Here is a 72,089-nt window from a genome sequence, read left to right on the forward strand (position 1 = left end):
ACTCCTGGATTACTTTGGTACCTCCCTGCTAGACTTATAGCAAGGCACACATCAGGTCTGGTACACAGCATTGCATACATGATAGATCCTATGGCTGATGCATAGGGAACATCTTTCATATTCTCTCTATCTTCTGCAATGGTCGGGCATTGAGTCTTACTCAACTTCACACCTTGTAACACAGGCAAGAACCCTTTCTTTGCTTGATCCATTTTGAACTTCTTCAAAACTTTGTCAAGGTATGTGGTTTGTGAAAGTCCAATTAAGCGTCTTGATCTATCTCTATAGATCTTAATGCCTAATATGTAAGCAGCTTCACCGAGGTCTTTCATTGAAAAACTCTTATTCAAGTATCCATTTATGCTATCCAGAAATTCTACATCATTTCCAATTAGTAATATGTCGTCCACATATAATATCAGAAATGCTACAGAGCTCCCACTCACTTTCTTGTAAATACAGGCTTCTCCAAAAGTCTGTATAAAACCAAATGCTTTGATCACACTATCAAAACGTTTATTCCAACTCCGAGAGGCTTGCACCAGTCCATAAATGGATCGCTGGAGCTTGCACACTTTGTTAGCTCCCTTTGGATCGACAAAACCTTCTGGTTGCATCATATACAACTCTTCTTCCAGAAATCCATTCAGGAATGCAGTTTTGACATCCATCTGCCAAATTTCATAATCATAAAATGCGGCAATTGCTAACATGATTCGGACAGACTTAAGCATCGCTACGGGTGAGAAGGTCTCATCATAGTCAATCCCTTGAACTTGCCGAAAACCTTTTGCGACAAGTCGAGCTTTGTAGACAGTAATATTACCGTCAGCGTCAGTCTTCTTCTTGAAGATCCATTTATTTTCAATTGCTCGGCGATCATCGGGCAAGTCAACCAAAGTCCATACTTTGTTCTCATACATGGATCCCATCTCAGATTTCATGGCTTCAAGCCACTTTGCGGAATCTGGGCTCTCCATCGCTTCTTCATAGTTCGTAGGTTCATCATGATCTAGTAGCATGACTTCCAGAACGGGATTACCGTACCACTCTGGTGCGGATCTTACTCTAGTTGATCTACGAGGTTCAGTAGTATCTTGTTCTGAAGTTTCATGATCATCATCATTAGCTTCCTCCCTAACTGGTGTAGGTGTCACAGAAACAGTTTTCTGTGATGTACTACTTTCCAATAAGGGAGTAGGTACAGTTACCTCGTCAAGTTCTACTTTCCTCCCACTCACTTCTTTCGGGAGAAACTCCTTCTCTAGAAAGTTTCTGAATTTAGCAACAAAAGTCTTGCCTTCGGATCTGTGATAGAAGGTGTATCCAATAGTCTCCTTTGGATATCCTATGAAGACACATTTCTCCGATTTGGGTTCGAGCTGATCAGATTGAAGCTTTTTCACATAAGCATCGCAGCCCCAAACTTTTAGAAACGACAACTTTGGTTTCTTGCCAAACCACAGTTCATAAGGCGTCGTCTCAACGGATTTTGATGGTGCCCTATTTAACGTGAATGCGGCCGTCTCTAGAGCGTACCCCGAAAACGATAGCGGTAAATCAGTAAGAGACATCATAGATCGCACCATATCTAGTAAAGTACGATTACGACGTTCGGACACACCATTACGCTGTGGTGTTCCGGCTGGCGTGAGTTGCGAAACTATTCCACAATTTTTCAAATGTACACCAAACTCGTAACTCAAATATTCTCCTCCACGATCAGATTGTAGAAACTTTATTTTCTTGTTACGATGATTTTCAACTTCACTCTGAAATTCCTTGAACTTTTCAAACGTTTCAGACTTATTTTTCATTAAGTAGATATACCCATATCTGCTTAAATCATCTGTGAAGGTGAGAAAATAACGATATCCGCCACGAGCCTCAATATTCATCGGACCACATACATCTGTATGTATGATTTCCAACAAATCTGTTGCTCTCTCCATAGTATCGGAGAACGGCGTTTTAGTCATCTTGCCCATGAGGCACGGTTAGCAAGTACCAAGTGATTCATAATCAAGTGGTTCCAAAAGTCCATCAGTATGGAGTTTCTTCATGCGCTTTACACCGATATGACCTAAACGGCAGTGCCACAAATAAGTTGCACTATCATTATCAACTCTGCATCTTTTGGCTTCAACATTATGAATATGTGTGTTACTACTATCGAGATTCAACAAGAATAGACCACTCTTCAAGGGTGCATGACCATAAAAGATATTACTCATATAAATAGAACAACCATTATTCTCTGATTTAAATGAATAACCGTTTCGCATCAAACAAGATCCAGAAATAATGTTCATGCTTAACACTAGCACCAAATAACAATTATTTAGGTCTAATATTAATCCCGAAGGTAGATGTAGAGGTAGCGTGCCGACTGCGATCACATCGACTTTGGAACCGTTTCCCACGCGCATCGTCACCTCGTCCTTAGCCAATCTTCGCTTAATCCGTAGTCCCTGTTTCGAGTTGCAAATATTAGCAACAGAACCAGTATCAAATACCCAGGTGCTACTGCGAGCATTAGTAAGGTACACATCAATAACATGTATATCACATATACCTTTGTTCACCTTGCCATCCTTCTTATCCGCCAAATACTTGGGGCAGTTCCGCTTCCAGTGACCAGTCTGCTTGCAATAGAAGCACTCAGTTTCAGGCTTAGGTCCAGGTTTGGGTTTCTTCTCTTGAGTAGCAACTTGCTTGCCGTTCTTTTTGAAGTTCCCCTTCTTCTTTCCTTTACCCTTTTTCTTGAAACTAGTGGTCTTGTTGACCATCAACACTTGATGCTCCTTCTTGATTTCTACCTCCGCAGCTTTCAGCATTGCGAAGAGCTCGGGAATAGTCTTATTCATCCCTTGCATATTATAGTTCATCATGAAGCTCTTGTAGCTTGGTGGCAGTGATTGGAGAATTCTATCAATGACGCAATCATCTGGAAGATTAACTCCCAATTGAATCAAGTGATTATTATACCCAGACATTTTGAGTATATGCTCACTAACAGAACTGTTCTCCTCCATCTTGCAGCTATAGAACTTATTGGAGACTTCATATCTCTCAATCCGGGCATTTGCTTGAAATATTAACTTCAACTCTTGGAACATCTCATATGCTCCATGACGTTCAAAACGTCGTTGAAGTCCCGATTCTAAGCCGTAAAGCATGGCACATTGAACTATCGAGTAGTCATCAGCTTTGCTCTGCCAGACATTCATAACATCCGGCGTTGCTCCTGCAGCAGGCCCGGCACCCAGCGGTGCTTCCAGGACGTAATTCTTCTGTGCAGCAATGAGGATAATCCTCAAGTTACGGACCCAGTCCGTGTAATTGCTACCATCATCTTTCAACTTTGCTTTCTCAAGGAACGCATTAAAATTCAACGGAACAACAGCACGAGCCATCTATCTACAAACAAGCATAAATGAGCAAGATACTTATCAGGTACTAAGTTTCATGATAAATTTAAGTTCAGTTAATTTACTTAAAGAACTCCCACTTAGATAGATATCCCTCTAATCCTCTAAGTGATTACGTGATCCAAATCAACTAAACCATGTCCGATCATCACGTGAGATGGAGTAGTTTCATTGGTGAACATCATTATGTTGATCATGTCTACTATATGATTCACGCTCGACCTTTCGGTCTCCGTGTTCCGAGGCCATATCTGTATATGCTTGGCTCGTCAAGTATAACCTGAGTATTCCGCGTGTGCAACTGTTTTGCACCCGTTGTATTTGAACGTAGAACCTATCACACCCGATCATCACGTGGTGTCTCAGCACGAAGAACTTTCGCAACGGTGCATACTCAGGGAGAACACTTCTTGATAATTAGTGAGAGATCATCTTATAATGCTACCGTCAATCAAAGCAAGATAAGATGCATAAAAGATAAACATCACATGCAATCAATATAAGTGATATGATATGGCCATCATCATCTTGTGCTTGTGATCTCCATCTCCGAAGCATCGTCGTGATCACCATCGTCACCGGCGTGACACCTTGATCTCCATCGTAGCGTCGTTGTCGTCTCGCCAAGCTAGTGCTTCCACGACTATCGCTACCATTTAGTGATAAAGTAAAGCATTACATCGTGATTGCATTGCATACAATAAAGCGACAACCATATGGCTCCTGCCAGTTGCCGATAACTCAGTTACAAAACATGATCATCTCATACAATAAAAATCAGCATCATGTCTTGACCATATCACATCACAACATGCCCTGCAAAAACAAGTTAGACGTCCTCTACTTTGTTGTTGCAAGTTTTACGTGGCTGCTACGGGCTTAAGCAAGAACCAATCTTACCTACGCATCAAAACCACAACGATAGTTTGTCAAGTTGGTGTTGTTTTAACCTTCGCAAGGACCGGGCGTAGCCACACTCAGTTCAACTAAAGTTGGAGAAACTGTCACCCACAAGCCACCTCTGTGCAAAGCACGTCGGGAGAACCGGTCTCGCATAAGCGTACGCGTAATGTCGGTCTGGGCCGCTTCATCCAACAATACCGCCGAACCAAAGTATGACATGCTGGTAAGCAATATGACTTATATCGCCCACAACTCACTTGTGTTCTACTCGTGCATATAACATCAACATATAAAACCTAGGCTCTGATACCACTGTTGGGGAACGTAGTAATTTCAAAAAATTTCCTACGCACACGCAAGATCATGTGATGCATAGCAACGAGAGGGGAGAGTGTGATCTACATACCTAGTAGATCGACAACGGAAGCGTTTGGTTGATGTAGTCGCACGTCTTCATGGCCCGATCGATCAAGCACCGAAACTACGGCACCTCCGAGTTTTAGCACACGTTCAGCTCGATGACTATCCCCGGACTCCGATCCAGCAAAGTGTCGGGGAAGAGTTTCGTCAGCACGACGGCGTGGTGACGATCTTGATGTACTACTGCAGCAGGGCTTCGCCTAAACTCCGCTACAATATTATCGAGGACTATGGTGGCTGGGGGCGCCGCACACGGCTAAGGAAAAGATCACGTGGATCAACTTGTGTCTCTGGGGTGCCCCTGTCTCCGTATATAAAGGACTAAAGGGGGGAGGCTGGCCGGCCAAGGAGGGCGCGCCAGGAGAGTCCTACTCCCTCTGGGAGTAGGATTCCCCCCCCCCCCCAATCCTAGTTGGAATAGGATTCGCGGAGGGGGGAAAAGAGAGAGAGGGGCCGGCCCCCTCTCCTTGTCCTATTCGGACTAAGGGAGGGGAGGGGCGCGCGGCCCATGAGGGGCTGCCTCTTCTCTTTTCCACTAAGGCCCATCATGGCCCATATAGCTCCCGGGGGGTTCCGGTAACCTCCCGATACTCCGGTAAAATCCCGATTTCACTCGGAACACTTCCGATATCCAAACATAGGCTTCCAATATATCAATCTTTATGTCTCAACCATTTCAAGACTCCTCGTCATGTTCGTGATCACATCCGGGACTCCGAACAACCTTCGGTACATCAAAATGCATAAACTCATAATATAACTGTCATCGTAACCTTAAGCATGCAGACCCTACGGGTTCGAGAACAATGTAGACATGACCGAGACACGTATCCGGTCAATAACCAATAGCGGGACCTGGATGCCCATATTGGCTCCTACATATTCTACGAAGATCTTTATCGGTCAGACCGCATAACAACATACGTCGTTCCCTTTGTCATCGGTATGTTACTTGCCCGAGATTCGATCGTCGGTATTCCAATACCTAGTTCAATCTCATTGCCGGCAAGTCTCTTTACTCGTTCTGTAATACATCATCCCGCAACTAACTCATTAGTTGCAATGCTTGCAAGGCTTAAGTGATGTGCATTACCGAGAGGGCCCAGAGATACCTCTCCGACAATCGGAGTGACAAAACCTAATCTCGAAATACGCCAACCCAACATGTACCTTTGGAGACACCTGTAGTACTCCTTTATAATCACCCAGTTACGTTGTGACGTTTGGTAGCACCCAAAGTGTTCCTCCGGTAAACGGGAGTTGCATAATCTCATAGTTATAGGAACATGTATAAGTCATGAAGAAAGCAATAGCAACATACTAAACGATCGGGTGCTAAGCTAATGGAATGGGTCATGTCAATCAGATCATTCACTTAATGATGTGATCCCGTTAATCAAATAACAACTCATTGTTCATGGTTAGGAAACATAACCATCTTTGATTAACGAGCTAGTCAAGTAGAGGCATACTAGTAACACTTTGTTTGTCTATGTATTCACACATGTATTATGTTTTCGGTTAATACAATTCTAGCATGAATAATAAACATTTATCATGATATAAGGAAATAAATAATAACTTTATTATTGCCTCTAGGGCATATTTCCTTCAGCTCATGCTTCCTCAAGCTGCATGTGTATGATGCTGGCCATAGATTCTCATCATAAACTTTGCCTTTGAATTTATTTTTAAAATTTTGCGCTAGGTGTCGCATACATTCCCTATGTTCCACTCCAGGGAATACAATTTCTACCGTAGTTTCTAAACCCTTACAAGCATCTTTGTGTATAACTAAACCTGAGGGTGTACCTTTAATGTTGAGCAACTGCTGCAGAAACTAGACCCAACTCTCCTCGGACTCTACCTCCAACACACCAAATGCATCTGGGAATAGCCAGTTGTGTCCATCAACTGCAGAAGCTGCTGCTAGCTGGCCTCTCTATCTTCCATTCAAACCAGTTGCATCGACAGCCAAGTAGGGCCTACAACCATTCAGAAACCCCTGCCAGCAAGCCTTGAAACAAACAAAAGCCCTCCTAAAGCACTCCTTCTCTAGTGCCTTCCCTTTTAATTTGTACTTAAATGTATGCTTGTCAATCTATACAACACTCCCTGGACTAGTCGTCTCCACTTCAGCTTTGAAGGTGTAAAGCAACTGAAAACTCTCATTCCATGGACCATTAATCCTATCAAGAGCCCTTTCCTTAGCATAGAAAATCCTCATGTAAGGTATATTAATCTTGTACTTCTCAAATAGCTTCCCATGGAGTGTTGTTGGACCAATTGCTGGTGTTTCCCTCACCCAATCCAAGATTGCATCTGCCACCCACCTAGTCTTTTCAAGCTTTGATTTGTCCTTTCCCCCTTCCCCTCCAGGTGGGCATGTGTGCCCGTGTGGGTTGCTTTTTATCTGAAAAAAATGAAAAATGATGTCAAGTACAATTAAGAAACAGTACACATGATTTGAATATAGAATGGGTAAATAATCTAATAAAAATATTCAGTTGTAATACCTGAATCAATTTGCTCTTTAGCATAGTGGATGCATGCAACCTCCACCTACACCTATCATCATGGCAATGAACAGTGAATCTTCCTGGCTCACTCCTATCAACCTCATAAGAGTTTTCAGTGAGAATGCAATATGTAGTCACTGCATTACGACAGTCCACCATCGATTCGAATACGGTTCCCGGAGTAAGCTCATGATTCTCTTTGTTGCACTCAATTGTTGGCATGTCCTCACCATCATATTCTTTTAAAACTAAGGAGTCGATGTTCTCCTCCCTCTCTTCATTGTCAGTGTCATCAAATCTAGCACGGTTGCTAGCTCCTCTGGATATTCATCTTCCACTGCCTGATAACTGACTCTATCTACCAGTACAGGGAATAGAATCTCATCCTCATCATCATGTCGAGGCACTTCCTCTCCAGGCTCTGCATCTACTTCTACATCAGGTGCAGAAGGGAGGGGAGAAGTGGCAGAATTAGCGGCAGCCGACATGTTGTGGATTTCAGAACCACTAGGTTTACTTAGTCTCGACCTACAAGGAGTGCGAGGGCGCTCGCTATTAGCAGAGACAGATGATGTCTGAACACCCTTCCCCTTCAGGATCCATTGTTTGCATGCCTGAAGCACACCGATATGGATTTTACTGAAACGACTGTCAGCATTCAAACTAAATAGCAATCCCAGATGCTCATCACAAGTTAATGGGACAAATCTCTGCGCGGTACTATCGAAATATCTCAGTTCAACAGCATCGGCAGGGCTCCATGGATACTCACAACAGAGTGCCTCATGGAAATCTATGAACGAAACGCTGGTTTCTACCACTTTAGGATAGAAAAATCCATAAATCAGACACAGTTTAGTTCCACGCAGCTCGCTACTTTCCATTCTAACCGCCAGCCGAAAAGCAAGTGCAGGATCAACCCTATTCGATTTAAATAAGACAAAGGGCGCAGTTAGGCCGATTTTTTTTAGATAAATTGCACTGATTCACGCCAACGGTGGTCAAATACAACCTAATTTACGAATCTCCTAATCAATTTGAGAGGAAAATGATGCTTATCCAGGTGGGATCCATGAATTATCCGCCTCTGATTCGATCCAATCATCTCCACGGTTGATGGGCCGGACGGGGTGTCCCCTGACATCGCTTCCTAGTCGTTGATGGGGAGAGAGGGTAGATGCGGCGAAGGCGACACGACGGCGGTAGAGGCGGCATGACGGTGGTGGATGGGGCGGCGCGGAAGCGACTATATCTGATTCAGGTTACACTGAGTTTCAGTTTCGCGGCCCCACTGTTTAGCACGTAACGTTCAAAATGTGGACTCGGCCCTATGTGGCCCCACTCGTCAGAGTTAACGGTCAAGCCATTGACCCGACGACAACGTCCACTGTGACCAATTATGAGGGTTTTCGGCAAGGGAGTGGGGAAAAGTGAGCAAAAGTTAAGAGCGTGGGGATGAATGAGTAGAACTAAGGAACCAGGGGCACAGAAATAAAAATCCATAGGTATTTCCCTCAGTGATGAGATCAAGGTTATCGAACCAGTAGGAGAACCACGAAACACTACGTGAACGGCACCTGCACACAAAGAACAAATACTTGCAACCCGACGTAAAAGAGGGATTGTCAATGCCTCCGGGGTAAAAGATAGATAAAATTGTAGTATATTGGATAAATAGATCTCACGGGAATGCGAGATAAAATAAATAATAACAAATTGCAGCAAGATATTTTTGGGTTTTGGATTAATAGATCTGAAAATAAAAGCGAATAAAAATAGATCTCAAAGGCAAATATGATAAAGAAGAGAACCGAGGGCCATAGATTTCACTAGTGGCTTCTCTCGAGAAAAATAGCAATACGGTGGGTAAACAAATTACTGTTGGGCAATTGATATAACTTCAAATAATCATGACGATATCCAGGCAATGGTCATTATATAGGCATAACGTCCAAGATTACTAGATCGACTCCTGCGTGCATCTACTACTATTACTCTACACATCGACCGCTATCCAGCATGCATCTAGTGTATTAAGTCCATGGAGAAATGGAGTAATGCAATAAGAATGATGACATGATGTAGACAAGATCTATTTACGTAGAAATAGACCCGATCTTGTTATCCTTAATAGCAATGATACATACGTGTCATTTCCCTTTCTGTCACCAGGATTGAGCACCGTAAGATCGAACCCATCACAAAGCACCTCTTCCCATGGCAAGAAAAATTGATCTAGTCGGGCTAACTAAACCAAAGATTCGAAGAAGAAATATGAGGCTATAAGTAATCATGCGTACAAGAGATCAAAAGACTCAAATAACTTTTATGGATAAAAACATAGATCTGATCATAAACTCAAAGGTCATAAAATCCCAACAAACACACCGCAAAGAGTTACATCAAATAGATCTCCAAGAGACCATTGTATTGAGAATCAAAAGAGAGAGAGGAAGCCATCTAGCTACTAACTACGGACTCATAGGTCTACAATGAACTACTCACGCATCATCGAAGAGGTACCAATGAGGATGATGAACCCCTGCGTGATGGTGTCTAGATTGGATATGTTGTTTCTGGAACTTATGGTTGCTGGAATTGTTTTTCGTCGACTCCCCTAGGGTTTCTAGAATATTGGGGTGTTTATGGAGCAAAGAGGCGGTGCGGGAGGCCACGAGGTGGGCACAACCCACCAGGGCGCACCTGCCCCCTCCCCCAGGCGCGCCCAGGTGGGTTGTGCTCCCTCGGGGCACCCCCTTGTACTTCCTTGGCCCAACTTGTGTCTTCTGGCCCAGAAAAAATCACCAAAAAGTTTCGCTGCGTTTGGACTCTATTTGGTATTGATTTTATGCAAAGTAAAAAACAAGTAAAAACAGCAACTGGCACTGGGCACTATGCCAATAGGTTAGTCCCAAAAAATGATAGTAAAACATCCAAGAATGATAATATAACATCATGGAATAATCAAAAATTATAGATACGTTGGAGACATATCAGCATCGCCAATCTTAATTCCTGCTCATCCTCAAGTAGGTAAATGATAAAAACAGAATTTTTGATGTGGAATGCTGCCTAACATGTTCATCACACATTCTTTTCTTTGTAGCATGGACATTTGGAGTCTTATATGATTCAAAGCAGTAGTCTAGTTTTGACATGAAGATTTCAATACTCAAGCATATCAACAAGCAACCATGTCTTTCAAAATATCAACACTAAAGAAAGTTATCCCTAGCCCATTATGCTCAATCATTGATCCATTCATGAAACACACTCGCATATTAGCTGCACCCAATGCTCAAGTATGATCATAGTGCCCCTTAGTTGGTGCTTTATAAGAGAAGATGGGGACTCAAAATAAAAATTGCATAAAGTAAATATAAAGGCCCTTCGTAGAGGGAAGTAGGAATTTGTACAGGTGCGAGAGCTCAAAGCGATGAAAATAGAGATAAAAACATTTTGGGTGGCATGCTTTTCCTGTCAATGAAAATGATCTAGTTCCCTATGCTTTCCATGCTAGCTATATCATAGGTGGTTCCCAAACAGAAAATAAAGTTTATTCCTTTTTAACCATACGTTCACATTCCACGGCTAACCGAATCCATGAGTGCCGTCCATACCAACACTTTCCAAGGAATTTATTATTTGACAACTTAAAGTAAATTCATTTTTCATTTCGGGACTGGGCATCCCTAATACCTTTGTCGTACTCTCGTGCAATGACAAGTGAATAAACACTCGTCTTGAGAATAACACAGCTAGCATGGAAAAATATCAGCCACCCCCTACTGTTTCATGAGCGGTACGAGCACACAAAAGAGAAATTTATTTTGAAAATTAGAGATGGCACATAGAAATTTGCTTAGAACGGCAAAAGAATACCACATATAGGTAGGTATAGTGGACTCATGTGCCAAAACTGGTTTAAGAATTTTGGATGCACATGAAGTAATCATACTTAGTACAAGTGAAGGCTAGCAAAAGATTGAGAAGCATCCAACTAAGAAAAGAAAAATCTCATAAGTGAGCATTAAGCATTACTAACACTGAACAATGCACCGCAAGTAGTATGTAATTTCATTTCATAACTATTGACTTTCGTGCTTGCACAGGGAATCCAAAACCTTAACACCAATATTCTTACTAAAGCATAATTACTCCTCAACTTGACTTACATATTACATCATCATATCGCAAAACTGTTACAAGGAATCAAGTTTATTTTGTCCAATGATCTTCATGAAAGTTTTTATTATATCCCTCTTAAATATCTATCACTTTGGGACTAGTTTCATATGTTACTTTTGATAGCACAAACAAATCTAAGTGAAGAACATGAGCATAAAAAAATTCTTTTCTCAAAATAATTTAAGTGAAGCATCAGAGAATTTCTTAAAATTTTTACTAACTCTCAAATAAATCTAAGTGAAGCATGAGAGCATTTTTTTTCAAAAATACTAAAGCACACCATGCTCAAAAAGATATAAGTGAAGCATAGACAGCAATTCTAACAAATCATAGCATAATTTTGGCTCTCTCAAATAGGTGTGTCGAGCAAGGATACTTGACTTAAAATAAAAAGCAAAACAAGCAAAGACTCATATAATACAAGACGCTCCAAGCAAAACTCATGATATGTGACGAATAAAAATATAGCTCCAAGTAAAATACCGATGGTCATTAGAAGAAAGAGGGAATGCCACTCGGGCATCCCCAAGCTTAGTTGCTTGCTTCTCTTTTAGATAATAGCTTGGGATGCCATGGTCATCCCCAAGCTTAGGCTCTTTTTACTCCTTATTCCTTCATCCATCGTGATCTCACCCAAAACTTGAAAACTTCAATCACACAAAACTCAACAAAACCTTCGCGAGATCCATTACTATAACAAAGCAAATCACTACTATAAGTACTGTTGCAAACCCATTCATATTTTATTTTTGCATTATATCTATTTGATAGGTCTCCAACATATCTATAATTTTTGATTGTCCATGCTATTATATTATCTGTTTTTTATGTTTTATATGCATTAATATGCTATTTTATATGATTTTTGGGACTAACCTATTAACCTAGAGCCCAGTGCTAGTTTCTATTTTTTCCTTGTTTTGGAGTTTCGCAAAAAAGGAATACCAATCAGAGTCCAAACGGAATAAAACTTCCGCGATGATTTTTCTTGGACCAAAAGACACCCAGGAGACTTGGAGTGCAAGTCAAAGGAGCCTCGAGGCGGCCACAAGGGTGGAGGGCGCGCCCAGGGGGTGGGGCGCGCCCCCGACCTTGTGGGCCCCTCGTACCTCCCGTGACCTAATTCTCTCGCCTATATATACTCTTATACCCCAAAAACATCCAGGGGAGCCACAAAACCACTTTTCCACCGCCGCAACCTTCTGTATGCGTGAGATCCCATCTTGGGGCCTTTTCCAGCATCTTGCCAGAGGGGGAATCGATCACGGAGGGCTTCTACATCAACACCATTGCCTCTCTGATGAAGCGTGAGTAGTTTATTTCAAACCTACGGGTCCATAGCTAGTAGCTAGATGGCTTCTTCTCTCTCTTTGATTCTCAATAAAAAGTTCTCCTTGATGTTCTTGGAGATCTATTCAATGTAATACTCTTTTGCGGTGTGTTTGCCGAGATCCGATGAATTGTGGATTTATGATCAGCTTATCTATCAATATTATTTTAATCTCCTCTGAATTCTTTTATGCATGATTTGATATCTTTGCAAGTCTCTGCCAACTAGATTGGTTTTTCTTGCAATGGGAGAAGTGCTTAGCTTTGGGTTCAAACTTGTGGTGTCCTTTCTCAGTGACAGTAGGGGCAACAAGGCACATACTGTATTGTTGCCATCAAGGATAAAAAATATGGGATTTTCATCTTATTGCTTGAGTTAATTCATCTATATCATGTCATCTTGCTTAAGGCGTTACTCCGTTCTTTATAAACTTAATACTCTAGCGGTCGATGTGTGGAGTAATAGTAGTAGATGCAGAATCGTTTCGGTCTACTTGACACGGACATGATGCCTATATTCATGATCATTGCCTTAGATATCATCATAACTTTGCACTTTTCTATCAATTGCTCGGCAGTATTTTTTTCACCCATCGTAATATTTTCTATCTTGAGAGAAGCCACTAGTGAAACCTATGGCCCCCGGGTCTATTTTACATCATATTAGTTTTCCGTCAACTAGCCAATTTTTGTCGCCATTTCCTTACTTTTCCGTTCCATAAACCAATAATACCAAAAATATTACTTTACCGTTTATCCATCTCTATCAGATCTCACTTTGTGAATAACCATGAAGGGATTGACAACCCCTTTGTCATGTTGGTTGCAAGTTGGTGTTTGTTTGTGCAGGTATTCAGTGGCTTGTTGTGTAGTCTCCTACTGGATTGATACCTTGGTTCTCAAAATTGAGGGAAATACTTACGCTACTTTGTTGCATCACCCTTTCCTCTTCAAGGGAAAAACCAATGCAAGCTCAAGAGGTAGCAAGAAGGATTTCTGGCGCCGTTGCCAGGGAGATCTATACCAAGCCAAGACATACCAACTACCCATCATAAACTCTCATCTCTGGCATTACATTATTCGCCATTCACCTCTCATTTTCCTCTCCCCCATTTCTAAAATGATTTTTGAAAAGATTCGCCTTTTCTTCGCCCCTCTTTCGTTCGTCTTTTCCGTTTGCTCGTTTGTCGCCATCATGTCTGAAACTGGGGATGTTATCACTGAAAATCTTGAGGAGAATCTTGAAACTTGCTCTTTGGATCCCGGAGCTGATAAGCCTCCTAACTACAAAATTAAAATCTTTCATATAGGAGACGATAATATTATAGAGAAAAGTATTATTCAAGAATTTTTTGATTGTACTGGATCCTTACCTATTAATAAAAGAACATATAGAAAAATCATCCATGAAAACCTCAACAATCTTTTCACAAAAATCAAAGCATATAGCAGTCATACTTCTTTGAAAGGTAGCAAGGTGCATTACATAAACGAAAAGGCATATGTCTATAAGCATAAGTTCCAAAGGGACAAGTAAAAGTGGTCTTTTCTTGATCAGGTTGAGAAACAGGTAATTGTGAAAAACCAGAATATCCATCAAGGAAGCAAAAATGTGTGTGCTTAGATAATCTTTCGAGCATTTGATAAGGCAGAGGGTAATGATCTTTTCTAGTTGCTTTGTTTAATTTTCTAAAATCAATTACCATTCTATAGCCTGTAACAATTCTTTGTGGAATAAGTTCATTCTTATCATTAGGAACAACAGTAATACCTCCTTTCTTTGGGACACAATGAACATGACTTGCCCATCTACTATCAGCTATAGGATAGATTATACCTGCTTCCAGAAGTTTTAATATTTCCGTTCTTACCACTTCTTTCATCTTTAGGTTTAACCGACGTTGATGATCAACAACGGCTTTAGCATCAGGTTCCATATTAATTTTGTGCTGACATAGAGTGGGACTAATGCCCTTTAAATAGCAGCTCGGTGCTTCCACTTTCAATAATCTTTCTTCTTCATGTCCTGAAAGGTTAGCACTGATAATAACATGATATATCTTCTTTTCATCAAGATAAGCATATTTCAAAGTGTCTGGCAATTTTTTTAATTCAAACACAGGATCACCTTTAGGTGGTGTGATATGTCTCCAATGTATCTACTTTCCCAAACACTTTTGCCCTTGTTTCGGACTCTAACTTGCATGATTTGAATGGAACTAACCCGGACTAACGCTGTTTTCAGCAGAACTGCCGTGGTGTTATTTTTGTGCAAAAATAAAAGTTCTCAAAATGACATGAAAATCCACGGAGACACGTTTTGGAATTAATGAAAAATACTAGCGAAAGAATCAGCATCAGGGGTCCCTGACCCTATCCACGAGGGTGCAGGGCGCCCCCTGGGGCGCGCCCCCGGCCTCGTGGGCCCCCCGGGACTCCATCGACCTCAACCCCAACTCCATATATTCACTTTCAGGGAGAAAAAAAATTAGAGAGAAGGATTCATCGCGTTTTACGATACGGAGCCGCCGCCAAGCCCTAATCTTCCTCGGGAGGGCTGATCTGGAGTCCGTTCGAGGCTCCGGAGAGGGGAATCCGTCGCCATCGTCATCATCAACCATCCTCCATCACCAATTTCATGATTCTCACCGTCGTGCATGAGTAATCTCATTGTAGGCTTGCTGGACGGTGATGGGTTGGATGAGATTTACCATGTAATCGAGTTAGTTATGTTAGGGTTTGATCCATAGTATCCATTATGTTCAAAGATTGATGTTGCCATGACTTTGTTATGCTTAATGCATGTCACCAGGGCCCGAGTGCCATGATTTCAGACCTGAACTTATTATGTTTTCATGAATATATGTGAGTTCTTGATCCTATCTTGCAAGTCAATAGTCACCTACTATGTGTTATGATCCGGCAACCCCGAAGTGACAATAATTGGGACCACTCCCGATGATGACCGTAGTTTGAGGAGTTCATGTATTCACTAAGTGTTAACGCTTTGGTCCGGTACTCTATTAAAAGGAGGCCTTAATATCCCTTAGTTTCCAATAGGACCTCGCTACCACGGGAGGGTAGGACAAAAGATGCCATGCAAGTTCTTTTCCATAAGCACGTATGACTATATTCGGAATACATGCCTACATTACATTGATGAACTCGAGCTAGTTCTGTGTCACCCTATGTTATAACTGTTGCATGAGGAATCCCATCCGACATAATTCCATCATTGATCCATTGCCTACGAGCTTTTCACATATTGAGCTTTGCTTAGTTACTTTTCCGTTGCCACTTTTACGATTGCTACGAAAACTACTCATGTTACTTTTTCCACCGTTACCGTTACTTCCATACTACTTTGGTACTAAATACTTTGCTGCAGATATTAAGTCTTTCAGGTGTGGTTGAATTGAAAACTCAACTGCTAGTACTTGAGAATATTCTTTGGCTCCCCTTGTGTCGAATCAATAAATCTCAGTTGAATACTCTACCCTCAAATACTTGTGGGTTATCAAGACTATTTTCTGGCGCCGTTGCCGGGGACCATAGCTCTATTCTTTGAGTCACTTGGGATTTATATCTGTTGATCACTATGAGGAACTTGAAAGATGAAAGAACCAAGATTTTTCCCTCAACTACGAGGGGAGGTAAGGAACTGCCATCTAGCTCTACACTTGATTCACCTTCTGTTATGAGTAAATTTGCGACACCTACACCTGTTATTGATTCTGATATGTCGCATGTTATTGATGATGCCACTTCTGCTATGCATGATGCTTATGATGAAACTACTTCCATGCTTGATAATACCGTGCCATTAGGTGAATTTCTTGATGAACAACTTGCTAGGGTTAGAGAAAATGAAATTATTGAAACAGATAATATTAATGAAAGTGATGATGAAGATTCTCCCCCTAGATATCAATTTCCTGATGTGCCTGAGGGTTATGTTATGGATGAAGAAACTTCTAGAGACCTTTTTGCTTGCAAATATAGATATGATCTTAAGAAACTGTTAGCTAAGATGAAAGAAAAATCTTTGAATGATAGAATGAAATATGACCCTGCTTTTGCTACTTCACCTATTTGTATTTCTGATAGGGATTATGATTTCTCTGTCGATCCAGAGTTAATTACTTTGGTTGAATCTGATCCTTTTTATGGCTATGAATCTGAAACTATTGTGGCACATCTTACTAAATTGAATGATATAGCCACCCTATTCACTCATGAGGAAAAATTTGTTACTACTATATCCTTAAGTTATTTCCGTTCTCATTAAAGGGTGATGCTAGAACATGGTTTAATTCCCTTGCTCCTGGTTGTGTGCGTAGTCCCTAGGATATGATTTATTACTTCTCTGCTAAATATTTTCCTGCTCATAAGAAACAAGCTGCCTTAAGGGAAATATATAATTTTGTGCAAATTGAAGAAGAGAGTCTCCCACAAGTTTGGGGAGGCTTGTCCGATTACTTAATTCTTTGCCTGATCATCCTCTCAAGAAAAATGAAGTGCTTGATATCTTTTATAATGGACTAACTGATGCTTCCAGCGACCACCTGGATAGTTGTGCTGGTTGTGTTTTCAGGGAAAGAACTGTTGAGCAAGCTGAATTGCTATTGAATAATATATTGAGTAATGATAATGATTGGACACTTCCTGAACCAACTCCTAAGCCAACTCCAAAGAATAGGGGTATTCTATTTCTCAGTCCTGAAGATATGCAAGAGGCAAAGAAATCTATGAAAGAAAAGGGTATTAAAGCTGAAGATGTTAAGAATTTACCACCTATTGAAGAAATACATGGTTTTAATAACCTGACACGGGTAGTAAAGGTAAATTCTCTCTCTACATTTAATGAAAGTGATATTCCTCGTAATAAGTCTGCTAGCCAATGCTTGCATGAGTTTGATAATTTTATTGTTAAACAAGAAAACTTCAATGCTTATGTTGGTGGACAACTGAAACGTAATGCTTATATGGTTGAACACTTGAGTGATTATATGTCTAGAGTTAAAGGTGACCTTAAACTTATTAGTAAACATGCTTCTATGGTTACCACTCAGGTAGAACAAGTGCTTAAAGCAGCAGATGATTTGCTTAATGAATTAAATAATAAAAAAATGATAATGCCGTTAGAGTTATGGCTAGAGGGGGTAAAATGACTCAGGAACCTTTGTATCCTGAGGGCCACCTTGAGATAGTTGAGAAAGATTCTTAGAGAACTAATGTTGATGCACCTAGTCCTTCTAAGAAGAAGAAAAAGAAAAATGATAGGACTTTGCATGCTTCTAGTGAACTTGTTGTTGACACAACTGAGAAACCCAATGATATTTCTATTTCTGATGTTGAAACACAATCTGGTAATGAACATGAACCTAGTGATAATGATGATGTTCATGTTGATGCTGAACCTAGCAATAACAATGATGTAGAGATTGAACCTGCTGTTGATCTTGATAACCCATAATCAAAGAACCAATGTAATGATAAGAGAGACTTTCTTGCTAGGAAGCACGGTCAAGAAAGAGAACCATGGGTTCAGAAACCCATGCATTTTCCTCCTAAACCATCCAAGAAAAAGGATGATGAGGATTTTGAGCGCTTTGCTGAAATGATCAGACCTATCTTTTTGCGTATGCGTTTGACTGATATGCTTAAAATGAATCCTTATGCTAAGTATATGAAAGATATTGTTACAAATAAAAGAAAGATACCGGAAGCTGAAATTTCCACCATGCTTGCCAATTATACTTTTAAAGGTGGAATACTAAAGAAACTAGGAGATCCCAGAGTACAAACTATACCATGCTCCATTAAAAGATACTATGTTAAAACTGCTTTATGTGATCTTGGAGCCGGTGTTAGTGTTATGCCTCTCTCTTTATATCGTTGACTTGATTTGAATAAGTTGACACCTACTGAAATATCTTTGCAAATGGCCGATAAATCAACTGCTATACATGTCGGTATCTGTGAGGATGTGCCCGTTGTAGTTGCAAATGTTACTATTTTAACGGACTTTGTTATTCTTGATATTACCGAGGACGATAGTATGTCGATTATCCATGGTAGACCCTTTTTGAATACTGCAGGGGTTGTTGTTGATTACAACAAAGGCAGTGTCACTTTTCATGTTAATGGTAATGAGCATATGGTACACTTTCCGAGGGAACAACCTCAAGTCCGCAGTATCAATTTTATTGGAAAAATTTCAACGATTACTATTGGAGGTTTTGAATTCCCTCTTCCTACTATCAAGAAGAAATATGATATTCTTATTGTTGGGGACATGCATATCCCCGTTGAGGTAACCTAGTGTTGTTCGAAAATTCTCCAGTTTCATGTTATTCGGAAAGAGTTTGTTAACAAGACTTGATCAACCTTGTTAGTGGATTCCTTTTGATGAGCACGAGATGGTTGAAGTTAGAAAGCACAACTCTCTGTACCCTCCTTTTACTTTCTGTTATTTAGATTAAATAAAGCAAAAATAGTATTTTCTGTCTGTTTTATGAATTATCCTTGCAATAAAAATACCCCAAAAATAAAAGTTCTCCTAATGTCCTAAAAATGAAATATGATTTTTTGTAAAATATTTAAGAATTTCTGGCACTGAGAACACACCAGGGGGGCACCATTTGGCCACGAGGGCACAGGGCACGCCCACCCCCCTGGGGCGCGCCCCTGCCTTGTGGGCCCCACGTGGACCCCCTCGACTTATTCCAGCACCCACTCACTTCGTCTTCCTCCAGGAAAAATCCTCCCATGGCTCAAACCCGTGTTCTAGCTCATCTTGCTGCCATTTTCGATCTCTTTGCTCAAAGCTCCATTCACAAAACTGTTATGGGGGATTGTTCTTCGGTATGTGACTCCTCCAATGGTCCAATTAGTTTTTGTTCTAGTGCTTTATTTATTGCAAAATTTTTCTGCATAGGTGACCCTGTTCTTGAGCTTGCATGACAAATTTATATGGTCAAAAGTAGTTTAATGCATGATATAGCCTCTAGGCATCTATGGTAGTAGTTGCTATCAATCTTGTTGAGTTTGGTTCACTTTTATTTTGAGTCACTAAACTTTCTGAAATTTTTCAGAGAAAGAAAAATGCATAGGAAAATGTACCATGGTGGTTCCTCAAGGAAGCAAGAACCAAGGCTTGCGATACATGAGTCGGACGATGAACCACCGAGGGAAGCTCAAGTGCGGCCTTGTGAATGGCTGTCAGAGGAGTTTATGGTCCAGGCAGGCATCAAGGATAAATTTGACGCGTATGTGCGTAATGCTGATCTTGAGGACTTCATGTCAGATAAGTGCCTACAGTACCACTACCTAACTGATTCCTTTGTGAGTAGGTTTAAATTTACATCCTCGCGCAATTCTCACACTGTTTTATTTGATCTTTACGATAAATCATATACCATGGACCTAGAAGATTTTAATACTGCTTGTAAACTCCCGCAGTGGGGCAATGTTAGTGAACCTTGCAAATCTAAATATAAAGACTTTCTTGCTAGTATCACGGTGGGGGAATCTACGGAAATCACACAAGCAACCATAGGGAGCATTCATTTCCCTTCCATACATTATTTTGCTCTCTTTATAGGTAGATGCATTAACGGTAAAGATGAGGCTTGTCACATGTGCGTTCCAGATCTTTGCGGTATTAGGTGATAAACAATATAACTTAGGGGCCATTGTTGCACGAAGGTTGCATCTTAATGTTACAAGTGGATATTTGCTTGATGGAATTTATGAAACTCATGTAGCTAATTATCTTGGTGTACCCATACATGGAAATGATGTGGAGTTGCCTCCTGCTTATCTAGATTATAGTGCTATGGTTCGCCATCAGTTTCTTGAGAGGAATGAACAGTTCCTCCAGTACCGACTAATCTTTGGAAGATAGCGCACTGTCCATGCTTCCCTCCCTGCTCCTACTTTCTTTAACTTTAGGCAAAAGGAGATATGTTATAACCAGGAAGAAGGCGAATGAGTATGAGAGGAGGACGGAGGCAGCTCGCCTCCAAGCTGCAGCTCTTCAGGCAGTAGCTGTTGCATCTCAGTACACCGGAGAGAGTAGCTTCGATCCATGGGCATAGACCAACTTAGGGCAAAAGCCTTAGCTTGGGGGAGTACGTATTCCTCACCAACATTACATTCATGTTCACACATTCATTCTAGTTGTCGGTGCTCATACTTTTTCATTGTACTATCCATGCTAGTTTATTTCCCTTTCTAAGCCTTCTTCTTGTGTGCTTGAAAAACCTTAAGAAAGGCCAAAAAATTTAGTTGTAGCTTTTAGCTAGTTTACTTTCCATGCCTGTAATAGTAGTAATTAAAAGAAAACCCAAAAATATTTCTCGTTCTTCTTTTACTTGTTGGGAGCTTTCTCATGTAAATAGTTTTATTTCTTTTCTTATTCTTTGGGGGTCGAGAAGAGAAGACCATGATGAAAATGTTGAGTGGCTCTCATATGCATTATTGTTGATTTAACCAAGAGCCTATATTACCTTGTCTTCTCCCTTGTATAAAATGCTTGTAGATTCTAGCTTAGTCCAATGCACGTGCACTATTATTATTATCCACACCATTTGGTCGTGCGAGTGAAAGGCAATAATGACGATATATGATGGACTGAATGAGATGAGAGAATCTGGTATGAACTCGACCTATCTTGTTTTCATAAATATGATTAGTTCATCGTTCCTGATTCAGCCTATTATGAATGGAACATGTTTGCAATGACAATTTGATATTATAGTTGCCCATGCCATGCTTAATTAGCTAGGAGTTTATAATGGTTTACCTTGCGTGCCAACATGCTATTAAAATGGTTGTGATGTGGTATGATAGGGTGATATCCTCCTTTGAACGATTCAAGTGGCTTGACTTGGCACATGTTCACGCATGTAGTTGAAACAAAATCAACATAGCCTCCACGATATTTATGTTCACGGTGATTTATATCCTACTCAAGGTTGCACTCATTATTGATTAATCTTAATGCATGTTCATGACTGTTGTCGCTCTCTAGTTGGTCGCTTCCCAGTCTCGTTCTAGCCTTCACTTGTACTAAGCGGGAATACTGCTTGTGCATCCACTTCCATAAACCCCAAAGTTATTCCATATGAGTCCACCATACCTTCCTATATGCGGTATTTACCTGTTGTTCCAAGTAAATTTGTATGTGCCAAACTCTAAACCTTCAAATGAAATTCCGTTTTGTATGCTCGAATAGCTCACGTATCAACTAGGGCTGTCTATATCTTCCATGCTAGGTGGGTTATTCTCATGATGAGTGGACTCCGCTCATCATTCACGAGAAAATGGCCGGTAACCGGGATGCCCAGTCCCATGCTCAAATCAAATCAAAATAATTGCAAACAAAACTCCCCCAGGATTGTTGTTAGTTGGACGACACTCGTTGTTTCAGACAAGCCATGGATTGATGTTTGTTGGTGGTGGGGGAGTATAAACGTTACCATTCTGTTTGGGAACCGCTTATAATGTGTGTAGCATGGAAGATATCGAGATCTCTTGGTTGTTATGTTGACAATGAAAGTATGCCACTGAAAATATTATTTATCTCTGTTTGTAAATTCAAGCTCTGGCACCTCTGCAAATTCCTACTTCCATCTGTGAAGGGCCTATCTATTTATTTTTATGTTGAGTCATCATCCTCTTATTAAAAAGCACTAGTTGGAGAGCACCGTTGTCATTCGCATGCATTGCTATTAATTTACATTGGGTATGACTGTGACTGGATCTCTTTTACCATGAATTACAATGTCCAGTCAGTCCTTGATCTTCAGGCGTGCTCTGCATTTATGTTTTGCGGTCTCAGAAAGGGCTAGCGAGATACCATCTTTTTATACCATGTTATGATTATTTTGAGAAAGTGTTGTCATCTGAGATTTATTATTATTGCTCGCTAGTTGATTATGCCATTGATATGAGTAAACATGAGACCTAAATGTTATTGTGAATATGGTTAGTTCATAATCTTTGCTGAAAACTTGAATGCTGGCTTTACATATTTGCAACAAGAAGATCAAACAGAGTTTGTAAAAGTTTTTCTTTATCACTTTCAGTTTGTCAACTGAATTGCTTGAGGACAAGCAAAGGTTTAAGCTTGGGGGAGTTGATACGTCTCCAACTTGTCTACTTTTCCAAACACTTTTTCCCTTGTTTTGGACTCTAACTTGCATGATTTGAATGGAGCTAACCCGGACTGACGCTGTTTTCAGCAGAACTGCCATGATGTTATTTTTGTGCAGAAATAAAAGTTCTCGGAATGACCTGAAAATCCACGGAGACACGTTTTGGAATTAATGAAAAATACTAGCGAAAGAATCAGCATCAGGGGTCCCTCACCCTATCCACGAGGGTGCAGGGCGCCCCCTGGGGCGCGCCCCCTGCCTCGTGGGCCCCCCGGGACTCCACCGACCTCAACCCCAACTCCATATATTCACTTTCGGGGAGAAAAAAAATCAGAGAGAAGGATTCAGCACGTTTTACAATACGGAGCCACCGCCAAGCCCTAATCTTCCTCGGGAGGGCTGATCTGGAGTCCGTTCGGGGCTCCGGAGAGGGGAATCCGTCGCCATTGTCATCATCCACCATCCTCCATCACCAATTTCATGATGCTCACTGCCGTGCGTGAGTAATCACATCGTAGGCTTGCTGGACGGTGATGGGTTGGATGAGATTTACCATGTAATCGAGTTAGTTTTATTAGGGTTTGATCCCTAGTATCCATTATGTTCTAAGATTGATGTTGCTATGCTTAATGCTGGTCACTAGGGCCCGAGTGCCATGATTTCAGATCTGAACCTATTATGTTTTCATGAATATATGTGAGTTCTTGATCCTATCTTGCAAGTCAATAGTCACCTACTATGTGTTATGATCCGGCAACCCCGAAGTGACAATAATCGGGACCACTCCCAGTGATCACCGTAGTTTGAGGAGTTCATGTATTCACTAAGTGTTAATGCTTTGGTCCGGTACTCTACTAAAAGGAGGCCTTAATATCCCTTAGTTTCCAATTGGACCCCGCTGCCACGGGAGGACAAAAGATGCCATGCAAGTTCTTTTCCATAAGCACGTATGACTATATTCGGAATACATGCCTACATTACATTGATGAACTGGAGCTAGTTCTGTGTCACCCTATGTTATAACTGTTGCATGAGGAATCACATCCGACATAATTATCCATCATTGATCCATTGCCTACGAGCTTTTCACATATTGATCTTTGCTTAGTTACTTTTCCGTTGCCACTGTTATGATTGCTACAAAAACTACTACTGTTACTTTTGCCACTGTTACCGTCACTTCCATACTACTTTGCTACTAAAAACTTTGCTGCAGATATTAAGTCTTTCAGGTGTGGTTGAATTGACAATTCAACTGCTAATACTTGAGAATATTCTTCGGCTCCCCTTGTGTCGAATCAATAAATTTGGGTTGAATACTCTACCCTCGAAAACTGTTGCGATCCCCTATTCTTTTGGGTTATCATGGAGGAGGACCACCTAGAGTTTCAATAGGCAAATTGTGTTTAAGCAGAGGACGTTGTTCAAAGAAAATGTTATCTATTTCATTTATTTCATGCATATGTAAATCAATATTCATGGTCTAGCAAATATTGTTCTAAAGGATCAGTAGGTGGTACAACAATAGAAGCAAGGCCAATTAATTCATCCTTACTAGGCAATTCTTTTTCATGAAGCTTTCTACTAAACTTGAAAAAATTAAATTCATGAGACTCATCACCAAAGCTAACACCGACAGTTTGCTTCTCACAATCTATTCTAGAATTAACAATGTTCAAGAAAGGTCTACCAAAGATAATGGGACAAAAGTCATATTGTGGGGAACCAAGAACAAGAAAATCAGTAGGGTATTTAATTTTCCCACACAAGACTTTAACATCTCTAACAATCCCAATTGGTGATATTGTGTCTCTATTAGCAAGTTTAATAGTAACATCTATGTCTTCTATTTCTGCAAGTGCTATGTCATTCATAATTTCTTGATATAAGGTGTGGGGAATAGCACTCACGCTAGCACCTATGTCACATAAACCATGATAACAGTGATCTCCTATTTTAACTGAGACAATGGGCATGCCAACAGCAGTCTATGTTTATCCTTTTTATCAGGTTATGCAATTCTAGCAGCTTCTTCATAGAAGTAAATAACATGGCCATCCATATCTTCTTCCAATAGATCTTTAACCATAGCAATACTAGATTGTACTTTAATTTGTTCATCAGGTTTAGGTGTTCTAACATAGCTTTTGTTAACCACAGTTGAAACTTTAGCATGTTCCTTTATCCTAACAGGGAAAGGTGGTTTCTCTATATAAGCAGAAGGAACAACTAGATCAACATTATAAAGTATAGTTTCTTCTTTAACCGATACCGCTTCTTTAGTTTCTTCTTTAATAGGTGGGTGATATTTAAACCACTTCTCTTTAGGGAGTTCAACATGAGTAGCAAATGATTCACAAAAGGAGGCTACTATCTTAGAGTCAAGTCCATATTTAGTGCTAAACTTTTGAAAAGCATCGGTATCCATAAAAGATTTAACACAATCATACATAAGTTTAATACCTGACTCTTTACCTTTGTCGAGTTCCCAATCTTCTGAGTTGCGTTTAATTCTTTCCAAAATATCCCACCGGAATTCAATAGTCCTTTTCATAAAAGAACCAGCACAAGAAGTATCAAGCATGGTTTGATCATTACGAGAAAGCCGAGCATAAAACTTATGGATAATAATTTATCTTGAGAGCTCATGATTGGGGCATGAATATAACATTGACTTAAGCCTCCCCCAAGCTAGAGCGATACTTTCTCCTTCACGAGGCCAAAAATTATATATATAATTCCGATCACGATGAACGAGATGCATAGGATTTTTCTTTGGTGGAACTCCAATTTCAAACGATTCCAATTACAAGATCCAATATCATCGCATAGCCTATACCATGCCAATGCTTTACCCTTCAAAGATAAAGGGAATACCTTTTTCATAAATTCATCCCTGGGTAAACCTGCAAGCTTAAACAATCCACAAATTTGTTCTACATATATCAAGTGCATATAAGGATGTTTGGTTCCATCTCCTGCATAAGGATTAGCCAGCAGTTGTTCTATCACACCCGAAGGAATTTCATATTCAATATTTTCAGTAGGTGTAGTAGGTTGAGGGGTAACTAATTATGGTTCCGGAAGAGGTGAAGATACCCCAAACAAACCCATCAAAGGGTTGTTTTCCATAGTAACAAGTGACAATAAATTTCAGCACACTATATAAATGTTTCCTTATCAAAGTCCACTTACCAAAGGCGCTTCACTCCCCGGCAACGGCGCCGGCAAATACCCTTGATGACCCCCCAAGTATAGGGGATCAATTGTAGCTCTTTTTGACAAGTAAGAGTGTCGAACCCAACGAGGAGCAGAAGAAAATGACAAGTGGTTTTCAGCAAGGTAATGTCTGCAAGTGCTAAAATTGTAAGTAGCAAAGTAGTTTGATAGCAAGATAATTTGTAACGAGCAAGCAACGATAGTAGTAACAAAAGTGCAGCAAGGTAGCCCAATCCTTTTGAGGCAAAGGACAGGCCAAAACGGTCTCTTATGATAAGCAAAGCATTCTTGAGGGTACACGGGAATTTCATATAGTCACTTTCATCATGTTGGCTTAATTCGTGTTCGGTACTTTGATAATTTGATGTGTGGGTGGTCTGGTGCTTAGGTGTTGTTCTTATTTGAACAAACCTCCTACTTATGATTAACCCTCCTGCAAGCATCCGCAACTACGAGAAAAGTGTTAAGAATAAATTCTAACCATATCATTAAACTTTTGGATCCAATCGGTCCCTTATGGAATAGCGCATAAACTGGGGTTTAAGCTTCTGTCACTCTTGCAACCCATCATCTAATTGCTACTCCACAATGCATTCCCTTAGGCCCAAATATGGTGAAGTGTCATGTAGTCGACGTTCACATGACACCACTAAGGGAATCACAACATACATACTATCAAAATATCGAACACATATCAAGTTCACATGATTACTTGCAACATGATTTCTCGCTTGACCTCAAGAACAAAAGTATTTACTCACAAACGATAATCATGCTCAAGAACAAAGGGGTATTAAATAGCATATTGGATCTGAACATATAATCTTCCACCAAATGAACCATATAGTAATCAACTACAAGATGTAATCAACACTACTAGTCACCCACAAGCACCAATCTATAGTTCCGGTAACGAGATTCAACACAAGAGATGAAATAGGGTTTGAGAGGAGATGGTGTTGTTGAAGATGTTGATGGAGATTGCCTTCCCCAAGATGGGAGAGTTGTTGGTGATGATGATGATGATGATGTTGACGATGATTTCCCCCTCCGGGAGAGAAGTTCCCCCGGCGGAATCGCTCCGCCTGAGGGCAAAAGTGCTCCTGCCCAAGTTCCGCCTCGAGGCGGCGGCGCTCCGTACCAAAATTCATCTTCTTTTTCTTCTAGGTCAAAATGACTTATATACCAGAAGATGGGTACCGGAGGTGGGCCTGGGTGAGCACAACCCACCAGGGCGTGCATGGGCTCCCTGGAGCGCCCATGTGGTTTGTGCCCACCTGGTGGCCCCCCTCTGGTACTTATTGGCTCCAATATTCCTCATATATTCCATAAAAATTCTCCGTGGAGTTCCAGCTCATTTGGAGTTGTGCAGAATAGGTGGCATGATGTAGCTTTTCCAGGTCCAGATTTCCCGCTGCCGGAATTCTCCCTCTTTGTGTATACCTTCCATATTATGAGAGAAAGGCATTAGAATTACTCAAGAAAGCATTATTATGGATAAAAACATTATAAATAATAGTAAGAAAACATGATGCAAAATGGACATATCAAGCACCACTGAAGAGATTGATCTATGTGATCCGACGCTTGTTACCTTTGAAGACTGTCATTCTTCCAGACGGTTAGGCGTCAAGTTCTGAGTACACCAAGAGTCATTGTGGTTTGCCGATGAACTAGTCTATGAAGGTTTTGGTTGTATACCTTGAAGACTTACCACGAGTGATTGGGCGAGGACTAAGTGACCATAGCTCAAGAGGAATACGGGTGAGGACTATGTGTCCTCTGAGTTGTGACTCAGACGCCTCAACGAGACGTATAGTTGATGCGGGAACTGGAACTGGTCTACCAAATTCCATTGTCTTCATCGAGCCAACCTGGTTTCAAATTCCTCAACCCTCTCTTACATTATTCCGTTGTTGAAGAATTTGTGATTCATGCTCTAACGAATTTGATCTGAAATATTTCACCATACGAATTTGATCCGAAATATTTCACCATACTATCTTTCATAGAAATTCTTCATGCTTGTATGATTGTATGATTGCATGTTCTTCACTCTTATGTATCTTGATTGCATGTACTATGATTCTTTGATGACTTAATTTCCCTTGCATTTCTATTTATTCACTCTGATCTTTGTTAAATTCTTTAGAGTTTGAAGAATTTCTAAAAATCTCTCATTCACCCCCCCCCCCTCTGGGAGATAACCTGCGCTTTCAGATTAACCCCCTATACTTGTGGGTCATCAAGCTGATACAAAAAACTATGGCAAGTTGCACAATTGGACCCACATAAACTGATTTTCCCAACTTGAGTACTTCCCTAAGTTAAAGCTCCCACACAACATTGATGTGATGCACAATGAAAAAATGTGGTTGAAGCTATATGGAACACATGCTTGGATATACCTAGCAAATCTAAAGATAATGTGAAGGCAAAATAATATTTAGCTGACATTTTTTAACGTCCTAATATGCATTTGAAGCTTAAGAACAATGGAAAGTGGTTTAAGTCAATGGCAGCATTTTGCATTGGTAAGGACAACACTATAACCGTTCTCAAATGGTGCCGAGAACTAAAGTTTCCTGATGGATATGCAACGAACATATCACGTGGAGTTAACTTGTTTCAGAGAAAAGTCTTTGGCCCGAGAAGTCATGAGTACCATATCTTTATTGAGCGCTTGCTCCTTGCTGCCTTCTATGGCTTCCTTCCTAAGGATATATGGTTGTGTTCGGCCAAGTTAAGTTTTTTCTATAGGCAATTGTGTTCAAAACAACTTAGCAAGGATGTTGTGCATTCAATGGAAGAGAATTTTGATCTTCTTCTTTGCAAATTAGAGAAGATCTTCCCTCCTCATTTCTTTAATCGCATGCAACATTTAATCATACATCCTCCCTATGAGGCTCGACTAGGAGGCCCTATTCTATCTCGATGGATGTACCCCTATGAGAGGTAAATATGAAACTACTCATTAGTTTATCATATAAAATACTATGTGTATGTTTATATTTTTAATCCAAAGTTGTTGATATGTACATGTAGATGCATTGGAAATCTTAAACCAAAAGTGCGTAATAAGGCTCGCGTTAGGGTTCTACTATTGAAGCTTATCTAATTGAGGAGACCACAATTTTTTATCATTATACTTCAATCCTAAAGTCCATTCAGTTAGAAATAAGGCACCTTGATATGATGATGGCGCCTCTTCGTTTGCCCCTGCATGTGATCTTGATATATTTCGATGCTTCCAACGATGTGTTAGCCCTTGGGCATATCATACTCTTACAAGAGAGGAGTACAAGATTTCTCTCCTATATATATTAACCAACATACCAGAGATGGATAATTTCTTCAAGTACCTATTCAAGTTAGATAATTCTAACTCTTTAGTTTTTAATTTTCTGTTACACAACTAATACCAACATTTTTATTGACACGCAATTTGATAAAGAACAATGGAAGAGCACAACCAAACCCAGCAAATTCGTGAGTTGAGATTAAATGGTTGGAAATTAGGCTGCGGTCCGGATTTTTTGATTGATTTAAAACTCATGTAATGTTCCTGGACATATGAAACTCAACTATTGTTAGCCTCAAAACTCATTTAGCACTGAAAAAAGTACCTATTCCTTGGAGTGTATGGAATCATCTAATATTCACAATGTTTTGCGCCAAATGTCTTATGAATTTCGTAGTAAAGTTAGAAGGTATGGCATCTATGATGTCAGTGGGTATAGGTTCCGGTCAGAGTCGTATGGAAGTGAGCAATTAGATTATCAACAATCAATACTGGTGTGTGTGTCTTCTTTTGATGAAAGCACAATGTGCTCGAGTACTATGGTGTGATTAAAGACATCTTCAAAATAACTTGGGATGGAAGCATTCAACTCGAGTTAGTTTTATTTGATTGGCACTAGTTTGACCCTACACCTGATGGACTTAAACGGACTAAGAAGTTGGGCTTGGTGAAGGTTAAACACACATCTCGGCTATCAAATTTTGATCCATTTGTCTTGGGAAGTCAAGTCAGTCAAGTATATTATCTGTCGTACGCTTGTAAGACCAGACCAGTTCTATTGGGTTGGTCGCTTGTGTATCATGTTCCTCCACATGGATATATTCCTCCTAATGGAAGCAATGATGAAGGACCAAGAGATTACGTGTTTGTCTATCAAGAAGATGGTTTGGAAGGCACCTTTGTGATAGACTTAGGGATTGACCTAGAAGTTACGACATCATTGATATCACATGAGACTGAGATTACTGATATGACGGATCTAGAACGGTTAAAGAAGCAGCAAAAAGGTGTACAAGTTAGCAACGATGAGGATGCCGATGAAGATGATGAAGTAGACGATGACCTCAAGCATGAAACCCCATCTTATGACCCAAACGATTTCTAACTTCGTGCTTCTAAATCTGAGTTGTTTGTTGTAATATTTTGTGTAAGTTTCATTATGTTTACTGCTAGCAATTAATTGTATATATTAGTGATCCACTAGATCTAATGTCTAAATGTAATCATGCAAGATGACCGGCACAATTTGCCACACCAGATTATGTCACAAGGCTGCTAGCAACTCAAATGGTAGTTGCACCAACTCTAATAGCAGCAACTCCCAAAGGACCCACTGTGATGGTAGTGACCCAGGTGACAATGCCCCCCAAAGGACCAATGCTGGCAACAATAACTTGAGTGGTCGCCAAACAATCAATGCCCGCAAAGCAATTCCAAAGAAGAGGGGAAGGGCAAAGAGAGCAAGGACCTCGCTAAGAATGCCTCCTAATGGTCGCAAGGTCCAACTTGAACCTAATGGTGAAACACAAGTATTAATTACTTCTATCCATTCTTTCCTGAAGCATTAAAATTTAGTGTAACACCTACTTATCACATTGCTGCCATATAGGCCATATGCCTGTAAAAGAGCTGGTTGGAAATCTGTTAACATATATTAATTTTATCTCTAGAAAAAAGGTTAAAACATCTTGCTTGCATTATGTATAGGCAATTTAAACATCTTGGTGGCATTCCCAATGGATACAAATATGACCACAGTTGGGAGTCATTCTCAAACGGGAGTATCCATAAGTACATGGACGATAGTGGTGTAATTAGAAGCCACCCAACACTAGAATGGGAGGACTACTATCTTGTGCATGATGATGAAGGTGTTTCCAATGTTGACCGGGTGAAGCAAGAATTTTGGGTGAGTAAAATTTACTTCAACTTTGCATCAAGTAACAGTAGTACATGTCTAATTCATATTGTGTTTGTCCTATTAGCGTTGCTTTGAAGTTGCCGAGTCAAATAGGGTGGAGGTTGATCGTATATTAGAAAGCTATGTGAGGAGGAAAGTGAAAGACAACTTGTACCAAGCTCGTGTGGATGCAGTCAAGATATATTATGATGACCAAGGAGAGGAGCTTGATGACACACTGGCATGTGCAAGGGAACTTACTTAGAACAATACTTAGCTAGCAGAGTTGTTTGGTTTAGTCCTACTATATGGCCTCACATTTGTAGTTATTGGTGCTTAAAAGAGTTCAAGGAAGCAAGGTGCGGAGGCCAAAAATCCCGCTTGCAATCTGAAGATGTTGCTCAAAATCGTGGAGGTTCATGACCATTCACGGAGTATAGGGAATTTTTGGTAAGACATGAACTGAATATACATTTCACTACAATTTATCTTTAGTGGCTGTATCATGCTTTCACTTAACTATTTGTTTGCACTTGTAGGAACATAAGTTTGGACCTGTGAAGGCCACCATAATAAATACATACGATGTGATGAAATCTGGTATGAAAAACCTCGATGAAAATGGTAATAGTGGTGCAATCAGCAGCCAGAAAGCACAAAAACACCTTGTAGATTACGTCTCCTATCCCTTCTTTGTGTTAGCTTGTCATTTATATGCAACATGAGTTTATTGTTGTTGTTCTAGGATTATTATTCTACTTCTATGAAGGTAGCATATCCTGAGAATTGGCAGGACATGGATTTGGATGAAAGGGTATTGTACAACACATCAGGTGGAATGCCTCATGGCCGTGTAGGGATTGCATCTGGTGTTGTGAAGAAAGTTGTTGTTCTTTCCGCCGCTAGGGCAACAAATCTAAAATCATTTTTTTCCATTGCTTACAGGGATGCTATCCAAGAGAATGAACAACTACATCGTGCAGAGTCTAAAAAGGAAAACAGAAATGCATGGCCAAATGTTCAAGGTAATGTAAATATCCTTTACTAGATTCCTTCTTTAAGTTTGAATAAATATGTTTTACCATAATCCATGGTATACTTTATTCTTGGCAGATGCTTTTTGCGAAGATGGGAGAAGAGCTACCGGAGTGGTTCCTTCTTGGTCGATCTAAGGCTCATACACAGGTCGGTATATCCTATTGCTTGTTGGTTCTATGTTTGCCAGTTGTAGCGACCAGACCTCAAACGGTCCAATCTCTGTGCTCAGGTGTCATCCCTGGATCAGTAATGCTGACACCACACAGTACTTGAAGGATTTATAACGGAGTAACAATCACACACTTATTACATTGAGTGTCTCAAAACAGAACTTATTACAATAAATATGGCTTAAGGCCATCTAATAACGATAACAGCGGAAGGCTTGGAAGATAAGTGAGTCCATCAACTCCAACGGCATCACTGAGTATAGAACCACGACCTAAAAGCACCTTAATCATCGTCTGAAAAGTCTACAACATTAACGTTGCAGCCCGAAACGGGTCAGCACATGGAATATGCTGGCAAAGTAACACATAGAGAGTAATGGAATGAAATAGGCTATTCTATATGCATATTTGGCTAGTGGAAAGCTATATGGTTACAGTTTTGCGTAAAGCCAATTTTTCCCTACTGCAAAGGAATAAATTTTATTTAACTATCATGGTAGTTGTTAAACATTGAGAATGGTTGACAGCATTCTCAATCCCAATTAAGCATCATCATTAAACAAAACCCAACAAAATTAATTTTAGAGTAACATGATGAGATTCACATGATAATCCAAGTACTAGATACTCAAGATGTCCATAACTGGGGATACGGCTAACCATGATTAGTTTATACACTCTACAGAGGTTTGCGCACTTTTCCCCACAAGATTCGATCGCCTCCGTTTGATTTCTCGCACTACATGGTGTTTGAGAAACGGATGACCGAGACATAGTCTTTCAGAAGCGCTAGCACCTTACGATCGGGTAGACCGTTACACCTACTTTCCCCTACATTTGCTAGTCTACCACTTTAAGAGTTCGCACAACTTAATCAACTATGCTAGAGCCCATAGTAGCTTGTGGCTGCACACGAAAGTTAGCATGAATAATCTCATGATCCCTTTGAGCCTGGGTGGCGGTCCATAAAAAAACAGGCAATCGCTGAAATACCCAGGTGCCTCAATCCACCCAGATGTGTATTTAAGTCGCCACCTTAGATAAACCATTAATTTAACAATCTCACATCTGTCATGGATGCACTCACCCAATCCACGTCTACTAGCATAGCATGGCATAATAAGAAAATGTAGAAGTAACTCCCAAAGGCTTGATAATAACAGGAAATAGGTACTCCCTCAACTACTTCCCAATCCCACAATTTAATTAGATTCTGATCATGCAATGTGTGAGGATTGATCTAATGCAATAAAAACTGGGTAATTGGAAGTATGATCAAAGTGTTACTTGCATTGTTGATGATCCGCAAAACCTAGCGACTCGAAGTAGCAAGCGGTGCACTCCGGGTACTCTATCGCAAACAACAAGCATACAATAAGTACTCAACTAATGCACAGGTAAAACTCGAATAAAGATCTAACCAGAAAGTTCAACTTAAGAACTCCGGTTGGCAAAAAGAATCAAATCGAACAAAGCAACGAAAGACAAATGGCAAAAGAAACAGGCTTCATTTACTATTCCGGATCTAGGGCAATTTTTACAGTGGAAAAAACTTGTTTGAGTTGGTTAAACGAAAAGAGGGTTTCGAGACGAAACTCCAGGCGCTTGAATCGCCTGATTCCAATAAACGAGCGAAAAGTTAGACTAAAATGAAAATCGGATCACGAATCATGATCAGATAAATCGCGGATTTAATCCGAGAAAAAGAAAAACGACGAACGTTCGTTAAAACGAACAAACGGACGAACGCTTGCTAATTAAATAAACTGGAAAACCGATCTATTTAAAAAACCGAAACTAGAAAAACGAACAAAACGACGGAAAACCGATCGGTTTTCTAAAAAAACGGCGGCGAAAAACTACCTCCGGCGGTGGCGGATCCGTCGGTGTGGCGAGGCGGCGCGGGCGGCGAGCGGCGCGGCGGCGGGCGGCGCGGGCGGCGAGGCGGCGGGCGGCGGCAGCGGTGCGGCGTGGCGGCGGCGGCCTAGGGTTAGGGTTTCGGGGGCGTGGCTGGGCTGGCCTCGGGCCTCGGCGGCGCTATTTGAAGGCCCGGCCAGGCGGAGTCCTGGCCGGTTACGGCCCAAGGTCGGTTCGGACTTTTTTTTTAAATAATTATGCTCAGAAAAAAAGGAATACTAAACGGACTCCAAAAATCCCGAAATAAATTTTCCCCGGCTTCAAAAATCAAGCCGCACAGGATGAACATTTATTAGGGGCTAAATGCAATTTTGAAAAACGCGCATTTTTCCCTAATTCAAATAAAATAGCAAATAAACCAAAATAAAATCTTATTTGATTTTTTTATTATATCCTCAATATTTATTTATTTTGGGAAAGTAATTTTATTCCCTCTCTCATATTTTTGTAATAGAAATAATTGAAGATAAAATAAATAAAATTAAATGATCCTATTTTCAAAGTTTGAGAAAACTCAAATATGAAAATAACGAAATCCCCAACTTTCTCCAAGGTTCCTTGAGTTGCGTAGAATTTTCTAGGATCAACCAAAATGCAATAAAATATGATATGCAATGATGAACTAGTGTATAACATTCCAAATTGAAAATTTGGGATGTTACAAACCTACCCCCCTTAAGATGAATCTCGCCCTCGAGATTCGGGTTGGCTAGAAAATAGGTGAGGGTGGTCCTTCAGCAATTCTTCCTCTCGCTCCCAGGTGGCTTCATCCTCCGTGTGGTGGCTCCACTGAACTTTGCAAAACTTGATAACCTTGCTGCGGATGACTCGACTGGCATACTCTAGAATCTTGACTGGTTTCTCCTCATAGGTCAAATCACTGTCCAACTGAATTGCTTCTAGTGGCACTGTATCACTCAGCGGTATATCAGCCATCTCTGCGTCGCACTTCTTCAACTGGAAAACGTGGAACACGTCATGAACTCCTGACAATCCTTCGGGCAATTCCAACTTATAGGCTACTTCTCCCATACGCTCCAAACCTTTGTATGGGCCTACAAAATGTGGCGCTAACTTTCCCTTAACTCCAAAGCGCTTAACTCCTCGAAGTGGAGATACTCGAAGATAAACTCGGTCTCCGACTTCGTAACTTGTCTCCTTGCGTTTAGAATCTGCATAACTCTTCTGCCTGGATTGAGCTACCTTGAGCCTATCGCGAATCAATTTCACTTTCTGTTCAGACTCCTTTATCAGATCCGGTCCAAACAACTGGCGGTCTCCAATTTCATCCCAAGACAATGGGGTCCTGCACCTCCTTCCGTACAAGGCTTCAAAAGGGGTCATCTTCAAACTGGATTGATAATTGTTGTTGTAAGAGAACTCTGCATATGGCAAATTCTCATCCCAACTAGATCCGTAATCTAGCGCACAAGCTCTCAGCATATCCTCCAAAATCTGATTGACTCTCTCGGTCTGTCCATCTGTCTGCGGGCGGAAAGCTGTACTAAACTCCAGTCTGGTACCCAAAGTTTCATGCAATTGATTCCAGAACTTTGAGGGAAATTGTGTTCCTCTATCTGATACTATGCTCCTTGGAACTCCATGCAGACATACGATTCTGGTCATGTATATCTTTGCCAACTTTGCACCGGTATAGGTAGTCTTCACAGGAATGAAATGAGCTACCTTTGTCAAACGATCGACTACAACCCATATCGAGTCATAGCCTGAACGTGTTCTAGGCAATCCTGTAATAAAATCCATGCATAACTTATCTCACTTCCATTCGGGTATCGGCAATGGCTGTAGCAATCCTGCTGGCTTCTGATGCTCTGCCTTTACTCTCTGACATACATCACAAACTGCTACATACTCCGCAATATCCTTCTTCATTCCGGTGCACCAGAAGGTGTCCTTCAAATCAAAATACATTTTGGTATTTCCTGGGTGAATCGAATATGGTGAATCATGGGCCTCTTGCAGAATTAACTTCCTGATCTCCGAATCATTTGGCACATAAACACGGTCTTCAAACCATAAGGTATTGTGCTCATCCTCACGAAATCCCTTAGCTTTTCCTTTGCTCATTTTCTCTTTTATAGAGGCAATCTCCTTGTCGGTCTTTTGAGCTTCTCTGATCTTATCCATCAAAGTAGACTGAATCTCCAATGCTGCTACATAGCCTCTTGGAACTATTTCCAAACATAGCTCTCGAAGATTTTCGGCTAACTCCCTTGGTAAATCTCCCGTCATTAGTGTGTTGACGTGGCTTTTATGGCTCAATGCGTCAGCTACTACATTAGCCTTTCCGGGGTGATAATGCAATTTCATATCATAATACTTGATGAGCTCCAACCATCTCCTTTGCCTGAGGTTCAATTCTTTCTGCGTGAAAATATACTTCAAACTCTTATGATCCGTGTACACCTCACAATGGTTTCCAATGAGAAAATGTCTCCAAGTTTTCAATGCATGCACTACGGCTGCTAATTCCAAATCATGCGTAGCATAATTTAACTCATGAGGCTTAAACTGTCGTGAGGCACAGGAAACAACTCTTCCTTCCTGCATAAGCACTGCTCCAAGTCCTCGATGTGAAGCGTCAAAATACACCTCATAATCCTTGGTCTGATCTGGCATAATCAACACAAGTGATGTAACCAAACGTTTCTTCAACTCCTGGAAACTGGCCTCACATTCCTCAGTCCATATGAACTTGGTATCCTTTTTCAACAACTCCATCATAGGCTTCGCAATCTTTGAGAAATTCTCAAAGAATCTCTGGTAGTATCCTGCCAGTCCAAGAAAACTCCGAATCTCTCCAACTGTTGTTGGGGCTTCCCAATGTGTCACGGTATCAACCTTAGTGGGATCTACTGCTATACCTTCTCCGGATATAACGTGTCCGAGAAATCCAACTTCTTTCAACCAAAACTCACATTTGCTAAACTTGGCATACAACTGATGTTCTCTAAGCTTACCAAGTACCAAACGCAAATGCTCCTTATGCTCCTCTTCATTCTTCGAGTAAACAAGGATATCATCAATGAACACTACGACGAACTTATCCAGAAACTCCATAAACACCTTGTTCATCATGTTCATAAAATATGTAGGTGCGTTAGTCAGACCAAATGACATAACGGTATACTCGTACAGCCCATACTTGGTGGTAAAAGCCATCTTAGGTATATCCTATTCTCGAATCTTCAACTGGTGGTATCCTGATCGCAGATCGATCTTGGAAAATACCTTAGCTCCTTGCAATCGATCAAACAGATCATTGATCATCGGTAGTGGGTATTTGTTCTTGATGGTTACTTCATTTAATCCTCGATAATCAACAACCATCCTTAACGATCCATCCTTCTTCTCCACTAGAAGTACTGGCGATCCCCAAGGCGAAGAACTTGGGCGAATATAACCTTTATCCAGTAACTCCTTAATCTGCTTCTTAATCTCCACCAAATCCTTTGCGGGCATCCTATATGGTCTCTTTGATATTGGCCCTGTGCCTGGCAAAAGCTCAATCAAAAACTCAATATCTCTATCCGGTGGCATGCCTGGCAACTCTTCTGGAAATACATCAGGGAAATCCTTCACTACTGGTACTTCCTCCTGCACAACTCCTGTTAGACAATTTACTTGAGTCCTCTTCGGCACATGCCGGGATACATACTTGATCCTTCTTCCTTCTGGGGTGGTAAGCAAGATCGACTTACTGGCGCAATCGATGTTTCCTCCATACATCGACAGCCAATCCATCCCCAGAATTACATCCAATCCTTGTGATTTCAAAACGATTAAATCCTAGGGAAACACATGCCTACCTATACTCAATGGCACTTGAAAACATCCTTGGCTAGCCATATACTCCGCTCCTGGTGAGCTTAATAACATAGGTGTTCTAAGAACTTTGGTGGGCAGATTATACTTATCCACAAATCCCCTTGATATGTATGAATGCGATGCACCAGTATCGAAAAGAACGAGTGCAGTAAATGACTTAACCAAAAACATACCGATTACTGCATCCGGCTGCTCTTCAACCTCCTCCACATTAACGTGGTTCACCTGTCCCCTGTTGAAAGGGTTCGGCTTCTTCCCAGAGCTTCCATTGCCATTTCCATTCTGGGATTCTGGACATTCATTGGCATAATGTCTGGTCTTTTGGCACTTAAAACAAGTGACTTGGCTCAGGTCTCTCTTGGCTGGGGTCGATGGGTTGGTGCGGTTCTGGCCGTTGCTTCCTCCATTCCCATTACCATTCTTGGTGCCATTGTGATTGTGCGAGCTACCTCCTCCATGGGTATGCTGAAAATGTCCTCCCGGTCTAGCGGTAAACGTGGCTTCTGCTGAGCACCTGAATTGTACTTCCCTTGTCCATACTTCCTCTTGCGATTCTCAATTTGTTGTGCTTCCCTTCAATCATGAGAGCACGATCTACCAACTCCTGGTAGTTGTTGAAGGTTGCTACCATCAACTGCATGCTCAACTCATCATTCAGTCCTTCCAGAAACTTATCTTGCTTAGCTGCATCCGTAGCAACGTCATCTGGGGCATAACGTGCTAGCTTACTAAAGTCCTCCACATACTGGCCAACTGTCCGTCCTCCTTGGTGCAAGTTGCGAAACTCTCGCTTCTTCATGGCCACAGCTCCTGCTGAAACATGGGCAGTATGAAAAGCCTGCTGAAACTGGTCCCACGTGACAGTGTCGACAGGGAAAGTGGTCGTGAAATTCTCCCACCATGATGTTGCGGGTCCTTCAAGCTGATGTGCGGCAAACTTCACCTTTTCCGCATCTGTGCATCCTGTTGTGGTCAACTCCCTAGCTGTCTTACGGAGCCAATCATCTGCTACTATCGGCTCGGTGCTACTGGAAAACACCGGCGGATTCAGCCTAAGAAAACGGGCTAAATGATCAACAGGTGGTGGTGGTGGGTTGTTGTTGTTGTTCCCCTGATTCTGGTTCTGGACTAGCAACTACATCAATGTGTTCTGCTGCTGGATCAACTGAGTGAGCTCCGGTGAGAAGGTAAATTCGGGGTCACGTCTCGGAGGCATCTGAGGGTTTAGAAAAGATGAGATTTAAGAATAGAGGGGATCTAAAGAGAAAACACTACCCATATGCACATGAGACAAAAGCAAACAATTCACTTCATTCAATCAATCAAACAAGGGCATACAATCGATCTAACTATCGCAAAAGTGCTCGGACTACTATATTTACATGGTGGAATACTACTACTGATTTGCTGGTCTACTAGAAATATTCTTCGGTTGCAGACTCCATGATATCTGCTCCAGCTTCATCAACATAGTCATCATCGCTATCATCTGGATCCGAGTCAGTGTCGTCGATGATGATGTAGTCTTCCGGGCGAATCTCCTTGGGTTCCTCGTCTTCTTCTACCGGTGTAGGGCCTCCCATGAATATTCCAATCTTCTTGATCAGATCGTCATTTTTCTCCACTAGTACTTCAATTTCCTCTTCATAATCTTCATGTGTAGCCTTGAGTTCTTCCTCCAGTTCCTTGATTCTTGTCTTTGCCTTCTTCATATCTATCATATCGGCGCACAAATGGTTCTCCTGACGTCTAATGTGCTGGTTTAACTCCTGGATAAAAGCTGCAATTGATCAATCCTTCCTGGTGCAGATCATCTCCCAGTGCTCATCTCGGCACCCACAAACCTGGAAGATCGTATCCTTGAGATCATTGCGGTAGACTTCTCCAATGCGTCCCATGGTGATGTGAGCTGCCATGCTCTTTCCTAGATCCCAAGTTGGTGCATCAAAAGAAAACTCTATGGGCTCAATGACTGGCATGAACGTCCTTCCTGGAACTTGAACTTGAATCATCCAGCGCTCTTCTTCCGGTAAAGTGGCGTCGTAGGTTCCGGTGAAGCTTGGTACTCCTACGTTTAGGTATCTAGTGACTTCCTTCAAGTGACGTCCAAAGGGTGTATCTTCATCCGGTTGCGTGAACTTGTTCCTTGTATCCACCATCCTAAAAGAGTAGAAAAGATGAGAAGTCAGAAAGAGAAGAGAGTGAGTAGTGATCTAGGTCTTTTAGCTTAGTGGTCGTGTCCTACAGTCAGCGTGTGCTCTGATACCATCTTGTAGCGACCAGACCTCAAATGGTCCAATCTCTGTGCTCAGGTGTCATCCCTGGATCAGTAATGCTGACACCACACAGTACTTGAAGGATTTATAACAGAGTAGCAATCACACACTTATTACATCGAGTGTGTCAAAAGAGAACTTATTACAATAAATATGGCTTAAGGCCATCTAATAACGATAACAGCGGAAGGCTTGGAAGATAAGTGAGTCCATCAACTCCAACGGCATCACTGAGTATAGAACCACGACCTAAAAGCACCTTAATCGTCGTCTGAAAATTCTGCAACATTAATGTTGCAGCCCGAAATGGGTCAGCACATGGAATATGCTGGCAAAGTAACACATAGAGAGTAATGGAATGAAATAGGCTATTCTATATGCATATTTGGCTGATGGAAAGATCTATGGTTACAGTTTTGCGTAAAGCCAATTTTTCCCTACTGCAAAGGAATAAATTTTATTTAACTATCATGGTAGTTGTTAAACATTGAGAATGGTTGACAGCATTCTCAATCCCAATTAAGCATCATCATTAAACAAAATCCAACAAAATTAATTTTAGAGTAACATGATGAGATTCACATGATACTCCAAATACTAGATAATCAAGATGTCCATAACCGGGGACATGGCTAACCATGATTAGTTTATACACTCTGCAGAGGTTTGCGCACTTTCCCCCACAAGACTCGATCGCCTCCGTTTGATTTCTCGCACTACATGGTGTTTGAGAAAGGATGACCGAGACATAGTCTTTCAAAAGCGCTAGCACCTTACGATCGGGTAGACCGTTACATCTACTTTCCCCTACATCTGCTAGTCTACCACTGTAAGAGTTCACACAACTTAATCAACTATGCTAGAGCCCATAGTAGCTTGTGGCTGCACACGGAAGTTTCTATCATGAATAATCTCATGATCCCTTTGAGCCTGGGTGGCGGTCCATAAAAAAACAGGCAATCGCTGGAATACCCAGGTGCCTCAATCCACCCAGATGTGTATTTAAGTTGCCACCTTAGATAAACCATTAATTTAACAATCTCACATATGTCATGGATACACTCACCCAATCCACGTCTACTAGCATAGCATGGCATAATAAGCAAACGTGGAAGTAACTCCCAAAGGCTTGATAATAACAGGAAATAGGTACTACCTCAACTACTTCCCAAGCCCACAATTTAATTAGATCCTAATCATGCAATGTGTGAGGATTGATCTAATGCAATAAAAACTGGGTAATTAGAAGTATGATCAAAGTGTTACTTGCATTGCTGATGATCCGCAAAACCTAGCGATTCGAAGTAGCAAGCGGCGCACTCCGGGTACTCTATCGCAAACAACAAGCATACAATAAATACTCAACTAATGCACAGGTAAAACTCAAATAAAGATCTAACCAGAAAGTTCAACTTAAGAACTCCGGTTGGCAAAAAGAATCAAATCGAACGAAGCAACGAAAGACAAACAGCAAAAGAAACAGGCTTCGTTTACTATTCCGGATCTAGCGCAATTTTTACAGTGTCAAAAACTTGTTTGAGCTGGTTAAACGGAAAGAGGGTTTCGAGACGAAACTCCAGGCGCTTGAATCGACTGATTCAATAAACGAGCGAAAAGTTAGACTAAAACAAAAATCGGATTAGGAATCGCGATCAGATAAATCGCGAATTTAATCCGAGAAAAAGAAAAACGACAAACGTTCGTTAAAACGAACGAACGGATGATCGCTTGCTAATTAAATAAACCGGAAAACCGATCTATTTAAAAAAAACCGAAACTAAAAAACTGAATAAACGACGAAAAACCGATTGGTTTTCTAAAAAAATCGGCGGCGAAAAACTACCTCCGGCGGCGGCGGTCCGTCGGCGGGCGAGGCGGCGGGCGGCGGCGGCGGCCTAGGGTTAGGGTTTCGGGGGCGGGGCGTGGCTGGGCTGGCCTCGGGCCTCGGTGGCGCTATTTGAAGGCCCGGCCGGGCGGAGTCCGGGCCGGTTACGGCCCAAAGTCGGTTCGGACTTTAAAAAAAATTACGCTCAGAAAAAAACAAAAGAAATACTAAACGGACTCTAAAAATCCCGAAATAAAATTTTCCCAGCTTCTAAAATCAAGCCACACAGGATGAACATTTATTTAGGGCATAAATGTAATTTTAAAAAACGCGCATTTTTCCCTAATTCAAATAAAATAGCAAATAAAACCAAAATAAAATCTTATTTGATTTTTTATTAAGTCCTCAATTTTTCTTTATTTTGGGAAAGTCATTTTATTCCCTCTCTCATATTTTTGTAATAGAAATAATTGAATATAAAATAAATAAAATCAAATGATCCTATTTTCAAAATTTGAGAAAACTCAAATATGAAAATAACGAAATCCCCAACTCTCTCCAAGGGTCCTTGAGTTGCGTAGAATTTTTTATGATCAACCAAAATGCAATAAAATATGATATGCAATGATGATCTAGTGTATAACATTCCAAATTGAAATTTTGGGATGTTACACCAGTGTAACTTACTACTTGTTGATTGCCAATGAAACCTATCAGTTATTGCTAGTAAAACCTCTTGCTTGCTGATTGCCTATAAAATTGGAACCTTGCATCGATCCCCACAATCTTCTAAAATTGTTGGAGATTACTGAAATATCTTTAAATCATGTGTTCTTATGTGCTTCTTCTCATTAATGTTGTGTATGACTTTGTAGGTAAATACCAATTCATCTATTGTTAGGTCAGAGGATGGCCCTATCGACCATGACGCCAGCCATGGCAACATTGCAGGCAACAATGATGAGGGGAACATCGGTGTTAACAATAAAAATTGTGGCTTCAATCTTAACAGTGCCTGTCGAGGAGGATCTCAGTAGTCTACTTGCATGTCAATTAATGACTAATCGTCTTTATAGTATTTTGGATATGTGTGTAGAAGTACCATATGCTCCAGGCCAAACTTAGTTGCTTACCCTTTTGGTGCATTCACTTTTCTGTAGTGATATGTATGTAAGTGATGTCCCTGATCTTCAACCTGGGAGGTTTTCTATCCATGTATTTTGCTATCACTGCATTGCCATGTGCAGTGTGATGGATGATAATCAGAGTGATGGTGGCCTGTATGTACATAGTAGTACTGTTGTATGCAACTCTTGGTCATGTCTATATATGGACTCGCGCGTAAAAAACCTGTTTGCCGCGCGCGTTTCGGCTGGTTTAGCGCGCCCGCCTGCGCTGGCTTCAGTAGCCGCGCTATAATGCAGCACGCGCCGCTCCAGCAGAGCGCAAAAATACAGCGTGCGCGCACCGCACAAACCACATATACATGTATTATGAGTAAAAATGATCAAACAAACAAAATAAATCAACAATAAATAGTTCAATTTCGTTATCATTACAACTCAAACAAATAGTTTATCGTTCAGTACAACAAATGCAATAAACACAACAAATAGTTCATGAACAATACAATGTCGAATGCAGATATCATCATGCTCTTTGTCGTCTATGTCATGCCCACCACTCTTCAATCAAATCATTCTGAAGTTCATTGTGCGTTGTGGGACGCCGAATGGCATGATAGGAGGCAATAAAACGGGCTACCCTTTCAGCCCTCCGTAGCACTCGCACGGGATATCCCAAGAGCTCATACTGTGAGTAGTCTAAATCTTGGCCACGCTCATTCTCGATGATCATGTTGTGCATGATCACACAAGCGTGCATGATGTACCAAAGCATTTTTTAATCCCAAAATCTAGCCGGTCCTCTCACAATAGCAAATTGGGCTTGCAAAATCCCAAATGCTCTCTCCACATCTTTTCTAGCCGCCGCATGAGTATTGTGGAAGTCAAGATTTTTCTTACCTTCCGGCTTTTTCAACGGCTTCACGAAGGTTTGCCACTTTGGATAGATGCCATCCGCTAGATAATAGCCATAGTTGTACGTACGGCCATTTGCTACAAACTGCACCGGTGGCAACTCACCTTTTGCAATCTTATTCATCAGTGGTGACCGGTTGACAACATTGATGTCATTCAAAGATCCAGGCATTTCAAAGAATGCATGCCAAATCCAAGTCTCCTGATCGGCCACCGCTTCAAGGATTATAGTGGAACCCTTTTTTGGCCGTGGAATTGCCCATGCCATGCCTTTGGACAATTCTTCCAACTCCAATGCATGCAATCTATTGAGCCAAGCATGCCAGGAAAACCGCGAGCTTTGTTCATCGCCAATAGCCTTGCGACGTCTTCAGCATTGGGAGATCTCAAATACTCCTCGCCAAACACTTGCACAATTCCCACTTCAAAGCGCTTGACACACATGATGGCTTGGCTCTCACCCATAGCCAAGTGATCATCAACAAGATCAGCCGGTATACCGTATGCCAACATACGCAAAGCGGCTGTCACCTTCTGAAAGGTGCTATGCCCGAGCTCTCCGGCTGCATTCCTCCTTTGCTGAAAAAACGGTCATGGCTCGCTAGTTTCTCTGCAATGCGCCTGAACAACTCGGTGCTCATCCTAAACCGGCGACGAAAATACGACTCGAGGTATATGGGATTCTCCGCAAAATAATGCCTGATCAATCTGTTGTGGGCATCGATCCTATCCCTCCAAATTTTCTGCCGACCCATAACCGAACCACCGTGCTTCGGTTTTTTTATATGCATAGCTAGGATCATTGCAAGATCCTCCTCCTCTTCCATATCAAATTCTTTTTCGGAAGAATCATACGACAAACTCATCTACAATGTTCAATACTATACTATAAAAACTACAATTCAAAACATGCATCAAATTCATGAAGTTTGAGCAATACATACCTTGTAGGCGTTTTGTCAAACACCTTGCGGGCGCGGCGCGGCAGCGAGCGCTCGGGCGCTGTTCCTCGGACGACGGAGGCGCGCGAGCGCCGGCGGGACTAGGAGGGGATGGGGCGGAAGCGCGGGCACGCGGGGATAGGCCGGGGAAGCCTGAACGGTCGCCGGGGGGCGCGGGCGGCGGCGACGGCGCGGCCGGACGGGGGGTGGAAGTGGGAGAGGAAGTGCGGGCGCGAGCGCTGGAGTGTGCCGCGCGCTGCAGCGAGCGTCCGAAATACACCGCGCGGCTAAGTGTTTTCGACCGCGCGTCCAGCCCGTTATAGCGCGCGCCGTTTTTGCGCGCCCGCTGGAGCGACCTGCCGCGTTTCGCGCGCGCTAAAACGGCCTAATTTGCGGCGCGACACTAGTTTAGCGCGGCTGTTGGAGATGCTCTTAGCCTGCTTGAACGTGCATGGCGCCCCGGGTTGGTCCTGTCATGCCATTGACCATGGCGCCTTGACCTGGGGTGTCATGCGCAGATCTAAATTTATGGTGTTTTTGATCAGGGCGTCATGCTGTCAAGCATAAAACTTCAGATCAGGGTCTAGAGGTCATGCAAAAAGATTATTTTGTGAAATAATTTGCAATCAGGTTAATTTTTTGTTAAACTTTGCAAAAAGTGACTGCCTTATGTTTTTCATCGCAGGATTCAGCCGCCGAGGAGCACGTCCGCTAGGTGTGTAGTATGCGCACCGACCGACAAGACGGGTGAGTGGCCGGACGCTGGTGGCGTAAATCTCTAGCTGGCAGCCCTGCAAGGGTGACGACCCCGGGATGCATACTCGACTACTCGTACACACACACTGGCCGAATAAGGACACGATTTTGTTCGCTCGATGGAACCCCAGGGGATCCTAAAAAAAAAAAGAAACCCCAGGGCAACCCCACCGGCGAGAGCTATGTGTCCCCCATACGGTCGTACCGATCTCCATTAGGAATCGTCTACAAGTGGCCATCAGGCCGACCCAATACTGTAGCAGAGTATTACTTTTTTTTTCTGCTTTTCCAATGTCTGTCGTGCGGTTTTTCACTGCTGATTTTTTCTGTCTTTTTTCTCTTTCTTTTTTCTTTGGTTTTCACTAATTTTCTTTGTGTTTTTTTACTTTTCTTTTTGTTTCAACATATATCTATTTTTGGTACACACTTTATATTTCTCATATACATCAGGAACATTTTGCATACATCTTTAACCATTTTTAAATACATGATTATTATTTTTTCGAATGTATGCTGTGATGCCTACTTTTTTCATACATGTTGTACATTTTTTTGTATATATCTAAAACTTTTTTTTACATAATTTAACATTTTTAAATTCATGATTAATGTTTTTTAACCAAATACTTGTTTTGAACAAACAAAATCGAGCTAGGACAGTCGGTGCCTGCCACTAGCTCTGGAATTGGGCCGCTGTCTTTTTATTTTTGGGCGTCCCATCTCATCGCATCCACAGCTTTGTCTTCGCGCAAAACCTTTGCTCTTTTGGGAGCGACCACCATTGTCTGGCCCGTCTTTATTCATCCATCCATGGAGATCCTTGCTCTCTTGCTGCTGACCGGGGAACCATTTGACTTACCCACCGAGAGATGACGATGATGGGTGCGCACAGAAGAGACCTTTAATGAATCTATCAAGATTTTTTTGGGGGGTAGACCGGTCGGGTTGTGGAGCATATCATCGTCCTAATCATCATCATCTGCTGATCTTCCTCCTCTTTCTGCTGACCGGGGAGCTGTCGAATCCAGAGCTCGCGGGCGGCGGCGACGATGCCATGGTGATCGTCGTCGTGCTGGCGCCATCGCTTGTGCAGCTGAGGTAGCCGGCGTCCAGGTCCAGCACCCCGGTCGGGCTCCGGGGAGCAGACATGGCGGGGGAGTAGGCACTGCGCAGGCCTGCAGTTTTAGGTGGTGGCACGGTGGCGCCGGTGGCCTGGATCATCGCTTCATGGCAACTCAGCACCCGCTCCTGCAGAAAGCAACAAGCCATTAAGTCGCCATGTTACATTACAGAGTGTAAATGCAGCTCACGCGTTCCCTGCAGGGTGTCTGGAGAAGTACGCGCGGCTACAAGAACAGGGGCGACTGCACTGACTTTTTTTCTGTATGCCTAGCGTACTGCTGCAGGTCCAAAAGGCCAAGAACCACGCCGCGACGCAGTAAATGAGACGTGGTGCCCGGACAAAAAAAAGCGTTGCGTGTGCGTCTCACCTTATCTACGTGGGTGCAGCAAGCCGCCTTATGGGCGGCGTGTTCTTCCCCGGCCACGGCGGCGGCCACCGTCGCGGCGATCTCCGAGGGCCGGAACTCCAGGCAGCTCGTCCCTGCGATGCCACAGCGTGAGATTTTTCACACAAAAATGGTCGATGCATCTCTGACAGATCGATGGTTCTGCGAAAAAAGGTGCTGCGTGCGTGCGTGCGTGCGCACCTCTGGATATGCAGAGGATGAGCTCCGTGGCGTCCCGGACGGCCTGCCTCGACGGCGCATTGCCGCCGCACAGCTGGTGGAGGAAGTAGTCGAGGTAGGAGAAGGGGGTGACGGCCTGCATCCGCCATTTGAGCGTGCTCAGGACCAGCAGCTCCATCCTCTGGATCGTCTTCGCCTCGAACACGTACCGCGCGTCCCCGGCCACCTGCAGGTCGATGGACTGAGGCACGGAAGTTTCGTCCATCTTGGCAGCAAGAGACAGGCACGCCACCGATAGCAGCTGCGTCATCCAAGCCTTGCCCTCCTGTAAACACGAGCGAGGCTCACATGAATCAGCCGTGCAATGGCGTGGCGTGCATTAATGGCCGGACGGCCAGTTCTTGATAGGGTGGACGTATCTCCTTACCGGTATCTGGTAGAGCGAGAGGAAGCGGTCCATGTAGTTGAGGGCCAAGCAGGCTGTGATAGAGCCGAAGCCATAGTACGTGTGAACCTGCGGGTACACCGATGGTTAACATCAAGCACTGGATCGACACGAACGGGAACGAATCAGAGGTAAGAGAGCGAGACAGGTCGCGTCGATTAAGGAAAGAGAGCGCACCTTCCATATCCAGTCGACGGCGTCCACCCGCACGCGGAGATCCACGCCCCCGGCGCGGAGCCTCTCCGCGTAGTCCTCCCTGGGCATGTGCTCCGCCTCCGTCGCCACCCAGCGGGCCACGCACTCCTCGGACGGCAGCGGGAACTCCACGGCCAGCTCGCCACCGCAGTACGGCGACGGGCTCGCCCTCGCTCCCGCTGCCGCCTCCTGCTCGTCGCCGAAGCCGAAGATGCTGCTGCTGTCCTCGGCGCAGAGCAGGATGGAGGCGGCCATCTCGTAGCTGGGAGCCATCGGTCTGCTGGCCGGCGCTTCCTTCCTGGTAAATGATAGTGCAACGATACACGGCCTGCTCCTCCTCCTCGACGGACCTCGTGCGGCTCGTGCTCCGCCTCTGGCCGGGAGCGGGTGAGGTGTGGAAGCGAAGGAGGGAGAGGAGGGGAGGGGCGGATGAGGGAGGGGGGGACGGGTCTTTTGTACGTAGCGGCGTGCGGACAAGGGAGGGGTGTTTTGGGCAGGAGGCAAAGACGGGCAACGGAAGCGGGAAGTGGGGGCGCTGACTCGGGCAGCCAAATTTTCCACGGCGCTTTCGCTCGTTGAACCCCTTTTCTTTCCGAGTTTACTTTGAGGCGCCGTAATGCTTTTCTGGCCCTTTTTTATGATTGTTTTCCTTTTTCGTGAGTGAATTCCTGCATTATTTCTTTCCTATTATTATTGTATATATTATAATTACATATACCGTTGCGGTCTGGCATGTTCGCGTAAAAAGAGATGCTGTGTACAGCCGGCGTGAAATGAGATATGATGATTGCAGAAGATGATGACGGAAAGAAAAAGGAAAGAAACGGACACATGTGACGAGAGCGACAATGACACCTTGGCCTTATCGAGTTAAGCAAGGGGATGACAACTAACATATGATCATGATGGTTCTTCTGCGGAGGGGATTTTCAGCAAAATTTACAACTCTAAGATTACGTAATTCTATTAGTTTATTTTTGGACCCCAATACACGGAGAACATCAGATTTTTAGGGCTCCCGGCAGATGCCCTCAAAGCCCTCAGGTCATGATCGAATGGATGGCAATTTCTCCGTACAACATTGCGATTTTCCTGCCTTTTTTGTGCCAAATGGCAACTTTCGCCTCTGATCATGGCATTTCCTACAAAGTTGGCATGACAAACCTGGGTGTTCGCCAAATTACATTTTTCTCTTTCTGCAGAAATAACCTTACATTTATTGGCATGCAATATATCTTAACATAGTTACATTGATGTAACTCAGATAAGTTGCATATTCGCAAAAAAAAAAACTAGATAAGTTGCAACTATGAAAACTTCAAATATGCACCTATCAATGTTGTAGACGCGTGTACATGATTTTGGCCACATCTGGATCTTAATTTATATATGCGTTTCTCCGGCTTTCTCGTTCTAAAAGTGGGGCATTTTGCAAAGAACATAATAACTTGTTTACCATTAATCAGGTGAGCGATAAGCACGTCACCGATAGCAGTTGCGCCATCCCAGCCTTTATTCCATGCCAAGCTTTTTTTAGAGCTCGGCAAGGTCTATCTGCTATGATGTTAGTGAGTGTTCGCCCCTGAAAATACCTTTTCTCGATCCTGATGCTATTTTATGGCGTTAAAGAAATTTTTTCCTCGAGCACCAATGTTGACAATTTTCGTAATATAAATATTTTGGACCTTTCCAAAATATTTGAAAGTTTAAAAATATTTTGAATTCTGATCTCATTAAAATTAACCGAGTTTTAAAAAAAATGATCAAATTTAAATTTTATTTGAAATTAGTTTAAACATGGCCAGGAATTTCAACGTTCCAAAATTCTGGTTACTCCGTAAAATTACAAAAATTCAAAATGGTGTTAAAATCCGTCTAGAGTGATCAAGAGGTGGTTCTACCATAATTGACCATGGCCCTCTTCGGTATCCGCTTGGGCAGATCCAACGACCTCGAGGGTGATGGGGAACGTTGCAGAAAACAAAAATTTCCTACTCGTTTCACCAAGATCCATCTAGGAGTTCATCTAGCAACGAGCCATCGGATGCATCTACATACCTTTGTAGATTGCGTGCGGAAGCGTTCAAAGAACGGTGATGATGTAGTCGAACACGACGTGATCCAAATCACCGATGACCAAGCGCCGAACGGACGTCACCTCCGCGTTCAACACACGTACGGGACGGGAGACGTCTCCTCCTTCTTGATCCAGCAAGAGGGAAGGAGAGGTTGATGAAGATCCAGCAGCACGACGGCGTGGTGGTGGATGCAGGGCGTCACAGTAGCAGGGCTTCGCCTATACTACGAGAGAGAGACGTAACGGGGAGAGAGAGAGGCGCCAGGGGCTGGGGTATGAAGTCCCTCCTCTCCCCCACTATATATAGGGGTGCTAGGGGGGGGGGCGGCAGCCAAGGGTGGGGGGGGCTTGCCCCCCAAGCAAGGGGCGCCCCCTCTAGGGTTTCCCCTCAACCCTAGCCGCATGGGCCCTTGGGGGGTGGCGCCCCAGCCCACTATGGGCTGGGTTCCCTCCCACTTCAGCCCATGGGGCCCCCCGGGATAGGTGGCCCCACCCGGTGGACCCCCGGGACCCTTCCGGTGGTCCCGGTACAATACCGGTGACCCCGAAACTTGTCCCGATGGCCGAAACAGCACTTCCTATATATAATTCTTTACCTACGGACCATTCCGGAACTCCTCGTGACGTCCGGGATCTCATCCGAGACTCCAAACAACATTCGGGTTACTGCATATACATATCTTCACAACCCTAGCGTCACCGAACCTTAAGTGTGTAGACCCTACGGGTTCGGGAGACAAGCAGACATGACCGAGACGACTCTCCGGTCAATAACCAACAGCGGGATCTGGATACCCATGTTGGCTCCCACATGCTCCACGATGATCTCATCGGATGAACCACGATGTCGAGGATTCAATCAACCCCGTATGCAATTCCCTTTGTCAATCGATATGTTACTTGCCCGAGATTCGATCGTCGGTATCCCAATACCTCGTTCAACCTCGTTACCGGCAAGTCAATTTACTCGTACCGTAATGCATGATCCCGTGGCCAGACACTTGGTCACTTTGAGCTCATTATGATGATGCATTACCGAGTGGGCCCAGTGATACCTCTCCGTCATACGGAGTGACAAATCCCAGTCTCGATCCATGTCAACCCAACAGACACTTTCGGAGATACCCGTAGTCTACCTTTATAGTCACCCAGTTACGTTGTGACGTTTGGTATACCCAAAGCACCCCTACGGTATCCGGGAGTTACACGATCTCATGGTCTAAGGAAAAGATACTTTGACATTGGAAAACTCTAGCAAACGAACTATACGATCTTGTGCTATGTTTAGGATTGGGTCTTGTCCTTCACATCATTCTCCTAATGATGTGACCTCGTTATCAATGACATCCAATGTCCATAGTCAGGAAACCATGACTATCTGTTGATCAACGAGCTAGTCAACTAGAGGCTTACTAAGGACATGTTGGTGTCTGTTATTCACACATGTATTACGATTTCCGGATAACACAATTATAGCATGAACAAAGACAATTATCATGAACAAGGAAATATAATAATAATGCTTTTATTATTGCCTCTAGGGCATATTTCCAACAGTCTCCCACTTGCACTAGAGTCAATAATCTAGTTACATTGTGATGAATCGAACACCCATGGAATTCTGGTGTTGATCATGTTTTGCTCTAGGGAGAGGTTTAGTCAACGGATCTGCTACATTCAGGTCCGTATGTACTTTACAAATCTCTATGTCTCCATCTTGAACATTTTCACGAATGGAGTTGAAGCGACGCTTGATGTGCCTTGTCTTCTTGTGAAACCTGGGCTCCTTGGCAAGAGCAATAGCTCCAGTGTTGTCACAGAAGAGCTTGATCGGCCCCGACGCATTGGGTATGACTCCTAGGTCGGTGATGAACTCCTTCACCCATATTGCTTCATGTGCTGCCTCCGAGGCTGCCATGTACTCCGCTTCACATGTAGATCCCGCCACGACGCTTTGCTTGCAACTGCACCAGCTTACTGCCCCACCATTCAAAATATACACGTATCCGGTCTGTGACTTAGAGTCATCCAGATCTGTGTCGAAGCTAGCGTCGACGTAACCCTTTACGACGAGCTCTTTGTCACCTCCATAAACGAGAAACATTTCCTTAGTCCTTTTCAGGTACTTCAGGATATTCTTGACCGCTGTCCAGTGTTCCTTGCCGGGATTACTTTGGTACCTTCCTACCAAACTTACGGCAAGGTTTACATCAGGTCTGGTACACAGCATGGCATACATAATAGAACCTATGGCTGATGCATAGGGGATGACGCTCATCTCTTCTATATCTTCTGCCGTGGTCGGACATTGAGCTGAGCTCGATTTCATACCTTGTAACACAGGCAAGAACCCCTTCTTAGATTGATCCATATTGAACTTCTTCAATATCTTATCAAGGTATGTGCTTTGTGAAAGACCTATGAGGCGTCTCGATCTATCTCTATAGATTTTGATGCCTAATATATAAGCAGCTTCTCCAAGGTCCTTCATTGAAAAACTTTTATTCAAGTAGGCCTTGATGCTGTCCAAGAGTTCTATATCATTTCCCATCAAAAGTATGTCATCTACATATAATATGAGAAATGCTACAGAGCTCCCACTCACTTTCTTGTAAACGCAGGCTTCTCCATAAGTCTGCGTAAACCCAAACGCTTTGATCATCTCATCAAAGCGAATGTTCCAACTCCGAGATGCTTGCACCAGCCCATAAATCGAGCGTTGGAGCTTGCACACCTTGTCAGCATTCTTAGGATCGACAAAACCTTTCGGCTGCATCATATACAATTCTTCCTTAAGGAAACCATTAAGGAATGCCGTTTTGACGTCCATTTGCCATATTTCATAATCATAGAATGCGGCAATCGCTAACATGATTCGGACGGACTTCAGCTTCGCTACCGGTGAGAAAGTCTCATCGTAGTCAACCCCTTGAACTTGTCGATAACCCTTAGCGACAAGCCGAGCTTTATAGATGGTCACATTACCATCCGCGTCTGTCTTCTTCTTAAAGATCCATTTATTTTCTATGGCTCGCCGTTCAACGGGCAAGTCAGTCAAAGTCCATACTTCGTTTTCATACATGGATCCTATCTCGGATTTCATGGCTTCTAGCCATTTGTCGGAATCCGGGCTCGCCATCGCTTCTTCATAGTTCGAAGGTTCACCGTTGTCTAACAACATGATTTCCAAGACAGGGTTGCCGTACCACTCTGGCGCGGAACGTGTCCTTGTGGACCTTCGAATTTCAGTAGGAGCTTGATCAGAAGTATCTTGATCATTATCATTAACTTCCTCTCTAGTCGGTGCAGGCTCTTCAGGAACATTTTCTTGAGTTGCGCCAGTTTCCGGTTCAAGAGGTAATACTTCATCAAGCTCTACTTTCCTCCCACTTACTTCTTTCGAGAGAAACTCTTTCTCTAGAAAGGACCCATTCTTGGCAACAAAGATCTTGCCTTCGGATCTGAGGTAGAAGGTGTACCCAATAGTTTCTTTTGGGTATCCTATGAAGACGCATTTTTCTGACTTGGGTTCGAGCTTTTCAGGTTGAAGTTTCTTGACATAAGCATCGCATCCCCAAACTTTTAGAAACGACAGCTTAGGTTTCTTCCCAAACCATAATTCATACGGTGTCGTCTCAACGGATTTCGACGGAGCCCTATTTAAAGTGAATGCAGCAGTCTCTAAAGCATAGCCCCAAAAAGATAGCGGTAAATCGGTAAGAGACATCATAGATCGCACCATATCTAATAGAGTGCGATTACGACGTTCGGACACACCGTTACGCTGAGGTGTTCCAGGCGGCGTGAGTTGTGAAACTATTCCACATTTTCTTAAGTGTGTGCCAAATTCGTGACTCAAGTATTCTCCTCCACGATCTGATCGTAGAAACTTGATTTTCCTGTCACGTTGATTTTCAACCTCACTCTGAAATTCTTTGAACTTTTCAAAGGTTTCAGACTTGTGTTTCATTAAGTAGATATACCCATATCTACTCAAATCATCAGTGAGGGTGAGAACATAACGATAGCCACCGCGAGCCTCAACACTCATTGGACCGCACACATCAGTATGTATGATTTCCAATAAGTTGGTTGCTCGCTCCATTGTTCCTGAGAACGGAGTCTTGGTCATTTTACCCATGAGGCATGGTTCGCACGTGTCAAATGATTCATAATCAAGAGACTCCAAAAGTCCATCTGCATGGAGCTTCTTCATGCGTTTGACACCTATGTGACCAAGGCGGCAGTGCCACAAGTATGTGGTACTATCATTATCAACTTTACATCTTTTGGTACTCACACTATGAATATGTGTAGCAATACGCTCGAGATTCATTAAGAATAAACCATTTACCATAGGAGCATGACCATAAAACATATCTCTCATATAAATGGAACAACCATTATTCTCAGATTTAAATGAGTAGCCATCTCGAATTAAACGAGATCCCGATACAATGTTCATGCTCAAAGCTGGCACTAAATAACAATTATTGAGGTTTAAAACTAATCCCGTAGGTAAATGTAGAGGCAGCGTGCCGACGGCGATCACATCGACCTTGGAACCATTACCGACGCGCATCGTCACCTCGTCCTTCGCCAGTCTCCGCTTATTCCGTAGCTCCTGCTGTGAGTTACAAATATGAGCAACGGCACCGATATCAAATACCCAGGAGTTACTACGAGTACTGGTAAGGTACACATCAATCACATGTATATCACATATACCTTTTGTTTTGCCGGCCTTCTTGTCTGCTAAGTATTTGGGGCAGTTCCGCTTCCAGTGACCGCTTCCCTTGCAATAAAAGCACTCAGTCTCGGGCTTGGGTCCATTCTTTGGCTTCTTCCCGACAGCTTGCTTGCCGGGCGCGGCAACCTCCTTGCCGTCCTTCTTGAAGTTCTTTTTACCCTTGCCTTTCTTGAACTTAGTGGTTTTATTGACCATCAACACTTGATGTTCTTTCTTGACTTCTACCTCCGCTGATTTCAGCATTGAGAACAACTCAGGAATGGTCTTTTGCATCCCCTGCATGTTGAAGTTCATCACAAAGCTCTTGTAGCTTGGTGGAAGCGACTGGAGGATTCTGTCAATGACCGCATCATCCGGGAGATTAACTCCCAGCTGAGACAAGCGGTTATGTAACCCAGACATAGTGAGTATGTGCTCACTGACAGAACTATTTTCCTCCATCTTACAGCTGAAGAACTTATCGGAGACTTCATATCTCTCGATCCGGGCATGAGCTTGAAAAACCATTTTCAGCTCTCGAACATCTCATATGCTCCATGTCTCTCAAAACGTTTTTGGAGCCCCGGTTCTAAGCTGTAAAGCATGCCGCACTGAACGAGGGAGTAGTCGTCAACACGTGTCTACCAAGCGTTCATAACGTCTTGGTTCTGTGGGACGGGAGCTTCACCTAGCGGTGCTTGTAGGACATAATCTTTCTTGGCAGCTATGAGGATGATCCTCAGGTTCCGGACCCAGTCCGTATAGTTGCTGCCATCGTCTTTCAGCTTGGTTTTCTCTAGGAACGCGTTGAAGTTGAGGACTACGTTGGCCATTTGATCTATAAGACATATTGCAAAGATTTTAGACTAAGTTCATGATAATTAAGTTCATCTAATCAAATTATTAATGAACTCCCACTTAGATTAGACATCCCTCTAGTCATCTAAGTATTACATGATCCGAGTTAACTAGACCGTGTCCGATCATCACGTGAGACGGACTAGTCAACGTCGGTGAACATCTTCATGTTGATCGTATCTTCTATACGACTCATGCTCGACCTTTCGGTCTTCTATGTTCCGAGGCCATGTCTGTACATGCTAGGCTCGTCAAGTCAACCCTAAGTGTTTTGCATGTGTAAAACTGTCTTACACCCGTTGTATGTGAACGTAAGGATCTATCACACCCGATCATCACGGCGTGCTTCGAAACGACGAACTTTAGCAACGGTGCACAGTTAGGGGGGAACACTTCTTGAAATTGTTATGAGGGATCATCTTATTTACTACCGTCGTTCTAAGTAAACAAGATGCAAAACATGATAAACATCACATGCAATCAAATAATAAACGTGACATGATATGGCCAATATCACATAGCTCCTTTGATCTCCATCTTGGGGCTCCATGATCATCTTGTCACCGGCTTGACACCATGATCTCCATCATCATGATCTCCATCATCGCGTCTCCATGAAGTTGCTCGCCAACTATTACTTCTACTACTATGGCTAACGCGTTTAGCAATAAAGTAAAGTAATTTACATGGCGTTTCTCAATGACACGCAGGTCATATAAAAGAATAAAGACAACTCCTATGGCTCCTGCCGGTTGTCATACTCATCGACATGCAAGTCGTGATTCCTGTTACAATAGCATGAACATCTCATACATCACATATAGATCATTCATCATTCATCACAACTTTGGCCATATCATATCACAAACCACTTGCTGCAAAAACAAGTTAGACGTCCTCTAATTGTTGTTGCAAGTTTTACGTGGCTGAATTAGGGTTCTAGCAAGAATGTCTTCTTACCTACGTTAAAGCCACAACGTGATTTGTCAACTTCTATTTACCCTTCATAAGGACCCTGTTCATCGAATCCGCTCCAACTAAAGTGGGAGAGACAGACACCCGCCAGCCACCTTATGCAACTAGTGCATGTTAGTCGGTGGAACCGGTCTCACGTAAGTGTACGTGTAAGGTTGGTCCGGGCCGCTTCATCCCACAATACCGCTGAAGCAAGATAAGACTAGCAGCGGCAAGAAAGTTGACAAATCTACGCCCACAACAAATTGTGTTCTACTCGCGCAAGAAGAACTACGCATAGACCTAGCTCATGATGCCACTGATGGGGAACGTTGCAGAAAACAAAAATTTTCCTACTCGTTTCACCAAGATCCATCTAGGAGTTCATCTAGCAATGAGCCATCGGATGCATCTACATACCTTTGTAGATTGTGTGCGGAAGCGTTCAAAGAACGGTGATGATGTAGTCGAACACGACGTGATCCAAATCACCGATGACCAAGCGCCGAACGGACGGCACCTCCGCGTTCAACACACGTACGGGACGGGAGACGTCTCCTCCTTCTTGATCCAGCAAGAGGGAAGGAGAGGTTGATGAAGATCCAGCAGCACGACGGCGTGGTGGTGGATGCAGGGCGTCACAGTAGCAGGGCTTCGCCTATACTATGAGAGAGAGACGTAACGGGGAGAGAGGGAGGCGCCAGGGGCTGGGGTATGAAGTCCCTCCTCTCCCCCACTATATATAGGGGTGCTAGGGGGGGGGCGCCGGCCCTAGTAGATGGCATCTACTAGGGGGGGCGGCGGCCAAGGGTGGGGGGGCTTGCCCCCCAAGCAAGGGGCGCCCCCTCCAGGGTTTCCCCTCAACCCTAGCCGCATGGGCCCTTGGGGGGTGGCGCCCCAGCCCACTATGGGCTGGGTTCCCTCCCACTTCAGCCCATGGGGCCCCCGGGGTAGGTGGCCCCACCCGGTGGACCCCCGGGACCCTTCCGGTGGTCCCGGTACAATACCGGTGACCCCGAAACTTGTCCCGATGGCCGAAACAGCACTTCCTATATATAATTCTTTACCTCCGGACCATTCCGGAACTCCTCGTGACGTTCGGGATCTCATCCGGGACTCCTAACAACATTCGGGTTACTGCATATACATATCTTCACAACCCTAGCGTCACCGAACCTTAAGTGTGTAGACCCTACGGGTTCGGGAGACAAGCAGACATGACCGAGACGACTCTCCGGTCAATAACCAACAGCGGGATCTGGATACCCATGCTGGCTCCCACATGCTCCATGATGATCTCATCAGATGAACCACGATGTCGAGGATTCAATCAACCCCGTATGCAATTCCCTTTGTCAATCGATATGTTACTTGCCCGAGATTCGATCGTCGGTATCCCAATACCTCGTTCAATCTCGTTACCGGCAAGTCACTTTACTCGTACCGTAATGCATGATCCCGTGACCAGACACTTGGTCACTTTGAGCTCATAATGATGATGCATTACCGAGTGGGCCCAGTGATACCTCTCCATCATACGGAGTGACAAATCCCAGTCTTGATCCGTGTCAACCCAATAGACACTTTCGGAGATACCCGTAGTATACCTTTATAGTCACCCAGTTACGTTGTGACGTTTGGTATACCCAAAGCACTCCTACGGTATCCGGGAGTTACACGATCTCATGGTCTAAGGAAAAGATACTTGACATTGGAAAACTCTAGCAAACGAACTATACGATCTTATGCTATGTTTAGGATTGGGTCTTGTCCATCACATCATTCTCCTAATGATGTGATCTCGTTATCAATGACATCCAATGTCCATAGTCAGGAAACCATGACTATCTGTTGATCAACGAGCTAGTCAACTAGAGGCTTACTAGGGACATGTTGGTGTCTGTTATTCACACATGTATTACGATTTCCGGATAACACAATTATAGCATGAACAAAGACAATTATCATGAACAAGGAAATATAATAATAATGCTTTTATTATTGCCTCTAGGGCATATTTCCAACAGAGGGCTGCCTGTATGTAGATGATACATGCTACCTTTGGAGCTTGCGTTGGTTTTCCCTTGAAGAGGAAAGGGTGATGCAGCAAAGTAGAGTGAGTATTTCCCTTATTTTTGAAAACCAAGGTATCAATCTAGTAGGAGACAACGCACAAGCCACTGAATACCTGCACAAACAAACATCAACTTGCACCCAACGTGATAAAGGGGTTGTCAATCCCTTCACGGTTATGGAAGGGAAAGTAAAAAGATTGCAAAGAAAGTAAATAGGAAACTAAAATTGTAGATCGGAAACTTATATGATGGAAAGTATAATATTATATCCGGGGGCCATAGGTTTCACTAGAGCCTTCTCTCAAGATAGAAAATATTATGGTGGGTGAACAAATTACTGCCAAGCAATTGATAAAAAAGCGCAAAGTTATGACGATATCTAAGGCAATGATTATGAATATAGGCATCCATGTCCGTGTCAAGTAGACCGACTCCTGCCTGCATCAACTACTATTACTCCACACATTGATCACTATCCAGCATGCATCTAGAGTATGAAGTTCATAAGAACAGAGTAACACATTAAGTAAGATGACATGATGTAGAGGAATTAACTCAAGCAATATGATGAAAACCCCATCTTTTTATCCTCGATGGCAACAATACAATACGTGTCGGTTCCCCTTCTGTCACTAGGATCGAGCACCACAAGATTGAATCCAAAACTAAGCACTTCTCCCATTGCAAAAAAATCAATCTAGTTGGCCACCAAATCGATAGTTTGAAGCGACTTGCAAAGATATCAAATCATGCATATAAGAATTCAGAGGAGATTTAAATAATATTCATATATAAGCTTATCATAAATCCAAAATTCATCGAATCTCGGCAAACACACCGCAAAAGAGTATTACATTGAATAGATCTTCAAGAACATCGAGGAGAACTTTGTATTGAGAATCAAAGAGAGAGAAAAGGCCATCTAACTACTAGCTATGGACCCGTAGGTCTATGGTAAACTACTCACGCTTCATCGAAGAGTTAATGGTGTTGATGTAGAAGCCCTCGTGATCGAATCCCCCTCCGGCAGAACGTCGGAAAAGGCCCCTAGATGGGATCTCGGGTACAGAAGGTTGCGGCGGTGCAAAAGTGTTTTTGTGGATCCCCTGGAAGGTTTTGGGATATTTGAGAATATATAGGCGGAAGAAATAGGTCGGTGGAGTCACGAGGGGCCCACAAGGGTGGGGGCGCGCCATACCCCCTGGGCGCGCCTCCTGACCTTGTGGCCGCCTCCTGGCTTTCCTGACGTGCACTCCAAGCCCACCGGATGTCTTCTGGTCCAAGAAAAATCATCGCGAAAGTTTCATTCCGTTTGGACTCCGTTTGGTATTCCTTTTCTCCGAAACTCTAAAACAAGGAAAAAACAGGAACTAGCACTGGCTATAGGTTAATAGGTTAGTCCCAAAAATCATATAAAATAGCATATTAATGCATATAAAACATCCAAAACCGATAATATAATAGCATGGAACAATAAAAAATTATAGATGCGTTGGAGACGTATCAAGCATCCTCAAGCTTAATTCCTGCTCGTCCTCGAGTAGGTAAATGATAAAAACAGATTTTTTGATGTGGAATGCTACCTAACATATTTATCCATGTAATTCTCTTTATTGTGGCATGAATGTTCAGATTCGTATGATTCAAAACAAAAGTTTAATATTGACATAAAAACAATAATACTTCAAGCATACTAACAAAATAATTATGTTTTCTCAAAACAACATGGTCAAAGAAAGTTTATCCCTACAAAATCATATAGTCTGGCTATGCTCCATCTTCATCACATAAAATATTTAAATAATGCACAACGCCGGTGACAAGCCAAGCAATTGTTTCATACTTTTAACGTTCTCAAACTTTTTCAACTTTCACACAATACATGAGCGTGAACCATGGACATAGCACTATAGGTGGTATAGATGGTGGTTGTGGAGAAGACAAAAAGAAGGAGATAGTCTCATATCAACTAGGCGTATCAACGGGCTATGGAGATGCCCATCAATAGATATCAATGTGAGTGAGTAGGGATTGCCATGAAACGGATGCACTAGAGCTATAAGTTTATGAAAGCTCAAAACAAAAACTAAGTGGGTGTGCATCCAACTTTCTTGCTCACGAAGACCTAGGGCAATTTGAGGAAGCCCATCATTGGAATATACAAGACAAGTTCTATAATGAAAAATTCCCACTAGTGTATGAAAGTGACAATATAGGCGACTCTCTACCATGAAGATCATGGTGCTACTTTGAAGCACAAAGAGTGGTAAAAGGATAGTAGAATTGCCCCTTCTCTCTTTTCTCTCATTTTTTTATTTGGGCCTTCTCTCATTTTTTTGGCCTCTTTTTTTCGTCCGGAGTCCCATCCTGATTTGTGGGGGAATCATGGTCTCCATCATCCTTACCTCACATGGGACAATGCTCTAATAATGAAGAGCATCACACTTTTATTTACTTACAACTCAAGAATTACAACTCGATACTTAGAGCAAAATATGACTCTATGTGAATGCCACCGGCAGTGTACCAGGGTGTGTAATGAATCAAAAGTGACATGAATAAAAAATGATGAAACGTGGCTTTGCCACAAATACGATGTCAACTACATGATCATACAAAACAATATGACAATAATGGAGCGTGTCATATAAACGGAACGGGGGAAAGTTACATGGCAATATATCTCGGAATGGCTATGGAAATGCCATAATAGGTTGGTATGGTGACTGTTTTAAGGAAGGTATATGGTGGGTTTTATGGTACCGGCGAAAGTTGCGCGGTACTAGAGAGGCTAGCAATGGCGGAAAGGTGAGAGTGCGTATAATCCATGGACTCAACATTAGTCATAAAGAGATCACATACTTATTGCAAAAATCTATTAGTTGTCAAAACAAAGTACTAAGCGCATGCTCCTAGGGGGATAGATTGGTAGGAAAAGACCATCGCTCATCCCCGGCCGCCACTGATAAGGAAGAGAATCAATAAATAAATCATGCTCCGACTTCATCACATAACGGTTCACCGTACGTGCATGCTACAGGATTCACAAACTTTAACACAAGTATTTATCAAATTCACAACTACTCACTAGCATGAATTTAATATCACCATCTTCATATCTCAAAACAATCATAAGGAATCAAACTTCTCATAGTATTCAGTGCACTTTATATGAAAGTTTTTATTATATCCCTCTTGGATGCCTATCATAAAAGGACTAAATTTATAACCAAAGCAAATTACCATGATGTTCTAAAGACTCTCAAAATAGTATAAGTGAAGTGCGAGAGTTCATCAATTTCTATAAAATAAAACCATCATCGTGCTCTAAAAAGATATAGGTGAAGCACTAGAGCAAATTTGCCTAGCTCAAAAGATATAAGTGAAGCACATGGACTATTCTAATAAATCACGATTCATGCGTGTCTCTCTCAAAAGGTGTGTACAGCAAGGATAATTGTGACAACCTAAAAAGCAAAGACTCAAATCATACAAGACGCTCCAAGCAAAACACATATCATGTGATGAATAAAAATATAGCCTGAAGTAAAGTTACCGATAGACGAAGACGAAAGAGGGGTTGTCTTCCGCGGCATCCCCAAATTTAGGCTCTTGGTTGTCCTTGAATATTACCTTGGGGTGCCTTGGGCATCCCCAAGCTTAGGCTCTTGCCACTTGATACGTCTCCAACATATTTATAATTTTTTTGTTCCATGCTGTTATATTATCAATCTTTGATGTTTTACAATCATTTTATAGTCATTTTATATCAGTTTTTGGTACTAACCTATTGACATAGTGCCAAGTGCTAGTTCCTGTTTTTGCATGTTTTTTACATCACAGATAATCAATACCAAACGGAGTCCAAACGCAGCGGAACTTTTTGTGGATTTTTTTGGACCAGAAGACACCCAATGGGCCGGAGAAGCACCTGGGGTGCTCCGAGGGGAGCACAACCCACCAGGGCGCGCCTGGGGGCGTAGGCGCGCCCTGGTGGGTTGTGCCCACCTCGCGTGCCCCCTCGGACCGCCTCTTTGCTCTATAAATACCCCAATATTCCAGAAACCCTAGGGGAGTCGACAAAAATCAATTCCAACCGCCATAGAGTCCAGAACCACCAGATCCAATCTAGACACCATCATGGAGGGGTTCACCACTTCCATTGGTGCCTCTCCGATGATGCGTGAGTAGTTCTTTGTAGACCTTCGGGTCCGTAGTTAGTAGCTAGATGGATTCCTCTCTCTCTCGTTTGATTCTTAATACAATGGTATCTTGGAGATCCTTATGATGTAATTCTTTTGCGGTGTTTGTTGGGATCTGATGAACTTTGAGTTTATGATCAGATCTATCTCTTTTTATCCATGAAAGTTATTTGAGTTTCTTTGATCTCTTTTATGCATGATTGCTTATAGCCTCGTATTTCTTCTCCGATATTTGGGTTTTGTTTGGCCAACTTGATCTATTTATCTTGCAATGGGAAGAGGTGCTTTGTAGTGGGTTCGATCTTACGATGCTTGATCCCAATGACAGAAGGGGAACCGACACGTATGTATCGTTGCTACTAAGGATAAAACGATGGGGTCTATTTCTACGTAAATAGATCTTGTCTACATCATGTCATCGTTCTTATTGCATTACTCTGTTTCTCCATGAATTTAATACACTAGATGCATGCTGGACAACGGTCGATGTGTGGAGTAATAGTAGTAGATGCAGGCAGGAGTCGGTCTACTAATCTTGGACGTGATGCCTACATAATGATCATTGCCTGGATATCGTCATGATTATTTGAAGGTCTATAAATTGCCCAACAGTAATTTGTTCACCCACCGTTTGCTATTTTTCTTGAGAGAAGCCACTAGTGAAACCTATGGCCCCCGGGTCTCTTTCTCATATTATTTGCCTTTGCGATCTATTTTATTTGCCTTTTATTTTCAGATCTATTAAACCCAAAAATACAAAAATACCTTGCTGCAATTTATTTTATTTGGCATTTGATCTATCAATATATACAACTCTCTTATGCCCGTTTGCCAATTTGTGGCATCGTTACCCGAAAGGGATTCACAAACCCTTTTACACGTCGGGTTGCGAGTATTTGTTATTTGTGTGCAGGTGTTGTTTACGTGTTGTTGCTTGGTCCTCCTACTGGTTCGATAACCTTGGTTTCATATCTGAGGGAAATACCTACCGCCGTTGTGCTGCATCATCCCTTCCTCTTAGGGGAAATACCGACATAGCTTCAAGCCACCATCAAAAGGAATTTCTGGCACCGTTGCCGGGGAGGATCATCTACATATACCAGGTTCCTAATCACAGATCTCATCTCCTTGCAATTTACATTATTTTCCATTTGCCTCTCATTTTTCCTCTCCCCCACTTCACAAAAAATTGCCATTTTATTCGCCCTCTTTTTCATTTCCCAATTTCTCGTCAGATCTATCATTTGCTTGCAATCATGAGTGATTTCAGTATGGCACCAACATATGATGGCCTAACTCTTAAGATTGGACCTACGGGCAATCTGAATGCTAAAACTTTTATCTTGGGGAAAGGGAATGTTATGGGAAAGGAACGTATCCAAGAATTTTTCAATTGTGTGGTAAATCTAAGTCTCGATGATGCTCCTATACTTAGAACTACTAGATCTTATGCGGATGCTATTTCAGCACTAGTTATGAAACTCGAAAGTAAATTTATCCGTACCCATCCTACCTTGCGAAGATTGTTTTTTTAGCTCCATGTTATAAAGAATCCTAAGGCTAAAAAGTTGGCCACACTCGTTCTTATGAATGAGTTTGACTATATCATACGGGAAGCTAAGGAAATCTTTGATTTTTATGGTATGAATCATGAAAAGCCCGTGATAGATGAAATTCTTTATAATAGTGATTATGCGTTATGAAATTTGCTTGGGGATAATAAAATATTTGATGAGAATCTCAAAAAGGAAGTCCCCATTCTAGATGTAATTCAACAAGTTTTTAATAATGTTAATCAACATTACTCTTGGATTGTTGCCGGAAATCAACGTGGTTATGATAATGGGCAACTTAATAATGCTAAGGTTTATATGGATAATATGTTTTTATGTTGCTTTTACAAAATCCCATGATGAAAACACCTCTAAGGGAATTAAGAAGAAGGATGACAAAACTTAGATTCTTGCTTTATGCCTAGCTAAGGGCATAAAACTATAGCGCTCATTGGGAGGCAACCCAATGAATAAAATTTATTTTTGCGTTTTGATTTCTGTTCTTGAGTGTTAGCACAATTATGCTAATGTTATGATTGTATTTTTATGTTTTAATTAGTGTTTGTGCCAAGTAAAGCCTTTAGGATCTTCCTGGGTGATAGTTGTTTGATCTTGCTGAAACAGAAACTCTTGCGCTCGGGACAACAATTTTCATTTTCAACCAGAGAGCGATAAAATACCAATTCCTTTTGCAGTAGATTGATATACAAATTGTCCAGGTTGTCCTAATTTTTCAGAGTTTTTAGAAGTATTTGAAATATCCAGATTGCTACAGACTGTTCCGTTTTTGACAGATTCTGTTTTCTTTGCATTGTGTGCTTCTTTTGATGATTCTATGGTTTTCTTTGATGAGTTCTTGCCATAGAAAACTTGAAATACAGTAGATATAATGCAGGAATAAAACATGAATTGGTTTACTACAATAGTTATAGTAGTGGTTTGTTTTATTATACTAACGGATCTCATGAAGGTTTTGTTGAGTTTTGTGTGATTGAAGTTTTCATGTTTTGGGTTATCTTACGATGGATGAAGGAATAAGGAGTAAGAAGAGCCTAAGCTTGGGGATGCCCCGGCACCCCGAGATATTATCCAAAAGAGAGCAAGCAACTAAGCTTGGGGATGCCCTCGAGTGGCATCTGTTGGAAATATGCCCTAGAGGCAATAATAAAAGCATTATTATTATATTTCCTTGTTCATGATAATTGTCTTTATTCATGCTATAATTGTGTTATCCGGAAATCGTAATACATGTGTGAATAAGAGACACCAACATGTCCCTAGTAAGCCTCTAGTTGACTAGCTCGTTGATCAACAGATAGTCATGGTTTCCTGACTATGGACATTGGATGTCATTGATAACGAGATCACATCATTAGGAGAATGATGTGATGGACAAGACCCAATCCTAAACATAGCATAAGATCGTATAGTTCGTTTGCTAGAGTTTTCCAATGTCAAGTATCTTTTCCTTAGACCATGAGATCGTGTAACTCCCGGATACCGTAGGAGTGCTTTGGGTATACCAAACGTCACAACGTAACTGGGTGACTATAAAGGTATACTACGGGTATCTCCGAAAGTGTCTATTGGGTTGACACGGATCAAGACTGGGATTTGTCACTCCGTATGATGGAGAGGTATCACTGGGCCCACTCGGTAATGCATCATCATTATGAGCTCAAAGTGACCAAGTGTCTGGTCACGGGATCATGCATTACGGTACGAGTAAAGTGACTTGCCGGTAACGAGATTGAACGAGGTATTGGGATACCGACGATCAAATCTCGGGCAAGTAGCATACCGATTGACAAAGGGAATTGTATACGGGGTTGCTTGAATCCTCGACATCGTGGTTCATCCGATGAGATCATCGAGGACCATGTGGGAGCCAACATGGGTATCCAGATCCCGCTGTTGGTTATTGGCCGGAGAGTCGTCTCGGTCATGTCTACGTGTCTCCCGAACCCGTAGGGTCTACACACTTAAGGTTCGGTGACGCTAGGGTTGTAGGGATATGTATATGCAGTAACCCGAATGTTGTTCGGAGTCCCGGATGAGATCCCGGACGTCACGAGGAGTTCCGGAATGGTCCGGAGGTAAAGAATTATATATAGGAAGTGCTATTTCGGCCGTCGGGACAAGTTTCGGGGCCACCGGTATTGTACCGGGACCACCGGAAGGGTCCCGGGGGTCTACCGGGTGGGGCCACCTGCCCCGGGGGGCCACATGGGCTGTAGGGGTGTGCGCCTTGGCCTATATGGGCCAAGGGCACCAGCCCCAAGAGGCCCATGCGCCAAGAGAGAAGGAAAGGAAGAGTCCTAAAAGGGGAAGGCACCTCCTAGGTGCCTTGGGGAGGGTGGACTCCTCCCTTGTCCACCGCCCCCCTAGGAGATTGCATCTCCTAGGGCCGGCGCCCCCCTAAGCTCCCTATACATAGTGGGGGAAGGAGGGCCTCTCAACCCACGCCTTTGGTGCCTCCCTCTCCCTCTCCAACACATCCTCCTCCTCCATAGAGCTTGGCGAAGCCCTGCCGGAGTACTGCAGCTCCACCACCACCACGCCGTCGTGCTGCTGCTGGAGCCATCTTCCTCAACCTCTCCTTCCCCTTGCTGGATCAAGAAGGAGGAGACGTCACGCTGACCTTATGTGTGTTGAACGCGGAGGTGCCGTCCGTTCGGCGCTAGGATCTCCGGTGATTTGGATCACGTTGAGTACGCCTTCCTCATCCCCGTTCTTTGAACGCTTCCGCGCGTGATCTACAAAGGTATGTAGATGCAATCCGATCACTCGTTACTGGATGAACTCCTAGATGGATCTTGGTGAAACCGTAGGAAAATTTTTGTTTTCTGCAACGTTCCCCAACAGTGGTATCAGAGCTAGGTCTATGCGTAGTTCTCTTTGCACGAGTAGAACACAATTTGTTGTGGGTGCAGATGTTGTCAACTTTCTTGCCGCTACTAGTCTTATCTTGCTTCAACGGTATTGTGGGATGAAGCGGCCCGGACCAACCTTACACGTAAGCTTACGTGAGACCGGTTCCACCGACTGACATGCACTAGTTGCATAAGGTGGCTGGCGGGTGTCTGTCTCTCCCAGTTTAGTTGGAGCGGATTCGATGAAAAGGGTCCTTATGAAGGGTAAATAGAAGTTGACAAATCACGTTGTGGCTTTCACGTAGGTAAGAAAACGTTCTTGCTAGAACCCTATTTTAGCCACGTAAAACTTGCAACAACAATTAGAGGATGTCTAACTTGTTTTTGCAGCAAGTGCTTTGTGATATGATATGGCCAAAGTTGTGATGAATGATGAATGATATATATGTGATGTATGAGATGTTCATGCTATTGTAATAGGAATCACGACTTGCATGTCGATGGGTATGACAACCGGCAGGAGCCATAGGAGTTGTCTTTATTTTTTTGTATGACCTGCGTGTCATTGGGAAACGCCATGTAAATTACTTTACTTTATTGCTAAACGTGTTAGCCATAGTAGTAGAAGTAATAGTTGGCGAGCAACTTCATGGAGACACGATGATGGAGATCATGATGATGGAGATCATGGTGTCATGCCGGTGACAAGATGATCATGGAGCCCCAAGATGGAGATCAAAGGAGCTATGTGATATTGGCCATATCATGTCACTATTATTATTTGATTGCATGTGAGTTTTATCATGTTTTTGCATCTTGTTTACTTAGAATGACGGTAGTAAATAAGATGATCCCTCATAATAATTTCAAGAAAGTGTTCCCCCTAACTGTGCACCGTTGCGACAGTTCGTTGTTTCGAAGCACCACGTGATGATCGGGTGTGATAGATTCCAACGTTCACATACAACGGGTGTAAGACAGATTTACACATGCAAACACTTAGGTTGACTTGACGAGCCTAGCATGTACAGACATGGCCTCGGAACACAGAAGACCGAAAGGTCGAACATGAGTCGTATAGAAGATACGATCAACATGAAGATGTTCACCGACGTTGACTAGTCCGTCTCACGTGATGATCGGACACGGCCTAGTTAACTCGGATCATGTTATACTTAGATTACAAGAGGGATGTCTATCTAAGTGGGAGTTCATTGAATAATTTGATTAGATGAACTTAATTATCATGAACTTAGTCTAAAATTTTTACAATATGTCTTGTAGATCAAATGGCCAACGTAGTCCTCAACTTCAACACGTTCCTAGAGAAAACCAAGCTGAAAGACGATGGCAGCAACTACACGGACTGGGTCCGGAACCTGAGGATCATCCTCATAGCTGCCAAGAAAGATTATATCCTACAAGCACCGCTGGGTGACGCACCTGTTCTCCCTGCAGAACAAGACGTTATGAACGCTTGGCAGGCACGTACCGATGACTACTCCCTCGTTCAGTGCGGCATGCTTTACAGCTTAGAGCCGGGGCTCCAAAAGCGTTTTGAGAGACACGGAGCATATGAGATGTTCGAAGAGCTGAAAATGGTTTTCCAAGCTCATGCCCGGGTCGAGAGATATGAAGTCTCCGACAAGTTCTTCGGCTGTAAGATGGAGGAAAACAGTTCTGTCAGTGAGCACATACTCACTATGTCTGGGTTGCATAACCGCTTGACTCAGCTGGGAGTTAATCTCCCGGATGACGCGGTCATTGACAGAATCCTTCAGTCGCTTCCACTGGGCTACAAGAGCTTTGTGATGAACTTCAATATGCAGGGGATGGAAAAGACCATTCCTGAAGTATTTGCAATGCTGAAATCAGCAGAGGTAGAAGTCAAAAAGGAACATCAAGTGTTGATGGTGAATAAAACCACTAAGTTCAAGAAAGGCAAGGGTAAGAAAACCTTCAAGAAGGACGGCAAGGGAGTTGCCGCGCCCGGCAAGCAAGCTGCCGGGAAGAAGCCAAAGAATGGACCCAAGCCCGAGACTGAGTGCTTTTATTGCAAGGAAAGTGGTCACTGGAAGCGGAACTGCCCCAAATACTTAGCGGACAAGAAGGCCGGCAAAACGAAAGGTATATGTGATATACATGTAATTGATGTGTACCTTACCAGTACTCGTAGTAGATCCTGGGTATTTGATACCGGTGCAGTTGCTCACATTTGTAACTCAAAGCAGGAGCTGCGGAATAAGCGGAGACTGGTGAAGGACGAGGTGACGATGCGCGTCGGGAATGGTTCCAAGGTCGATGTGACCGCCGTCGGCACGCTACCTCTACATTTACCTACGGGATTAGTTTTGAACCTCAATAATTGTTATTTAGTGCCAAGTTTGAGCATGAACATTGTATCAGGATCTCGTTTAATACGAGATGGCTACTCATTTAAATCCGAGAATAATGGTTGTTCTATTTATATGAGAGATATGTTTTATGGTCATGCTCCGATGGTGAATGGTTTATTATTGATGAATCTCGAGCGTAATGCTACACATGTTCATAGTGTGAGTACCAAAAGATGTAAGATTGATAATGATAGTCCCACATACTTGTGGCACTGCCGCCTTGGTCACATATGTGTCAAACGCATGAAGAAGCTCCATGCTGATGGACTTTTAGAGTCTCTTGATTACGAATCATTTGACACGTGCGAACCATGCCTCATGGGTAAAATGACCAAGACTCCGTTCTCAGGAACAATGGAGCGAGCAACCAACTTATTGGAAATCATACATACTGATGTGTGCGGTCCAATGAGTGTTGAGGCTCGCGGTGGCTATCGTTATGTTCTCACCCTCACTGATGACTTGAGTAGATATGGGTATGTCTACTTAATGAAACACAAGTCTGAGACCTTTGAAAAGTTCAAGGAATTTCAGAGTGAGGTTGAGAATCAACATGACAGGAAAATCAAGTTCCCGCGATCAGATCGTGGAGGAGAATACTTGAGTCACGAGTTTGGCACACACTTAAGAAAATGTGGAATAGTTTCACAACTCACGCCGCCTGGAACACCTCAGCGTAATGGTGTGTCCGAACGTCATAATCGCACTCTATTAGACATGGTGCGATCTATGATGTCTCTTACCGATTTACCGCTATCATTTTGGGGCTATGCTTTAGAGACTGTCGCATTCACTTTAAATAGGGCTCCGTCGAAATCCGTTGAGACGACACCGTATGAATTATGGTTTGGGAAGAAACCTAAGCTGTCGTTTCTAAAAGTTTGGGGATGCGATGCTTATGTCAAGAAACTTCAACCTGAAAAGCTCGAACCCAAGTCGGAAAAATGCGTCTTCATAGGATACCCTAAAGAAACTATTTGGTATACCTTCTACCTCAGATCCGAAGGCAAGATCTTTGTTGCCAAGAATGGATCCTTTCTAGAGAAAGAGTTTCTCTCAAAAGAAGTAAGTGGGAGGAAAGTAGAACTTGATGAAGTATTACCTCTTGAACCAGAAAAAGGCACAACTCAAGAAAATGTTCCTGAGACGCCTGCACCGACTAGAGAGGAAGTTAATGATGATGATCAAGATACTTCTGATAAAGCTCCTACTAAAATTCGTAGGTCCACAAGGACACGTTCCGCACAGAGCGGTACGGCAACCCTGTCTTGGAAATCATGTTGTTAGACAACGGTGAACCTTCGAACTATGAAGAAGCGATGGCGGGCCCGGATTCCGACAAATGGCTAGAAGCCATGAAATCCGAGATAGGATCCATGTATGAAAACGAAGTATGGACTTTGACTGACTTGCCCGTAGAGCGGCGAGCCATAGAAAATAAATGGATCTTTAAGAAGAAGACAGACGCGGATGGTAATGTGACCATCTATAAAGCTCGGCTTGTCGCTAAGGGTTATCGACAAGTTCAAGGGGTTGACTACGATGAGACTTTCTCACCGGTAGCGAAGCAAAAGTCCGTCCAAATCATGTTAGCAATTGCCGCATTCTATGATTATGAGATATGGCAAATGGACATCAAAACGGCATTCCTTAATGGTTTCCTTAAGGAAGAATTGTATATGATGCAGCCGGAAGGTTTTGTCGATCCTAAGAATGCTAACAAGGTGTGCAAGCTCCAACGCTCGATTTATGGGCCGGTGCAAGCATCTCGGAGTTGGAACATTCACTTTGATGAGATGATCAAAGCGTTTGGGTTTACACAGACTTGTGGAGAAGCCTGTGTTTACAAGAAAGTGAGTG

The 72,089-nt window shown here is 42.7% G+C and overlaps 1 protein-coding gene and 1 pseudogene across 1 annotated transcript; both read right to left on the bottom strand.

Annotated features, from left to right (window-relative positions):
* Positions 1–44,712: 44,712 nt before the first annotated feature.
* On the bottom strand, positions 44,713–45,353 carry LOC147971855 (uncharacterized; annotated as a pseudogene).
* Positions 45,354–46,724: 1,371 nt separating this feature from the next.
* LOC125556193 (cyclin-D4-1-like) lies at positions 46,725–48,940 on the bottom strand. The gene is made up of 5 exons (XM_048718974.2): positions 48,495–48,940; positions 48,300–48,386; positions 47,894–48,197; positions 47,675–47,787; positions 46,725–47,432 (listed from the first exon to the last, which is right to left on the bottom strand). Exons 1-5 carry the CDS (start codon positions 48,783–48,785, stop codon positions 47,160–47,162), a joined length of 1,068 nt encoding a protein of 355 aa, XP_048574931.1. The 5' UTR covers positions 48,786–48,940; the 3' UTR covers positions 46,725–47,159.
* Positions 48,941–72,089: the final 23,149 nt, after the last annotated feature.

The sequence above is a fragment of the Triticum urartu genome, chromosome 5A (genome assembly GCF_056163025.1).
Source record: "Triticum urartu cultivar PI428250 chromosome 5A, HENAU_Tu73, whole genome shotgun sequence".
Classification (NCBI taxonomy): domain Eukaryota; kingdom Viridiplantae; phylum Streptophyta; class Magnoliopsida; order Poales; family Poaceae; genus Triticum; species Triticum urartu.

Bases quoted from the DNA above. Each gene is read 5' to 3' on its own strand.
- LOC125556193 (XM_048718974.2), bottom strand. From the start codon at position 48,785: ATGGCTCCCAGCTACGAGATGGCCGCCTCCATCCTGCTCTGCGCCGAG. The intron at 48,387-48,494 runs GTGCGCTCTCTT...GTGTACCCGCAG, and splicing joins CCGTCGACTGGATATGGAAG to GTTCACACGTACTATGGCTT. The intron at 48,198-48,299 runs GTAAGGAGATAC...TCGTGTTTACAG, and splicing joins TCTCGCTCTACCAGATACCG to GAGGGCAAGGCTTGGATGAC.